Source organism: Mytilus edulis, chromosome 9 (assembly GCF_963676685.1).
Source record: "Mytilus edulis chromosome 9, xbMytEdul2.2, whole genome shotgun sequence".
Taxonomy (NCBI): Eukaryota; Metazoa; Mollusca; class Bivalvia; order Mytilida; family Mytilidae; genus Mytilus; species Mytilus edulis.
The window spans coordinates 81514923-81587011 of NC_092352.1; the positions used below are offsets into that span (position 1 = coordinate 81514923).

Below are 72089 nucleotides of genomic sequence, written 5' to 3' on the forward strand. Positions count from 1 at the left end.
TATCCCAGGCATAGATTACCGTAGCCGTATTTGGCCCAACCTTCTTTGAATTTTGTATCATCAATGCTCTTCAACTTTGTACTTGTTTGGCTATATGAATATTTTGATATGAGCGTCACTGATGAGTCTTATGTAGACGAAACGCGCGTCTAGCGTACTAAATTATAATCCTGGTACCTTTGATAACTATTTACGTTTATGATCAATTCTTTTTATAAGAATTCAAAACAAATCAGTGATTAATAAAGAGAAACACAAATAATGAAATATCAACCAATACCGAGTAAAAATACATAACACAAACATAGCACCACTAGTGTGACGATGATTATTATTTGTTCTTCTCAACTAAGTATCAACTTTCAAGCTAATTGAATTTGTATGTCATTTGTTTTTATCATTTTACAAAACAATAAGACTCCATTCAACTTTTACTATCATTTGTGGATAAAGCTGATTTTTTAAATATCAATTTATATGTCTCCTTGCAAATTGATAAAGAGCATGATCAGCGAGAATTACGAGAATACCGTGTAGCAAGACAAATTTGAATATTGAATTACATAACAAATGACAAAAATCAGATGAAATCAATCAAGGGAACAAGTGAAACACAACTGCTGTCTTACTGACTTGGTATGGAAGTTTGCATAGAAAATGGCGGGTTTAACCTTGTTTGATAGCTAGAAACTACCCATCTGTATGACAGTTGGTCATAGTTTTGTTATATCGACAAAATCGGGTACGCAACCAAAATAGACATACCAGGTACGTGTGATACTTATTGAGACAAAGCAGCCAAAACTGTACGGTAATCTCCATTAGGATTTATTGGGTTATTATATATAACAATTGAAAGCAAGTTGCTTGAAAAAAAAACTAGTATAAAACAAACAACACGAACAGGAAAAAAATAAATTTCCAGTAATATTTTACTAATGACAGCTTAATTCAATATGGAAAGTAGTTTTCAGAAAGATCTGAGATACATTACATCTTCACAATTAGTTGTATTGAATAACGGATGTGGTTTTTGAAATGTAAAAATAAATCGTTAAAATAATTGATTTAAGGTGGCTCGGGCCTATTCGAAGTTTCTATCAGAAGTGTCGTATTTTTTGTTATTTTATTCTTTACAGAAAGTGTATCAAATTGATCGAAAAAAATAGGGGGGTCACGGACCATTCATGATCAAAATTTTACTTTTAAACAGGTATGTAAAAGGGACCATCTTTCAATGACATGATAGGGAAAATAGAGGTGTTGACATATTTTTATCGGAATATCAAAAAAACTTTCTATGACACTTGGTCCAAAACTGTAATATAAAAAGCTGAACTATAGCTTCATAGAATGAGCAAATAAAAAACATAGGTCACCGACAAGGAAAAAAAATTATTTTGCCTTAAAACCAAATTTTGGCGGGAAAATGGTGAAAATGGGTGAAATTTTATTTTAACCCTTTAACAAACACGGATAATAACGAAAATATTCTATTAGTCACATAACTACAATGATTTAACATTTCTAATTAATCAAAATATTTAAAAAAATGATATCGAATTTACGACAAATACTTTTGTAATTCATGCGTGAAATTATGCGCAGTCGAATAGTCCCGAGCCACCTTAAGCATATATTTTCTGTTAATGTGGATATGGTGATGATGCCAAAAGCATTATACCAATTGATATCTGGTATGAGTTACACGCGATGAATTATAGTTGAATGAATGTACAGCAGAACTTTATGCAAGTCTGAAAATACATTTTCTCAACTTTTTGCGCTTTAATTTTTTGAATAAGTTTCTTGTGAAGTTTATTTGAAACTGTTAATTAAATTAAATTTAATTAAACTGGAATTTAAAGTTTACAGTATCATAGTTAACTTGATATAACTAACAGACGGACAAGAAGCTATGGAGTCTAGATATAATCATGGTGATGTTCTAGAAGATAATACAAGATGATAGGAACGTGTGCTTCTAAATATAATATAAAACACTACTCAAATCAGTTTATTTCCATTGAACTCACTGCAATAAATATAACGTTATTAAATCTAAATTAGCCTTACAGAAGGTTCATCTGAAAATCAATTTGAACAAGATTTATGGTACAGACTAGTAAGATAAAAATATTTTATTTGTGTTTAACGGAATTGTACAAAGAGACGAAAATCTAAAAAAAAAATAAAAACCAAGAGCACCAAAGATGTTATCACAATTTGTTGAATATAAAACAAATACACCAAGTCAACCGTTGAGCTCAAATCAACAGTGATTAAATGGTCGTATTTTTTTTTAGAATTCTGCTGAATATATATAAATGTTTATGTTAATAATTGTACTGTCGTTTTCAATCTTAAGCATCGATAAATAATCAATTAGACCTCCTATAGAAAATGCTGTTGGAAACGTTTGTTTAGAGCTTAACACTCTTATAAGACGAAACAAAGGTAAAAACACGCAACATGATAACAAAATAATCACTTAAGGAGGACAATCAATGTTTTGTTGATATTATCTGTTGTTCTTGAGGGGTATTTTAATTTGTTTAGTCTTTATGAGTGAGTTGATTATTTCCAAAGTCGTCCCCTTTGGTTTGGTTTAATATATGTAGATGAATACATGTAAGGAAATGTTTTAAATGTTGATTTTTTTTTTTATTTTCGTTGTAAAAATATTGAAACGAGTGTTTATATTTGTGATTGATATACACATAAGAAGATGTGGTATAGTAACCAATAAGAAAACACCAGACAAGAGAACAAACTTACAGACATAATAATATTAATGAGTCACAGTACGGCTATCAACATTTAACTTATACTGCTTTGTCATCTAGAACAAAATGTAGAAATGGCCCAGAAATGACAATTATTGTTAATCATTAATAATAATATTCACATCAATTTGCATAATAAGGTTCCAAATTAGACATTTATTGTATTTCTGTTGTTATTGACATGTTTAAACTGTTTTTAATTTCAATTTTGATTTAGTTTTTTGTTGTTGTAAAGAATGTCAAAAGCCGTCATTCTAAGAGTGGGGACAAGTTCGAATAGGTGTCTGTAAAATATACGGTATCATACGGTGGTGATTATGTCGATTTTGTACTGACTATACTCAATAAATTAAAAAAAACAGACATTCAATAATAATTTGAATTTATCATTCCAAATAATTTAGGACGAATTTCCTTTGTGGATAATTTTGTTAAAATATTTAAATTAAGCACATTTATTGTGTTGAATCAACGGTAAAATCACGATTTTGAATTGACAGTGTGAATTACAATTTCTATGACGATTTAGAGTCATACAAACAATTTGTACACGGTACTTGACAGTGACATTATATAACATAATATGTAAATAGATTTGATTGTAAACTTATTAACAAGGACAAACGCATGCAACGTATTTGAAGGATTTGCTTAACAAAATAAACTCATCATAGAAACCAGGAACTCTAATTCTAACGCGATTTTTTTTAGTCCTTTTCCTACCTGTTGAAAATTTGTATTTGCGATAGACACGCGTTTCGTCTAAAAAAAGACTCATCAGTGACGCTCGAATATACAAGAAAATAAAAGACTGAAGTTGTAGAGCTATAAATGGCAGGTCGTCTTAATAGTCCAGTCGATTTGTGCAGATTTTTGACAAAATTGCTCAGATTGTGGTAAAAGCATGAAATTTGGCATAGTAGTAGTATATGTCATGGACAACATTTTAAGCTATGGACCCAATCTGAAAATCGAAATTGGCGGTAAAGGCGGCCATTTTAAAATGGCGGCCGTTTGATCTCAATAGATTAATAATAGAAAATCATGAAAATGATATTAGAGAAGATATTGACCTGAAATCTGGTTGATAGAATAACAGTGGTGAATCCTATTGTCTTGTAAAACAAAAATTTTGGAAATATTAACAATATTGAATGGCGGCCATCTTGATTTTTTTGTTTTGAAGCCAAAATATGTAGTCATTATTCGATATAATTAAAAAATGCATTGTGGAAGATATATACAAATGCATTTGTTTGAGCTATATAAACAGGACAAAAAGATAGCCTTTCCCCCTACCCGAGTCATTCTTCTGTTTTGTGTACAAAAGCAGTAAAACGCGGACACGAAGAAGATCATAAAATGAACTATTACTCTGAAAGCTATATTCGTGCAACCGCTTGTTCGATATAGAATAACAGGAGAATTTTATTTTATACGTAGAAATAAAGCAAGAAAATATTGGTATACCTGTCGTTTATAATAGTTGGCTGATTACTGGATAATTCGTTTTGTTGAAATTGTTCTTTTGAAACAACTTTCAAAAACCTTGATTGCAGACATAATGAATTTTATATCATACAAGTAATGTTATAAGAACATCAACTGCTCAAATGTTCTCAATTGACGTTAAAAAAAATATCTAACAATAAATGAAATGTACATGTACATTTTTTGTCAAACCACACTCTGTTTATCATATTCTATCACATTGTCCTCCACATCAACATAGAATAGAACAACTTAATACTGCCTTTACACATATGCATTTCCTTAGTAACCGTGTTCACTTTGACTTATAAGTTAGGCGCTTGCTGCAGAAAATTATTTTATAGTCATATGGTATATTCATCACAATTGACAAGGACTGTCATCTGAGGACTTCATATATATTGATTTTTTGGTAGCCTCCTTGAATGATGGCCATTTTGAAAACATGAATTTCCAATATATAATTATTCGCTAATCTTATTAATTCACTGTTTGTATTCATACTTTTTATACTAATTTATATTGGATATTCACAAACAGGTCAAATAAGGCATGCGTATGTTTACAAAATTAAGATATCAGTATCAAATTTTCTCTTACTTACACGTTTGCCTAAGTAACTTTTTAAAACAGAAATTACGTATATATTATAGAAAGTTTTTTTTTGAAAAGATCAAAAACACTGGAACTAGATATAAGAAAAACATAATGGGCAATTAGACTGGAGGGAATGTGTGAACCGCAAGAGAGGACATGTAAGGGTTTGCAATGCCAAGCAGATACAAACAGCACAGTCATAGACATTTGAGCTGGCAATCACTCTTTGATGCAAGCATACGAAGTTGGGTCTTGAATTGGTTTTCCTTTCGCTTAATTCGAAACAGTTGAATGAAGGCTACGGAACTGCAGAAGCACTCCAAAATCACAAGGCAAAATGGCACAAATCATGTCAAACAAATTGTTAGACCTCAAAATATTTCTTCAGCAAAAGGGAAAACATACTTCTGATGTTGAAGATAAGTTGCCAATTGAAAGGAAACAATAAGTAACCAGACACTGTAAAGTGGAACTGGATCAAAAAGAACAATGACTGCAATATATTTTTCCTGTGGTGATGTATCTGAAGATCTCCATGATACATCGATATTTTAAATCGACAAAAATAGGACATGACTGTGCATTTGTACTGCAAGACATATTTCCTTAGCCAAAGTAAGAGCTGGGGGTGTCAAATCACTAGTATCATGCTTGATGATTAATGAAACTTGACAACATAGCAAATAGGCAGAATAAAAGACACAGAAAGAAAGCCAGGAATCTTTTATCCTTGGAGTTGTGCTTTCCTAAATAATAAAATACATGTATTGTACTAATCTCCAAGCTTGCAGATCACGCCTGGAAGATCTTGAAGTTATCATGAAAAAAAGAACTGATACAACGCAGTTAACAAAATTGGAATGTAGCTGCCATATGATATCTATAAGCATACAAGCAAGATAAATTAGTGCTCTTGATTTTTAACAAATGTAATCGTGAAGCTCTGAAACAGACCTAATAATAAAAGGGTAAAAATGAAGGCATCATCATAGCCATAGCAGGCAAAATACATATGCTTGATACTAAGTATAACTTTACAGGGACACTCAATAACAGCTGCTGACACGAATCAGTTCAACAGACATAAGTTTCCTTAGTAAGAATGGCCAAACATCAAGACACAGTCCAAAAATATCGTTGAGTGGCAGACAAGATTTACCATTTCTCAGCTATAATAGTTCATGTGTGCTTGCATATCATCTATGGCAGCTAGTATTCAATTTTTCAGAAGTGTTGTATTAATCATTCCTTCCATGACAACTCATATTTACTAAGAACGTTTACTGTACAATTTACCAATATCATCAATTACAAATATTAAAACAATATATGTTCCAGAGTGTGAGCCGTCACTGTTTTCTATCAATTTGGCAGCCCCATTCCATGGATAACAGATTCTTGACTTTTCTGAGTCTCGAATTCTGTCTAATTGCCCTGTCGTGCAGTTTAAACAAACATTTAGCATGATATCTGCTCCTGAAATATTAATCTCCAGCACTGAGTCTTGCTAAAAGAACAATGGTTAGTAGTTCAAGTCTGCAATCATATTGTTCTTGTTAATTCATCACAACCGTGGCTGGTTGTTTTACTGGTATTTTCAATCCGTGAATCATCTTAGACTTTTTTCCTGACAAAATATGTTTTGATCTTAAGATTTGCTTTGACATGATAAGTACCTTTTGCCTTGTGATTCTGGAGTGTTTCTCCCATTAAATGGCCTTCATCAACTTGGTGCAGTTGTATACCTACAAAATGACTGATTACCAGCTCAAATGTCTATGTCTGCTTTTTTTGTACTTGATTGGCATTGTAAATCCTCATGTGTCCTCTCTTGGCGTTACGGAATTCTTTCCAGTCTATTTGTTATTTTTTCAGCTCCATTGACTTAATAAATACGTATTATTTCTTTTCAACATACAGTGGTCATAACTTATATTGTATATACGCATTTTTTTGTCGTAAAAAAGTAACTAAGCCCTACATGCTAAACTGCAATTAAAATAATTTACGCGTATTTTTTAAATACATTTATTTGTTAACAAATGCATGCCTTATTTGAGCACTTGGTGAATATATCATATATGAATAGCAACAGTCATATAAATAAATGATAAGAAAAACTAGTTGTAAATGCATATAAAACTTAGTATTAATTAAAAAAACAATTTAGGATGGTGAATACTGATATATTTGAAATTTACGTTTCCAAAATGGCCACTATTCAAGATGGCCACTTAATACTTCAAAAGTCCTCAGTTGATATTCTTTGTCATAAGATATACAAAAGTTTATCAAAATTGGTAATGTAATATATTTTTCATATTTTTAATAATAATTTTTATTAAATTTTTGGACATGATTTCAAAATGGCCGCCCAGAGCCGCCATTTTGATTTTCTGAATTGGGTCCATAGCTATAAATGTTAGTTAAGACCTCAACTAACACTCTGCAAAATTTTATTCTTTTACCACAATCTGAGCAATTGTTTCACAAATCGACTGGACTATAAGGGAATGGTAATACTGAGTTTGCCAAAAGACTTTTTTTTCTTCTAAATTTCATAAACCTGCATTAATTTTAAAGATAATGATTGAGGGACATATCTGAAATCCCTGAAAAAGAGAAATATTTGTTTTTTTCTAGAGGATTGCAATATCAATATGCACAAATACTTTTTCACAGTTTTCGTTTTATTTTGGCAAAGCCAAAGGAAAATACGTTTCATTATTTTCATGAATAACCTTAGGCAGATTTAGTTATAACCGCCTTCTCCATATCATGGATCGTACACTAGCAGTACATAATATAGTTCGTTGCATTAATCTGCAAATGTTGAAACAGATCATTTTATGTGCAAGGACTTTTTCATGTTCCTTACGTCGTAATTACAATCCTCATCCTCTTGAATGTGACCTACTGAATAAGATTATTTATCGGATTTGTTATCTCATAAGCAACACGACGGGTGCCACATGTGGAGCAGGATCTGCTTTCACTTCCGGAGCACCTGAGATCACTCCTAGTTTTTTGTGGGGTTCGTGTTGCTTATTCTTTAGTTTTCTATGTTGTGTCATGTGTACAATTGTTTGTCTGTTTGTCCTTTTAATTTTTAGCCTTGGCGTTGTCAGTTTATTTTCGATTTATGAGTTTGACTGTCCCTCTGGTATCTTCCGCCCCTCTTCTTTTACTCTTTTTAAAACAGTTGAGTGATTTATTGCATAATACAGAAAGGTTTTTAATAAAAACCCAGCAAATACTAGTACACCAACAGTAAACATTGTATACTGAAATTATAGTGAGATTTTCATTTTGTACTTGTTACAATGTAGTTTGAATACAAATTCGTGGATACCCGTTTTTCTTTTTATATTATCAAAGCATATTGTTAAACCTACCTTCTCAAGATTCTTTCTCATTGATTTTTTTGTATTCAAAACAGGTGTTCTACGCATGAGTAATTTATGTAAATTTTAGAAAATCCAATTGGACGAAATCACTTTCTATTTCTATTTATATCTATGTGTATGTTTATATCACTTATATGACAATCGGAGGTCTTTGGAGGTGAGCTGGATAGTAAATTAGACGGCGTCAAAAACTCCATACACACGCAGCTAAGCTGCATATAATCGAGTTCATGCCCTATGAATTGTTTATTTAAGACTAACTATAATTTAAATAAATGATTTACATGGTTATAAATCAAATATGACGAAAACCACAAAATGACATCCCTGAATATTCGCTCAGGATGAATGTTTAAAAGTACAAAAGTAATCAACTAACTGCATGTATTGCCCAATATATACGACACGTAATACGTATATATGAAAATGTTATTAGACTAGGTAACTCTGAACTAGTGCATTTTCTGAAAGAATCTAAATGGAATTTTGATATTTTTTATAGTATATGGTAAAAACGCACGGTGACCCTATCTTTTCATTTGATATTCTCAATGTATTTTTTAACAGCTATCTTTACGTATTTTATTTTACAATTCTATCAAATTGTTTAGTTTCTAATCGCATAATGATGCTTTTTCCTGTATAATTCATACATAATGTGTCATCTTGTCGCAGCCTGCTGCTTGAGAAAATAAACGGTGACCTATCCTTTTTCTTATATTTTGAACTTATATCAATAAATACTACGTTTTGGCAAAGCACGAACAAATTATATTGTCTTAAATTTAAACTCCCATACAACCTTAACAGAAACGTACAATTAGTGAAATTTCATGACCAAATACTAGGTACTCATCTTGAAAATCTTTTAAATATCATCAGCGGCATATTCGTAATTTACCTTTCGAGTTTATTAGTATTCTGATTTATCGAATACTTTTCACATTGAGTGAATCCTGTTTGCAATTATTTAACATACACATAAGTTATTATATATCATAATATTATTAATTCGTATATTTAAACAAATTTCATTCGTTTAGGGATAGTCACATGTTAAACTATATTTTCGAAGGTAGAGAGAAAACGGCGGATAGCAAAACGCATATTGACCTGCAAAAAGCATATTGCACGGTAATTTTTAGAATATCTAAAAACCAATATACTTAGTGACGTCATGTATGAATTTCAGGATATTGTTTAACGTTTTGAAACACATGATATCTGTGATCGATTATTTGACGAAAAAAATCTTCAAATACATAAGATGTCCAAAAAAAAAGTAAATGAAATAGCAACTAATATGTTGTTATTGTCAAGGAGATAATGTAATATCTATAAAATTCCAACAAACCTAAATGACGATTTTGACACAAATATGGTCAGAAATTAATAATATAACAAATATAGCCTTTGTATGAGGTCAATACAGGATATATCGACCCAAAGAAGTATATCGACCTCGGACTTCGTCCTCAGTCAATATATATTCTTTCAGGTCAATATATCCTTGTATTGACCTCATACAAAGGCTATATTTGTATAATATAACATCTTCACACACTTAAAACATATGTATTGTGTCTATCTCTCTATTCGCCTTCCGTGACCAGCTAACACTACGACTATTGAAGTTTTATTTTGTATAGCGGATGTGGTTGAGTGGTCTTGCTCTGTACATCAGGCTTAGCGACTGGTGCTATAGTGCATCAAAGGTGTGAGTTCGGATTCCATATAATGTATATAAACATCAGTGTTCTTCATGTTTCAGTTTGAAAACAAGAACTACAATCAAAGTTACACTTCTGGTTTATATTACCTAATAAGCTGTATTTGGCAAAATTTTCGGGAATGTGGTCCTCAATGCTGTTCAACTTTGTAGTTTATTTAGCCTTTTTAACTTTTTTGGATTCGAGCGTCACTGATGAGTCTTTGGTAGACGAAACGCGTGTCTAGGGTAAATGCAAAATGTTATCCTGGTATTTATGATGTATTTATTTATAACACTTCCACACGATGATTGAAAATAGCTAGATTCGTCATATTGAATATAATTAAATGTCAAAATCCTCGGGGAATAGGAGATGACTTTACGAAGAGAAGAATATAAATCTGAGAGCAAGGCGAAATGATTGATTAAGATTCTTTAAATAGGTTTGAACTGAATTTTAATGTGCGTATTGTTATTCTTTTACTTTTCTACATTGGCTAGAGGTATAGGGGGAGGGTTGAGATCTCATAAACATGTTTAACCCCGCCGCAATTTTGCGCCTGTCCCAAGTCAGGAGCCTCTGGCCTTTGTTAGTCTTGTATGATTTTAAATTTTAGTTTCTTGTGTATAATTCGGAGTTTAGTATGACGTCCATTATCACTGTACTATTATGCATATTTTAGGGGCCAGCTGAAGGACACCTACGGGTGCGGGAATTCTCGCTACATTGAAGACCCATTGGTTGCCTTCGGCTGTTGTTTGCTCTATGGTCGGGTGGTTGTCGCTTTGACATATTCACCATTTCCTTTCTCAATTTTATAACAATGCCTTGCCATTGCCTGGTGGTATATTTATGTTTAAATTACCTCATTAATTGTGTCAGATCGTATGAATATGTCTTCACACTGAAACAATATAACTGCAACTTATTTTCAACTTGAACGGCAACAATGTTGTTTTAATTAGTTCCTTTCAGATATATTCTTTCAGTTAAACGAACTGGCAGGAAACGAGTTAACCTGATATATCTTACTTTACGATCCGCTTGATCATAGAAATGTCTGGTGTAAAATACAAACGGAATTATTAATTCTTTTTAAGGATTGTTTGCTAGTTAATAGTCATTGACAAATCTGATATTTTGATATAACACCAAATTCTGTCACTGCTAGTCGTGTCACATCTCTAATTCTTAGATCATAAAAATGGTCATCATAATTTTTTTGCTTTAAAATGTCGTTACCATGACACAAATAACTACTTGAACAAAACTCACGAAGGAGTCTACCTCAATGCAACTTTATTTGTGTATATAGAGTTGTTAATTATTATTGTTTTGAGTGACTATGTAAACTATAATTATTTTTTATTAAAACAAATCGCTTATCCGTTGAATCCGTAGACGAGCAAGGCGTTGAACATTGCAAAAAAAGATAACGATGATAAGTATTGACAATAGTCAAATCTTATAAGTGGAAATATAGTGTTAAATTTACTTTCAATAGCTTGTTTCAACTGTTCTCCTTAACATATGTTTGAATTTGTAATTTCAGGTTTTGTAATGATTGCTATGTGTTACGGATTTTCCTCATTGTTGAAGGACTTATTGTGATATATAGCTGCCAACTTATTCATTCGTATTCATTGATGAAAAGATTTTAAATTACCAAGTTTTTCAAACTTACAATTCTACAAACGTCAATTTACATAATACATTATGTTTATCCCAGGCGGACGAGGATAATGAGCATTCTACGGTGATAAACTTTAAACAATAAATTTTTATCTGTAAAGAATAATTGAGCGCCTTTGTGTGTTATTTCGCAAATAGATTAATCATGTAAAATGCAGAAACTATAAAATACAGTATTTCACAAAGAATTTTAGCCTGAAATCAAGTTATTTCTGTCAAACTAGACAAATAACACAATGCCTTTCTTCATGCTTTTTCATTAAGATTTAATTTTTCAATCCAGAAGCTGACCTGCTTGATGTATATCTGGATGGATTGATCCTATTGAACATGTCGAATCATATCTAAATGTGTGTCTTTTCTACGCGATTGGAAATGAACGAACGCTGTAATTCTGTTTAACTGAAATTGTGCAGTTCTATCAAAACTAGTTCAAAATTTCAGGAAGCATATATCATGTATATGTTTTTTGGAGAATTTTTTTTTTTCAAATCTTCTCTACTATTTCAGGCATGTAATGTATGTATTTGCACAAACAAGTTACATTAGGTGTGTGACAACAACATAGAATTAATACAAACAAGCTAGTTTATCCCATAAATTCATTTCAGACTGGTATTTTGCTTAGAAACTACCTAGCAACGTAGATTTTGCATAGCAACCTTACTATTTTAGGCATTTATAGTATGTATTTGCAACATGCATTCCAAATCGCATGACACAAATAAATAATTCATACATACTGGCTTGATTTTCCGATGAAACAGTTTAAGAGTGGTACTTTCCATAAAAACTACCTAGCAACATGTATTTTCCATAGCAACCATACTATTTCGTGCATTTTATACATGTATTTAAACATATAACTTTCATTTGGTGTTTGACAACAACATTTTATTACAAACAAGCTAGTTTGTTGCATGCATCAGTTTCAGACTGGTTTTTAGCTTAAAAACTACCTAGCAACGTGTATTTTACATAGCAACCATACCATTTCAGGCAATTAAATCTGAATTTGCATATTCAATTTTTATTGCATGACAACAACAAAGAATTCCTTCATGCAAGCTATATTTGCCTATGCATAAGTTTCAGATTGGTTCTGTCATATAAAACTACCTAGCAACGTCAATTTTGCATAGCAAACATTTTTTTTTTTATTATTAGTTGTGTAGAAATCATATGATAGATTTCGATATTTCTTTGATTTCTTTACATGTATATAGGCTGCAGTAACTTTCTTAATGTAGCAGCATAACAAAGTTTGTATTTTCGGATTTTTCCAGCATACTAGTAGAGTATTTAACAGTCACTATAGGTTTTATTACATGCATGGTTGCAAGGGAAGATGTATTGTATGCAGAGTTTCAGCATTGCCTTTTTTGTATGTTAGGATTCTTTCCAGATAGGTAGGATAATCGTGGTTGTCTGTTTTTACAGTATTTGCTTTTGTATTTTTTGAAAGTTCTGTGTTTTGTTTTTCTTAATTCAACTCACATTAAGAAACTGCCAACCTTTAGTTTACTTTTGTTTTCTGTTCATTCTTCAAAGAATCATTTTTGTTATCACAAAATCTGTATAAATAGAGTGTCACATTTTCTTTGTATCCAAAATATACTTTTTTTTACCTCTGAATCATTACACATTTTTCTTAGAAGAAGGTAGTTTTGTGTCATCCTGAGATGAACTCTGTTTACCAGATTTGATTTTGGTATTAAAGAAAATAACCCAACCTTGAAAAATAAATATCATTTTAATTTTCCATACTATCATTGAAATGCAATAAAATAAATACATTATAGGTAACAGTGTCTGTCTGTCTGTCTGTCTGTCTGTATATCATTTTAATTTTCATACTATCATGGAAATGCAATAAAATAAATACATTATAGGTAACAGTGTCTGTCTGTCTGTCTGTCTGCTGGTCTGTCTGTCTGTCTGTCTGTTTGGTCTGTCTGTATGTCTGTCTGTCTGTCTATCTGTCTGTGTCTGTCTGTCTGTCTGTCTGTCTGTCTGTCTGTCTGTCTGTCTGTCTGTCTGTCTGTCTGTCTGTCTGTCTGTCTGTCTGTCTGTCTGTGTCTGTCTGTCGGTCTGTCTGTCTGTATATCTGTCTGTCTGTCAAGTAATAAGGATATGAACTTACACACACAAATTATCTGTCTGTCTGTCCCTCTATAAATCTCTCTATTTCCCATACTATCATTGAAATGCATTGTATTCAACAAAATGACTACATTATAAGAAACATGGAAATCAACTTACACACACATACTCTCATAGTCTCTCTCTCTTTTTCTGTAAATCTCTCTATTTACCATATCTATCATTGAGACACAGTGTATGACACAGTGTATGAAATCAAATAAGTACATCAATCATAAATAGCAGGGATATCAACTCACACAAACACAAAGTATTTGATGGTGGACTTTAAAAAGTAACAAGATCAGAGCTGTGTCTGTGGAAGATTTATGGATAATAGACTAGTCCTTGAATGCAGTTATTAGATGAAAAAATTAAATGTCTCTTCTGATTGAGTTCCATATTTTGAACCATATTAAAGTACTTATAAAACCTACAAGTAACGTATTTATAAAAAAAAATCATAAAATATGCAATATTAATACAAGCTACTGGTGTTTAGTTTATAGATTTCCTGCTACAAATAGATTTGGTAAGAAATAGCATTTACTAAAAAATTTCAATTATCCAAGGTATATTAAATTCTTCATCTGTAAAAGTTACTAGCTATATATAGATTTCCCAATTTACAGGTTAAATGGTTTGATTTTATGAAGTTCTTATTTATAAGGAAGGAGGAAGATAAGTATCAGATAACATGAACTCAATTCAAACGATTAAAAATATCTAAATACAAATCAATCTTATCTATTTACTAATTAAGTTTTACTGATAAGGAACTTTTGTCTACTCTTCAATACCAGCTGATGTTGAGGGATTAACTGACAGTGTACTGGTATGTGCATATGATATGGAGGTATTTCCGGATAAACGTGATGGTTTGAGACTTTTCATGTGCCTCTCTAGTCCCAGATACCACAGCACACTTGCCACATGTGCACAGCAGCCCACCATCCTAGCCCCAACTTTGCATGTGCAGTACCATCCATTTACAGGTTTCTGCACACTTGAACCAGCATTGTAGTCAATCCATAATGTATGGATGGTAGATTTGGAATGTCTTGATTGAATTTTGACTTGCAGAAGAGTTTCAGATTCCTTGCAAAGTAATAATTCATAATTTCCGGATTCAGAGAGATGTTCCCTGGTGTATCCTGGTGCCTGTTTTAGCTGGTAGATACCTAATGTGATATCCCTTAACATTTCCTCTGTCAGCTTTGGAAAATTTTCAAGTACTGTGCCAGAAGCATTAATTGGTAGGTATACTGTTCTCCGTCTTATCAAGTTGTTCTCTTCTACATACGTTTGCAGACTGTTTACTAAGACTGAGCGGTCAAGCATCTTCTTTGCTACCTCTTCATTTTCAGGGTTGCAGACAAGAGGTCGTTTGTATTTATTTAGTATCCCACCAGTAATTTTTACTAAATCACCAATACTGGAAATCATGGTATTTGGAACCACCTTTTCAAAAAAATGAAATTGTTTCAATCTGGCATTCGTGCTTTCTACAACCCAACGACATTTAGTTACCAAGCGAGTCAGATTAGCTTCATTAGTGGTCAACTGTTTTTTCCCTTTCACCATACAAACAGGCATCTTAACCATATATCCCTGATCTTCTAAGTATTGAACTGCATCCCTGAAACCCCTATCTACAATGCAAATATCATCATCTTGTAACCATGCTGTTATGTTCTCCAGGTTGTTTGTTATTGCATGTTTAGTTATGGATGCATCGTTATTGTGACCATCTGCAAAATAAGGCCCTAAGATTGACAGAATATAGCCATCAGTTCCTACAATAATCATAGGTTTGACCAATGGACGGTGTTTGTGCATACTGTAAGACATTCTTTGGAAATGGTAATCGCTACTTTTTTGAATGAAAATGTATGTACCGTCGAGGACGATTACAGCTTGTCTTGGATCTGTAGTGAATAATTGCTTAGCTACTGGTGTTGTATGGTTTGTAACAAAATCTTCATGACTTATATGCTGAAAACCTAGTGTATGTGGAACAAAGGTTTCCATTAATGTTCTTCTTGCTGCATGGATAATTCTTTGTACCTGAGATGTTTTCAACCCAAAGACTGTTCCCAGAATTTTGTTTGACAACCCAACACGGAGCTTGGTAAGAAATACTCCAAGGCAAGTTCTTACTGACCTTACTCCAGAACTCCTAACAGTTGACATGTATCCCAGTAAATCACAAAACTGCTCCTTACTCAGTCCTGTCAAGTCATTATAATTTTCTTCAGTCATGAGTGCAGGTATATCAAAGTTTAAACGTGAAGATGTCATTTTCATTATTGCTCTTAAATCATTTAAGAGACCTATTATGTCAGTACGAGAGAAGTACTCATGCTGTTTTGATGACTGTAAAACATCTAATGCTTGTATCTTAAAAAACCTGCTTTCCATATGTATTTTGCAACATCGACTTTTTTGGTTAATGAAAATTCCTTTTTCAATAAATGATTGTGTTCTGGCTTCTGATGTAATTGTTACCAGACGATGCCTCGTATTTCCTTCCTTCTTACATACAATACAGTACCTGTGTGTTTTTGGTGCAGATTTAATTTCTAGCCTAATTGACTTTGGTGATGTGAAAACATTAGCTGCACATGCTCCAGGAATATGTGCTTCATTATTTTCCCCAGAATTGTTTATCTCAATGGAGCGAGATCTAATTGTTTTATTGCAGTTTTTTACTTGTTTATAAAGTTTTGCGGTACAAGATGCACATAACCTGTCTGTTTCTTGGACACATCTCTGCAATTTTTCTGTTAGGAATGTCTTTATTACACCACTGAAGCATCGTCTTCTGTTATTCAGCTGGGATCTTTTCTTACAAAGACAGCAATTGATAGACTTTGTCATCTTGTAAAAATACTGGAATGTAAAAAATAAATAAAATGAAACACTGTGAAAATTAGGCCTAAATAACAAAATCTAAATATAGTTTAACTGAGCTAATCAAAGAATCCAAAGAATTCATTTTTTGTTAAAATCAAACTAAGTTTGATTTTGGACCCTTTGGACCTTAATGTAGACCAATTTGAAAACGGGACCAAAAATTAATAATCTACATACACAGTTAGATTCGGCATATCAAAGAACCCCAATTATTTAATTTTTGATGAAATCAAACAAAGTTCAATTTTGGACCCTTTGGGCCCCTTATTCCTAAACTGTTGGGACCAAAACTCCCAAAAATTTTGTTTTTACATACTATGGTCCATCATCCAAAATCTAAATACATGGCCATGGATTTATTCAGAATATCAAAGAATACCAAGAATTAAATTTTGCTGAAATCTAACAGTTTAATTTTGGACCCTTTTGACTGCAATGTGGCCCAATTTGATAACAGGGTCCAAAAATCAAAAATATCAATACATGGTTAGATTAAGCATATCAAAGAACCCCATATATTCAAATTTTGTTGAAATCAAACAAAGTTTAATTTTGGACCCCAATTTGGACCAACTTGAAAACTGGGCCCATAATTAAAAATCTAAATACATGTTAAGATTCAGCATATCGAAGAACCCCAAGAATTCAATTTTTGTTAAAATCAAACTTAGTTTAATTTGGGACCCTTTGGACTTAAATGTAGACCAATTTGAAAACGGGACCAAAAATTAAGAATCTACATACAAAGTTAGATTTAGCATATCAAAGAACCCCAATTATTCAATTTTTGATGAAATCAAACAAAGTTTAATTTTGGACCCCGATTTGGACCCACTTGAAAACTGGGCCAATAATCAAAAATCTTAGTACATTTTTAGATTCAGCATATCAAAGAACACCAAGGATTCAATTTTTGTTAAAATCAAACTAAGTTTAATTTTGGACCCTTTGGACCTTAATGTAGACCAATTTGAAAACAGGACCAAAAATTAATAATCTACATACACAGTTAGATTCGGCATATCAAAGAACCCCAATTATTTAATTTTTGATGAAATCAAACAAAGTTCAATTTTGGACCCTTTGGGCCCCTTATTCCTAAACTGTTGGGACCAAAACTCCCAAAACTAAACCCAACCTTCCTTTTATGGTCATAAACCTTGTGTTAAAATTTCATAGATTTCTATTCACTTTTACTAAAGTTAGAGTGCGAAAACTAAAAGTATTCGGACGACGACGACGCCAACGTGATACCAATATACGACCAAAAAATTTTCAATTTTTGCGGTCGTATAAAAATAAAAATACATGTTAAGATTTATCATGTCAATGAACCCCAAGAATTTATTTTTCGTTAAAATTAAACTTAGTTTTATTTTGGACCCTTTGGACCTTAATGTAGACCAATTTGAAAATGGTACCCAAAATTAAAAATCTAAGTACATGGTTAGATTCGGCATATCAAAGTACCTAGATAATTCAATTTTGATTAAATTAAACAAAGTTTAATTTTGGACCCTTTGGACCTCATGTGGACCAATTTTAAAAGGAAGCCCTTATTCCAATAACTTTATAAATGGTTACATTAAACATATTTGAGAACCCCAATAATTCATTGAAATTGACAAAGAAATAAGCAATCTATACAAATATTGTTGTGGCCCCTATAATTATTATGTTTGGATTTCCCAAATATATTTGGATTACCTCCCTTACACTGCTTTAAAATTGTCTAAATTGGCATTTAACAAAGAAACCCTTGTTTTTCAACCTTTTAGTTCCTAATTCCTAAACAGTTATGGCCATAACCCCGAAAATTAATCCTGACCTTTTATTTTGGTATGGAACCTTAAGTTATAATTTCAGAAATATCTGTACACTTACACACAAGGTATTGTCTGGAAACTAGAAAGATGCTTACTTGGACCCCTTTATAGGCCCTCAATTCATAAACTGTAGGGTCCATAACCCCAAAATCTTATGTTTAAATTTCATAGAGATTCACTTACTCAAACTATGGTTATTGTCTGAAAACAAAGTCTTCGGACAAAGATACAACAACGTGATACTAATATATGACTGCCATAAATTTTTGCGGTGGTATAAAAAGATTAGAACAGAAACATAGTGTTCAATTATTCAATAATCCAATTGAGCATCACAGAGATATATCTATCTAAATCCAATTTATTTATTTGTTGTGTTATACAAGTTTAATCTGTGGTCTGTTTATGTAGTGTATAAGTGTTTCTGGTTTTTATATAGATAAGATTCTAATGGTTTTTACACTAGTAATTTTTGGGGCCCTTTACAGCTTGCTATTCGATATGAGCCATTGCTCCGTGGTGAACTAAAGGCCGTAACTAGACATATAATGGTTTACTTTTATAAATTAATTGTTACTTGGATGGAGAGTTGTTTCATTGGCACTCATACCACATCTTCCTGTATATATTCAGTACAAACTTTCAAATATTTATTATCGGAAAAAAAATCATTCTGAATTTTCTAGTAAAAAGCATTTGACAAATACTTACTGTGAGGTATGCATTTGTTTATCTACTGTTCAACATCAGACATAGGCGTTCTGTATACATGATATAGCAAAATTAACATTTATGGTACAATGTATCTATGGAGAAAATCTGAAAAGAAAAAATAACTATTTTACAAATATTAAACAGAATAAAAATTATAAAACAATTTGAAAAAAAACTAAGATTTTACAACAGGGGTAGGATGTAAGAGTGCAAATATAATGAATTAAGAAATAAATAAATGTTATACCCGACTGTGCGAGTGCTGTATAGCCAGTCAAGGTCGTTAAACACCACCACATATATAAATGTTATAATTGACATAGTATGTGCATGATGTTTAACTTAAAATAATATCTATATAAATTAAATAAATAAGCAGTTTTAATCTACATGTAAATGAGGGGAAAAAATAATGATTTGCTTTTACAGGATACTTTTTATTATGAATTGAATGATTGTTATTTGCTTTATGCCCCATTTGCACAAAAAGGCTATATTGCGGTGATTTTATTATGAATACAGAATGTTTAATATTTAATGATATTATGCTGTTGATGAACTTGTGCATAGTGTTTTACTTCAGCAGCAAATATATCATGCTTATTGGGATCAGAATATTTTAATGAAGCATTAAGTGTAATCAGTGGTTTTTTTGTACTTTGAAGATATACACTATTGTAAGGTTAACTTCTATAGCAAAGGCATTCAGGGGTGGGGCAAGGGTTCTGACCCCCCTTTTTTTACTGCAAGATCAGCACTTATTTTTGAATTTTTAAATGATTTATCCGGGAGATTCAAGAAGGGTTGGAATTCCATATTACTTATCTTTGAAAAATACTGTTGTTTATAATTTTGTTGTACCGGTACTAGTTTGGGTTTTTCTTTTATTATGAAACAGGTTAAAGTTGGTTGTCAATTCAATAAAGTGACTAAGATATCATGTCTAAAATCTTCAACAACAGACTTAACACTTTCAAATGATGACCTCACTACCCCTGTCCACATACTGTATGTATATATATAGGTTTAGATTGCTGTGATGTGTTAATTTTACAAGTTTTAATATAGTCAGGTCACAATTTACACAAAAAATAGCAAATACTTACGGTTACAATACATCTTTCATTCATTTCTTAATTCATTTCCTGGCTTAATCATTTTGGTGTATTAATTCACACTAAAAACTTTTTCGAGACAATCTACAAAATAAATAAAGTATTGATGAAAATCAAGTGCAGCAAGGGATTTATCTATTAAAATAATATTGAATGATTTTAACATTTGAATATTTTTAACATGGTGAAGGAAACCATTTGATTGAAAGTTAACCTAAATAAAAGAAACTTGTTTTTTTCATATCTAAGAACCACACATGTTGAACTAATTAATTTATATTTGCAAGTTTTAATATAGTAACAAACTTAACAAAAGTTTGGAATAACAAATACTTACAGTTAAAATTCATCTTTAATTCATTTCATGGCTTATTTGGTATACATGGCATATAAATTCACATTCAAAACTTTTTGGAGGCAATCTACAAAATAAATTAACTATTTATGAAAATCAAAAACAACAAGGGATTTATTTATTAAAACAATCTTGAATATTTCAAACAGTGTTGAGGAAACCAATGAAAGGAAGTGAACCTAAATAAAAGAAACTTGTTTTTTTCATATTTAAGAACCACACATGTTTAACTTCCTTTTAATCCACCTATTAAACTTTTGGTTTTTAGTCTCTTCTAAATTGTAATTTGGAGGCCAACTCCTGTCCGTTTTGATTTGAGGAACAATGATAAGTCCTTTTAATTTTCAACATACAACTGGGAAGAATTTGTCAACCTGGATGATCTGTTTTAATTTAATTCATCAAATTCTGTTAAACTTAGTATATATTTTTTTTTTATGTATGTTGCATCATTTGCTTTTGATCCATGTCTGATTAGAAATATTAGCACAATTTACATTCACATATTTATATCAAGAATTGAAGCAGTTATATAAATTATTTGTTGTTTTTTTTGTACATTTTTCTATTAATACAATGCTCCAAATCAATCTAAAAATAACTTTGCATAGGTATATATAGTCATACATCTACCTTCTTTCAAGTCAATAGGTTTACAATATTTACATAATTTGTTATTTGTTGTTGCAGCATTTTATTGAATTTGAATTTTCTTCATATTATCTTTTAGTATATATTATATAATACCCTATGAAATGATTTATGGTTGTGCTATTTTATTTCTAACAAATATTTAAAAGGAAAATTTCATAAAAACTACTTTTATTCTGATTGCGAGGGGAGGTAATCAGTTTTAAAATTCCATACAAAAATACAAATTGTTTTTTTTTTAAACCCGATGGTTAACCATCTGGATATCAAATTGCATTAACCACGGTTACATTCGGAAAACAATTGATATACTAGGGCAATACATTTTTTGCTTTCAAACAAGTGTGACGTCTGTTCCTTCAGCCTCTGAGAATGAACGGCGGTGACCCCGAGTTTTTGTGAATTTATACTTCTTTGGTTTGGAAGTATTTATGGAACCTATGCATTATCTCAAGTAATGTTTGTAATATATATCAGTTTTTGACATACAACTATCACATTTACAGATCTTATTATAATGTATGCTTTGTAATACAGTGAGCTAACATGTGACGTCTGCTCTTTTTTGTGAATTTATTTTATGATTTCTTTTGTTTCTTCTTAGGACTTTTTATGGAACCCGTGCATTTTCCCACATGAGATTTATGATATATCTCTGTTTTTGCATGAATAAGTATCACATTTACCATTCTATAATCATATAGTTATCACAACAGCGTAGTTTGTTGACTTTGATGCTATCCAGCTTCCCTGGCAACTGAAACCGGAAGTTGTCAGGCATAAATAAACCGCACGCAAAAATCAACGACTGTACATGATATTTTTTTAAGATTTTGATATGAGCGCAGTTGAGAACATCTATGAAATTTGTATATAATGCCAATACTGTATGATACATACCATATGTAAAATATTTTACATGTTCTCACTTGCGCTCATATTTAAATCATTCCAAGTAGAGTCAGAAAATTACGGTTTTCCGTATAGACACCCGTTTATGATTTATTCATAGTATCATTTATATTCGATTTCCTGCATAAACTTGAAAAATAAGTTCATTTCAACATAATATAAAACTTCAGTAACTGTTTATGTTCATTTTTGCCCCAGATATTGTTATTCATTTTTTTGCATACAAAGGGGCCAAATTACTGCACTTATCATACATCGTCCTTTAAAACATTTTATTAACCGTGATAATGCTTATATAGAAAAAACATTATCGTGATTGCTGCCATTTTTTATATTCATTTGTGAAATCAATGTTTCTTGGAAATATACACTAATTGAGTATTTAATTTATTTTTTAATTTTATTTTGAATTTCAACCACGAAAGATTTATTATACACGAGTTTTGGAACTGATTTAAAGCTGCTTTGATATTTCCAATTTCTAATGAAAGCAAAACATAAAAGACTTTTCGACATCATTCCCAAAAAGTCGAATGAAAAAAAACAAAATTAAAGATTTAACAAGCTATACAAAATGTTTAATGCACCATGTTTCTACTTTGAGAAATGTATACCAAGGAAGAAATATGACAGTTGTTTTCCATTTGTTTGATGTGTATGAGTTTTGATTTTGAAATTGAATGAGAGCTTTTCATTTCTGAAATTTCCTTGGATTTTAATTTTTTTACCCTGTGTAATAACGTTAACTGTAGCAGAAAAAAAAGAAAAGACAATAGACATTGTTTAAAGTGAGACAAAACAAAAAGTATTGTTATCAGAACCGAAACATACAAGGTAGAAGTAGAAAAGTGAACTGTAAGTCAATGAGATGTAACTCGAATCCGAAATACATACATTGTAAGTCAATCAGATGTAACTCGAATCCGAAATACATACATTGTTAGTCAATCAGATGTAACTCGAATCCGAAATACATACATTTCGTTCAATAATTAAAAGCTGAAGTTTTAAATCAAATCCTTATGAAAAGAAACGTATCATTTGTGCACATGTACTTGAGTTACATCTCCATCTCTTACATGGGAAATTCAATTAATTTGGTACAGATTATTATATTTCAAAAAAGATTTTCTTTTACGATAAAATCAAAAATTACTGCTGCTTGAACTGAACAGTATCAATTAAGGAGATAAGCAATTACCTACATGCAGTATTGATGGCAAACATATCTAAAATGTTATAAAACATAAATTCCTTACTTCAAAGTTTAAACAGTCGTCTGCCATACTTACATATGAGTTATGGTACTTGATACAGTAATCAGTGAACATACTATGTACTTTTCACTGTTTTCTAGTGTAATCACTTTTGAATATAATACTAAAATTGAGAATGGAAATGGGGAATGTGTCAAAGAGACAACAACCCGACCAAATAAAAAAATTGTTTGACGTTTGGCTCGTCGTTTTATAATTGTGTTATTTTTCTAATCAAACAACCACGCTGTGGTGGGTAATTTCGTATAATTTATTTTTAACATTTATTTCAAACAATGTTATATTAATTGGTACTTACGAATTGTGATACAACAGATTTCTTTCTTGCGTCCTTTTAAACAAATATTTCACAATATACTTTTGCAATAATGTTCTCTTCATTGTCACAAACGCATTTCGTACATTTTCATCCAAATGTTATCAGATTTCAGTAAATGAAGTAGCATAATGTTCAAATGCATAACTGTTTGATATTATTTATTATAATACATGTAGTTCAATAACAAAATAAATATGTTCCATCGAGTTTAAGAACGAGGAACTTGTGACAGTTATTGTCTGAATATTCTAATATGTTCTTAAGGCATTACTCAACTCGCCTTGTATATATTAAGTGGTTTATTGTCCATGTTATTCTAAACATTGAATATACGTCAAAGCTACTAAATGCACAAGAATAAACAAACAAACATAACATTGCACACAACTACTTAGTCAGATGCGAACATACCCATATTCTCACTCGAATATTATGGATGATCTGATGGCTTTTCTTTAGATAAATTAACTGCTTATTAGTGAAAACGGAATAAAATTATACCTACCAAACATGAACATATTTTATCATACAATGAACAAAACTTGCAGTATATATTTTGTTGGTTTTTTGTTTGATATATTTTTATTTAGAGACAGATGGTTGTCTAGTTAAAAGAAGACTGTTCATTCGACATGAATAACTCCTTTTTTTGAAAGGAATGATTTTATTTCAAATAATCTTACTTAGAGACATTGTCTATTTGACAGTTTTCTTAATACATTAATCTTTAAACGAATATGTAGATTCTTATATAAAAAGTGAAATCAAAATAAAACTGAACTCAGAGTAAGACCACCTTTCCTAGATATATCAACTACAACTTTTACCAAAAATTCTATTTAAACAAAGTCAGTATAAATTCGAATATGAATTATTGAAATCTTTAATAAATCCCAGAATATACTTACATTACATGTCTTATACCAGTGTTTTTTTTTTTTATAAATGAGTAATGCTGCACTGTGCAGTTACTCAATGCTCATGTCGGGATGTAAGACAAAATAAGTTTGTAAAAGTAGTAATGATGATTATCAATCTATCAACTCCAATAGAATTTATAACATAAGCTATATTAATTGCACATGGAAGTGAATCGTGAACCTTAAAATGAATCATCGATTACTTCTTAACAATATATTTAAGTGTTAAATCACGTAGTAGGAGTGTTGAGTGTACCAAGAATGGTATCATCTGTAAAAAATAAAAGCAATCGCTGTATACTGCTGTAACAAATTGAGACAAAACCAATCCAGCTTACAAACTAAAACAGAGGGGAACACACAAACTATAAGAGGAAAGCAACAGCACCACAGAAACACTGCAATGCAGCAAAAATAAACGCCAAATACACAGAAACGTACTATTTGATAACAAATGCTATACTCCTGACTTGGTAGAGGACATGTTTAGACAAAATGTTGGATCGAACCCGGTTAAAAATGTTTATTTGTGTGTGTGACCAATTTATAAAGACAACATCACTAAAATAACAGATACATGGTGTCACAAACATTAACTATGATTGGGTGAAAAAACAGAAATGAACAAAAATCAACATAATAATTCGGTCATTTTGTTGTTTTCAATTTTCATAATCAGACACATATTGTTGCAGTTGCATGCATTGCTGACATTATTGATTTTTTATTCACTTTTAAACACAATATCTAGAAATATATGTTGTCAATGTTATGGTTCCTTTGTGAAAATATGTCAATTATTATTATTGCATATACTGTTATACAAATATAACTTTATTGAAGTCATTATTTTGCCTATGACATACACATTTACAATATTGCGATGGGGAATTCATATCTCAATCTCAGTAATATGTAAACGGTTCAACCAGACACAGACATGTTTGTACATTAATACGAATGAGCAGAGGGAATTGCTGATTGGTACACTTCTCTGATGAAGCCTACGTACAATACAAAATACAGAAATTTACAGAACTTTGGAAGGTTACAAAAGCTAGTTGTTATAAATACAGTAAACAAAAATATAAATAAAGAGGTGTTCAGCGAAAGTCAGCCTTAAATGCCAGCAGGCATGAAGATTATTAGTTAGTTATTTAGCGAAACTACGAACAAAGTTCATTAGTACCGTTGAAGAGGTAAACATATATAAATATAATTATGACTCTCCTGATCACATGAGCATACAATACCGAAAAAATTGTCCACGGCCAATCTTTTTTTCGTAATGTATGATCTCATGTGATCAGGACATTCCTAATTATATTTATATATGTTTACCTCTTCAACGGTTCTTATGGCAAAAGGGAAAATTTTGAGCATACAATACTACTTACGAGATACTCAGAAGTCTTCCTTCATATCTTTGTAAAATATTATGCATGCTATGAGACAACTTTTACCTTGTTGACGATGCAAACAATCACAAATATAACAATTCGAGATTGACATACTTCTGCAATTAGTAATCAATTTTCAACAAAAAATAATATTTAGTACCTCAGACATCTCACGTATGTTCTATGAGTGAAATGATGGGGTTATGTCAGATGTAATAACGACTTTATAAGTACAGAATATTATAGCTAAATGATAAAATGGGATATTACAATTTAATAATAATAGGATATAATTAAAAACCAATTGTTCAGAGAACAATTGAAGGTCTTTCCATCAAAACAATGTATTTTGATATGAAAAGTTGTGAAACTAAGTTTAAAATGTCATTTCAATCGTCAAATGATAGCTCCTAGTAAGCTGATTCCAAAAATATATTGTTTCTATACATTTTTTTTAAATAAGGGAGATAATTTGTTACTTCCGGTTTGAAAAATGTTACTTCCGATTATATTTGAATATTTACTTGACACTGATTCCAAAAATATCTGGTTCTATATACTTTTATATTAAAAAGTACAAAAAATTAGCTATTTCCGGTTTACAAAAGGTCACTTCCGGTTGTTTTTTACAAGGTTAAATGGTTTGATATCTTTTTCTAAAAGTTGTATATCTTTATCATGTATACATATAGAATAAAAGCAAAGGTCAAAATCTAGAACGTCAAATTAAGCTATGACCTTGAGATCAGTTTCAAGGTCATAAACCAAGGACCTCAAATCAAAAGACCATAGGTCTTTATTATATTTAGTTAATGAGTTATATCACCAAACGCGTATTTTTAAATACAAGAGGGTAGAAAACTCCCTTTTACATTCAACGTACGCTTGCAATCAAAATTTTCATCTTACGACATGTCGCAACTAACAATTTAGTAAAAATAATTTGTTGATATCTTATACAGTCTTTGGATATAAGTGAAAATAAGCCAAATTCAAATATTAGAATATGACCTTGACCTTTGACCTTGACCTAATTTTCATTTTTTGGGACCAAGGACCTCAAATCAGAAGATCCTAGGTCTCTATCACTTATGATTTATAAGATAGAAATTCATATCACTTATATCAGATGCATAAGGGGAAATAACTCTCATATGGAGCGGTCATATCCCTTCGGTCAAAATAGGACAAATCATGCGAAGGATAGCAGTTTTTCTTTACATGTCTAACATTTTCAAACATATTCTTTCCTTTCTTAGGCAACATTCGTTGTAAAGTTTGTGATGTGTTTTGTTTGTCATTCAGTAACCCAGTTAAAATTAATTAGTCTAGTTATGATGGTGATTTTCTATTTTCATGAATTATATTCGGTAAAAGAAATATATGCTGAATTACTTTTGAATGATATTTTAACAATTAAATCCAGTTTAATTTTATTTATAGCCATTACTGTACGATCAATGTGTTTGATTAGATTTGAAAAAAAATCAAAATAATATAACAAAAAAGAAACACAAATAATGAAAGACCAACTCATACCGAGTCCAAATACATAATAATACACGGTCAACATCAGCGGTGTGAATATGCTTATCCTTTTTTCAATCTAAACATAGTATCTCCATTCAAGCTAATTGAATCTGTTTGTCATATTTGTTTTTATCATTTTACAAAACAATGAGACTCATTTAACTCTTTCTGTCATTAGTAGACAAAGCAGCTGCTTTGTTCATTATCAAGTTATAGTTATATGTCTCTTCGCAAAGTAATGAAGAGCAAGAACATGTATTACGAAAATACCTTACTGCAAGACAAATTTGATAAACGGAGGAAATAACAAATGACAAAATCAATTAACGAAAAAATGAAACACAACTGTTATATACCTGACTTGGTATTGGTATTTCCAGAAGAACATTGTGGGTTAAATCTTATTTGATTGTTAGCAAAATGTCCCAACTTTATGGAAGGTGTTTATTGTTCCGTTATATCTATAAAATCGGAAAAGCAACCCAAATAGACAATATAGGTAAATGTGACATTTATTGGGACAAAGCAGCTAAAGCTGTAAAAAAAGTTAAATACATTTGAGACATACATAAAGCAAGATATGGTCGTTAACAACTTTCATAATCGTCATAAATACAACACATCTGACTTAAAAAGACAACGAAATCTCGGTTCAAAAAGTAAAGTTATGATTAAGAAGAAGAAAACCATACAGCGCTGACAACTTGTATTATTCATTTTTGGCTTCCGAAGCGCTTTGCTAGATTTATCCTTATTTGTAGTCAGTACTTTTGTGCTGACATAAATTATCAGTGTTATGGTTATATATGTAAATTACCTGTTTACAAAACTTTTGAATATTAAAATACTAAGGCTTTTCTACCTTCGAAATAGATCACTTCAGCTGTATGTGGCATAAGTGTAGGAATGTTTGTCCTCATTGCTCTTCAAGTTCGTACTTTATTTGGCCTTTTTAACATTTTTTAATTAGATTGTCACTAAAGTGTCTTTTGTAGACGAAACGCGCGTCTGGCGTAAATACAAAATTCAAGCTTGGTATCTATGATGAGTACATTGGAAAGCTGAAAGCCTAATACTAATTATTGAAAGACAAAGATGTACAGTCCTTGGATGGTGTACAGTTCCCGCTAACACCATACACCATTACACCATACACGTTGTGCCGTTACACTATACACGTTACACATTTGCATCATACACGTTATGCATTTGCACCATTCACCTTACACCATAATTTAGTAATGTTAGCAATTTAGTTTCAAAGAATGCGTGCGACTACAACACTTATTTATTTATTTAAAAACACGAATTTTGATCAGTATTGTTAATTAATGTATAAAATAAAAATAAATCTTTTTTTTTTGCATAGTTTCAAATGTCGTACACCATTCATTCACACCATTCCCGATTTCACATTACACCATTTACACCAGTTTCCTTACACCATAGCATCATACACCTAATAACATTGCACCAAATGCCATACACCATTTCACCATATACGTTTTTTGGGGGAAGTTTACACCATCCTAGGGCTGTATAAGAACCGAAACATTGGAAGAGCCGTATTACCGATAATGAACGAATTAATATAGATAACTCAATCTTCAAAATGATAACTGATGTACCCTGGCCATATATCATAGCTAACAGATATACACACATGACACAAAGGTTGATATAATTTAATTGGGGCGACACAAACAAATGACAACAATTAATTAATTAAAAACCACACAAAACAATGTATTTTCATATGAAAGTAGTAGAATTAAGTTTAAAATGTCAGTTCAATCGTCGAATGATAGCTTATTGTACACTGATTCCAAAAATATCTGGTTCTATATAGCTACTTCCGGTTTACACAAGGTCACTTCGGGTTATTTTTTTCAAGGTTAAATGGTTTGATACCTATTGCCAAAAGTCTCATGTCTTTATCATGTATACATATGAGGTAAAAGCAAAGGTCAAAATCTAGAACATCAAATTAAGATATGACCTCGTGATTAAAGATCATAAACCAAGGACCTTAAATCAAAAGACCGTAGGTCTTAATTATATTTGGTTAATGAGTTATATCACCATACGTGTATCATTAAATACAAGAAGGGCGAAAACTCCCTTTTACGTTCAGCGTACCCTTGCAATAAAAATAAACATGTAACGACATGTCTTAACTAACAATTTAGAAAACATTATTTGTTGATGTCTTATACGGTTTTTGGAAATAAGTGAAAATATGCCAAATTCAAATTAGGAATATGACCTTGACCTTTGACCTTGTCCTATGTTTTATTTTTTTTGTACCAAGGACCTCAAATCAAAAGATCCTAGGTCTCTATCCCCTATGGTTTATAAGATAGAATTACATATCACTTATATAAAATGCATAAGGGGAAATAACTCTCATATGGAGCGTTAATATTGCTTCGGTCAAATGGTACAAATCATGCGAAGAATATAACGAGCAATTTTATAAAATAAATTTGTCGCTTTCTTTTACGGTTACGGAGAACATGTAGGCACAAGGAAAACAGTGTTTTGGGAGATAACTCTTACAAAGAAAATTGTTCTTCTTAGCAGAGTGAAATTTAAAAACGCATGAACTATACGATACCATATGAGAAATATCTAAGCGACATATTGCGAAACGAAAATTTCAGCATGTGGCGGAAAAAAATATTATCAGAAGAAATACAATAGGTCCACAGAAAAGTGGAAAGACCTAATAAACTAATGGAAACCGAAAAACCTGCGATAATCAACAGCCCAGTTAACTCTCCCTTAAATATAGGTTCACAAATCTCTACTACAAGGAGAGGTGAAATACACACAATATTTATTATCTATGATGTTGCCAATTATAAATTCAGTTATAGTTTTCACATTGATTATATTAGAGGCAAATTCAGCTGATCTTCAAATTTATTTTATACATTGTCTTTATTACAGATTCATCTTCATTTGTATAAACTGATATACTTATCACTGAATTATTATGAAACATAATCAAATTACAGTTTTCTTCTGATATATTATCTTATATAGTTTATGAATCAAGTTATGGAAGTTTCCTACCCAAATGATAAATACCCTCTCGAAGCCCTTAAGTGTATGTCCTGTTTTTACTACGGAAACGAGTTTACAATGTTATATTGACACTGTTTTCTTAAAAACTATTAGTTTTTCTACATTTTTCATATACTAGTTGTTTCTTGTTTTTTTTTTTATTGCTATTGCACTGTAAACGGATTCAAATAATTCAAGATACATGTTGATTTTAATTTCCTCTTAAAATGTACTATCGATTGGTAAAAAGCTCTCCTTGTATCAAAAAGATGTGGTATGATTGCCAATGAGACAACTGTTTACAAGAGACCAAAATGACACACACATTAACAACTATAGGTCACCGTACGGCCTTCAACAGATCAGCTGAATTTGCCTCTAATATAATCAATGTGAAAACTGTAACTGAATTTATAATTGGCAACATCATAGATAATAAATATTGTGTTTATTTCACCTCTTATGGTTTGCATCAATTAGCGGTGTCAATATATTGACAATTGTTATCATCTGGAAGCATTTCTATCATCGTTTTTTGATGTATAGTTTACTAACAAATAAAAATACTTAAATTAGTCGAAAGATAACAACTCCCTGATGTATATATAGTATGCTGTTGTGTTAGGTTATTGTTTCTGAACACAAGATGTATACGTCTCAATTATTTGCATATGACAGACACCATTTCAAATATCTCTTAATAGGTTTCATGTCCCAATTTTGGTTTTCTGGAAATGAGAGTGTTGGCAAAAGCAACATCAAAAGTCATGACTGAAAAAGAGATACTTAAAAAAAGATTAATTGATGAACATATGCAACATTGCCAAAATAATCGCCTCATTTTATTAATGAAAGTGACTGGACAAAACTGTGAGTGGTATCTTTAAAAGCTGCCAATTCAGAATTAGACACAAAAGGGTTGATTCTGACTTTTGTCGGGGATATGATTTTTGTTATTCAGCTTTTAAATCCGCTGCTTTTGTTTGCACCTGTCCAAATTCAGGAACCCGTTGTCAAGTTGTTGTCGTTTGTTTTTGTGGTACATAAGTATTTTCGTACCTTGTTTGTCAAAAAGACTAGACTGTTGTTGGTTTTCCTGTTCAAATGATTTTCAATATATAATAAATTGTGTAATCAATTGCCCTGGAAAAGATTTTGAACTAAGTTTCAAAGATAAAATGATACAAAAAGAACTCGTCATTTTAATTTATTTTGATATAGATTGTGTACAAAGGTTTTGTTTTCAATTAGTACGGCAATCTCAATTAGGAGTTAAAGGGTTGTTATATCAAAGATGCGTGCATAGACTAAGTATAAAAACAAACAATACGAACAGAGAAAAAACTAATTTCCTTAAATATGTAACTAATGACAGCTTAATGCTATAGGGAGAGTTGTTTTCAGAAAGATCAGAGATACATTAAATTTTCACAATCACTTGTAATGAATAACGGAACACTGATGTGGTTTTTGAAATCTAAAAAAATGAGTATTGCTAAAATAATTCGTTTCAGCATATATTTTCTGTTCCGGTGCATAGGATAATGACGCCAAAAACATTATACCAATTGCTGACTTTTATAAGTTACACTCAATCAATTACTGTTGAATTAAATTTAAACATATGACTTCCATCAGTACGTTATGCAAATCTCAAATCTTTGAAGACTTTTTTGCGTTTTTATGATTTTGATAACTTTTTTAAAATTGTCAAGTTTGTGTCGTCTTTGACACAGTTTACTTAATTCAACTGACATACGCACAAGAAGGTCTGCATTCGAGTTATAAAGATTATTTAGAAAATTGAATACGACAGTCATCAGCTGTGCTTCAAAATGATCGTAAACACCATTTAAGTCATTTAGTTTCCATTGAAACCAAGAGTTCACTGTGTTACATGCAATAAACAAAACTTTTCTTTTTTCTATTTCAATCGAAATTTACCTCATAACAGGTTCCTCTATAAATCAATTTAAACATGATAAACTTACAGATTATATTAGCAAGATGAAATAATTTTAATTACATTATTTACGTTTAACCTAATTATACATCTTGAAAATCTTGAAAAAAAGAGCATAACAAACGTCATAAGAAGTTTTTGAATATAAAACAAATGACTCATGGCAACGTTTGAGCTCAAATCAACAGTGATTGACAAGTTATGTTTTAAATTCTGCTGTACATAATTATTTTTCATATTAATAATTGTAACGTGATTTTCAAGCTTGAACATAGATAAATTATCAATTAGAACTCATACAGAAATGCTGTTATACGTTTATTATTAGTGCTTAACACTTTCATCACATGCAACAAAGGTAAACACACTCAACATGATAACAAAATATAATCACTTAAGAAGGACTATCAATGTTTTGTTGATAATGTCTGTTGTTCGTGAGGTCTGTTTTAATTTGATTATAGATATAGGAAGATGTGTTGTGATTGCCAATGAGACATTTTCCATTCAAATAATAATTTTAAAAAGTTAACCATTATAGGACAATGTACGGCCTTCAACACGGAGCCTTGGCTCATACCGAACAAAAAGATATAAGGGCCCCCAAATTACTAGTGTAAAACCATTCAAACGGGAAAACCAACGGTCTCATCTATATAAAAAACGTATAGTAAAGTAACCAATAAGACAACACCAGTCAAGAGACCAAACTGACAGAAATAATAATATCAATAAGTCACAGTACGGCTTTCAACAATGAGCTAAACTTATACCGCTTTTTCTGCAAGAAAAGGCTCCGAAATGACAAGTATTGTTAATCTTTAATGATCATTTTTACATTATTTTGCCTATTAAGATTTCTAAATAGACATTTATAAATTTCTGTTGTTATGAACATGTTAAAACAATGTTTGTTTTTAATTTTATCTAGTTTTTTGTTGTTGTTAAAAAAAGCTGTCATTCTAAGAGTGAGGACAAGTTCAAAAAGGTGTCAGTAGAAAATACGGATTCATACAGGGGTGATTATGTCGATTTTGTTCTGACTATACTTTATTATATAAAAAATAGACATTCAATATTAATTTGAATTTATCAAAATATATCTACTTCATTCCAAATAAATTAGGACCAATTTCCTTTGTGGATAATTTTGATGAAATATTTAAATTAAATTGAATTAAGCCCATTTATTTTGTTGTATTAACGGTAAAATCAAGATTTTGGATCGATAGTGTGAATTACAAATTAAATTACTGATTCAAGGTCATACAAACAATTTGTGCACGATACCTCGCATTGAAATTATATAACATATGTACATAAATTTGTTTGAAAACTTGTAAGCCAGGACAAACACATGCAACAGATTTGAAGAATTTGCTTATTAAAATAAACTCATCATATTTTTAAAATAAAAATTAAAGATACAAATATTTGTAGTTTTGAGTGCGGAAGGGGTCGAAACAATAGAACATATATTCTGGACATGTCCATATATATCAAAATTATAGGAAGGCCTTAACTCCTGGATATTTGAGAAGACAGAAATAGAATTAACTTTAAATATTGATTTGGTTTCATTTGGTATTTTAAAAAAACCGGATAAAAATGATATAAGACACTTAATACTTCTGTTAACATTTTAATTTCTTGATGCAAAATTGCACTATAATGAAATCACTGAATATCAACAACAAATTAACTTAATTTAAAACAAATGGTATAAAATTTGTTCATAGAAAAGATCTTAATTACCCTTTTAATATCCTTATAATTTATTAAACTATCAAGGGAAAATCTCCAAACATATTTGCTTACATTGATAATAATACCGTTGATATTGAAGTGTACAACAAAACGTGATCATAATGTTACAAAGACCGTAACTGTTCATTGTCTTTGAATAGCAGTCGTGTTTTATGAGGCCAAGAAACTGGTTCTATACGATCCTCATCTGATATCTAAAGACTATAAAAAGTAATTGTCTTGATTCTACAATATTTGGTATATTGTTTTTGATTCTGTGATATGTTCTAAATATTTATTCATTAATGTGTAAAATTTCTGTAAGCAAGTTTTTTATTCATTGTACCCTCGCATTTTTCTTTTTTTTTTGTGGTTTCCTAAACAAATCTTTGTGTCCTTGATTTTTTTCCCAATATCATTTATTTCATTCATACACTTGAGAAGTTTAGCTTTCTTAAACCAGGTTAAATCCTCTATTATATATATTTTTTGAAAAATATCTGTACCAAGTGAGGAATATTACAGTTGTTATCAAATTGTGTTATGTGTTTGATATTTCGATTTTGTCATTTGACTTTTCGTTTATATATTTTTTTTTCGTATTCGGTATTTTTGTTATTTTTTTTTCATAAACAGAAACAGGTGTATGCATTGCTCACATTATTCGCTATTTGTTTTTAACCAATATATTAAATGATACGTTTTCAATGTTAACATGCCTTTGAGTAAATATATGTCATCACATTTCTACTTGATAGACTTCTATGGTGAAGTCGCTGCACGACACCAAACACAGAATTTTACAGGAATTGGGAAAAACTTATTGTAATGAATGAAGTAAACACAAATAGTATTGAAGAGGTATTCAGCAGCACCGCAGACAAGGTGCATAAGAGGTAAAACATTGTAATAATGACACTCCTTCTCACATGAGAATATATAACGAAGAAATTTTTACTGTGGCCAATGTACATGTTTGTGTTGTGTAAATGAATACATTGTACAGTATATTGAGCAATTACAATGGAGTTGTCAAAACAAAATGTATTATCAAATAGATATAGGAAGATATGGTACGAATACCAATTAACAACTCTCAATTCAATTCACATTTTATAAACGTAAACCATTATAGGTCAAAGTACGGTCTTCAACACGGAGCATTGGCTCACACTAAACCGCAAGCTATAAAGGGCCCTATCAATGACAAGTGTAAAACAATTCAAACAAAAAACCAACTGCATAATGTATATAAAAAACTTCAACAAAAGACAACTACTGAACATCAGATTCCTGACTTAGGACAGGTGCAAACAAATGCAGCGGGTTTTAACGTTAAATAGATTACACCCGTCACCCTTATCTGAAACAATAGTGTAACATCACAAAGACACACTATGAAACTAGAAATGACAACTCAATCAAAATAAATGTTAGCACAGGTGAACATACACTGAACGAATAGATTAATTCAATGATACAATATGGATACAAAATCAATAAAATAAGGGGTGAATAGTTAAAGTATTATACCGCTGTGAAAGATTACAAATTTCAGAAATACAACAATAACCTTGAACAAAAATCCGCCATTTGCAGTGCGATATACGAAAGTAAATGAAAAACAAATGTTGTTAGGTATACAGTTTTAAATGAAGAAAGGAAATAATTTTACAAAATAAATAATGTTGATGTTCATAATACGAGGAAGTGAAAATTTATTGTATAACCAAACACTTATTATAGAATAATAAATAAAGTACCTTAGACATCTCATGTGTGTGTTATCAAGTGATATGGTGGCTTTATTTCTTTATAATAATGGGATACCATATTAGCTTAATGAAAAAACGTGATTTTACGATTTAATGATAAAAGGATATAACAATGTATAATTACCGCTTAATGATAACGGGGTATATATAATTAAACCTACTAATGCATTGATAACACGAACTTTTAAACATTCGTTGTACAGTTTTTGAAAATTGTTGTCGTTCAGGAACCCTAGTTAGATAATAGTCGTCTATTAAGAACGGGGAACTTTCTAATTTCGTAAATTGCATAAGGTAAATGAAATGTCTAACATACCGAGTACAAACATATAACACGAAGTTAACATCAGCAATGTGAAGATAGTGATCATTTGGTTGTTATAAACATAGCATCTCTATTTAAGCTAATTGTATTTGTTTGTCATAAGTTTTATCGTTTTTCAAAACTTTTATTAAAATTGCTGTATGCATTTTTCTAACGTTTTATATACAAAATATATATGTTTCTTTATTTTGTAGCTGCTATTGCACTCTAAATTGATTCAAGTTAATAAAATATGCATTGTTAACTCTTCTTTTTAATGTTATATCGACTTGTAAATAACGCTCCTTAATTTCCTTATGGTTTCCATTAATTAGCTACATTATTCCAATCTATTGACAATTGTTATAACCTGAAACCATTCCTATCATCAGTTTGTGATTTAAAGTAAATGAGTCGAAAGATAACAAATCCCTAAAGATATATATAGTAGGCTTCTTTGTTGTGTTATCGTTTCGTTACAAAAGAAAACAATATAGACGTGTTACTAAAGTATTTGGATATGAGAGATGACATTACAAATATCTCTTTAGATGTGTCATGTCTCAATATCAGTTTAAAAATCATTTTTCTGGAAAGAAGGGCAACATAGAATATTGGCAATAGCGACAACAAAAATCATGACTAAAATTGGGATAACTACAATGAACTGAACTTTGACCATATTAAACATTATCAAAGAAAAGATTGTCGCCTAATTCTATTAATGTAAAACACTTGTCCAAATTTGAGGTGTAAATTTAATAGCTTCGCAATTAGAATGACACATGATACAGACAAATGGTGATTGTGACCCTTTTCGGCAATGTTATCTTTCGTTCTATACATGTATAATCCATCTGCATGTGTTTGCACATGGCCGAAGTCAGGAACATTTTTGGTTCAAAAGTGTTTTCCGTATTTTTTTTTGTCATATAGATTAGGTAGATACCATTCGATTCTGTTGGGATGAGAGAGGAGGCTTGGATAAATTAAGAAAAAAGGCACAACATGAGTTTTGAATTAAAAAAGGAAGGATGAGTAACTTCGCCAAAAAAACAAAAAGCAGGAAGACAATTTATTTAAAAAAAAGGCCAGGATTAAGTAATAATAAAGGTAAGACCGAATAGAGTAGACAACAAAAAGGCAGGACAACGATTACAACTACAATAAATCCAAGACAAATTACAGAGCGACCACTGTATAAATGTTGTTTCTTTCTGTTATTCTGTACATATTTTGAAGTATATATATATATATATCGTTTTTGCTAGCCGCTATCTGATGAACACTGACTGGAATGTGTTCTTATCGTACGTTGTAAAAACTATTAGTTGATAGTTGTCAGCCTATGTTATAGGGTACCCTATAATGGATTATCAAGATGAGAACAGTATCTCTGGCATAAAAAAATGTTGACTTGAAGATGTTAGGAAATTTATCACATGAATATATAGGACAGTGTTGCAAAGGACACATAGTACATACATGTCGGACATATATGACGCAATATAATATAGTACACATATTTGAGATTAAGACATCGGTGTGAGTGTTAAATCATATCGGATGCATACATATATTAATAAAATATTAAGCCTCTTCTGTTGATATAATGAATATTGTCGATAGAAGACGGTCTCGTACCTGAACAAGGATAGGAATTGAACATAAGGCAATCTTTGTGAAATACCAATGAGTTGATCACAGGACATGTTTAGGGCTTGTAAAACCGTTTCCTTTTTTCAGCCAGCTATATGTGAATGATTGTGTATATGTTCGACTTTCTGTCCCGTTAAACTGTTCCTAATATCGATAAACTCGAATTACATCATCGGCATTTTTTTCTGCAAATTAAATTTCAAGAGTTGTCAGTTTACTGAACAGGAATATTTCATGACTCTACCATTAATACTACATATATCATATTTGATAATATTGAACCACCTACGGTTCGAATACATACAAATCAAACGGTAGAAGTGTTATTCTGACAACACATCTGACATTAGTACAAAACATAAAGCACCTTAGGTAAAAAGATAACAACAAATTACTAATTGATTTCGTTAGGTGCTCCTTTTTGAATGTACCTTCATTAAGAAAACTCAATGGTAAAAGTAAGACAGTGAATACTACTGATTTTAAATATGACCAAGTTAATTGTTTTGCTAAATAAGAGATGCTATATTGTTGTCCTTACGTAAAAGCTGTCCAATATATAAGAGTTTTAAGGAGGTAGGGGTTGAACTTCTTTTTATGAATTAAGTTCAGCTTTTTTCAAAAATGACAATACTATTTGCATTGTAAGTCTACAATGTGATGTATTTCACTGTTATTATTTCTAGAGAGGAAATTCAGTAATGTGGTTTTTAATGTGGAAATTGGATAGTGACGATTAATATCGACATCGTTAAGATTAACTTGATTTATATAGATGTTTGCAGGAAATAACACAGCTTTGTTAGAGGAATTCAAGGTAGTGTATAATGCTTTTTATTCAATTAAGTACCATTAACATAATGGAATATATATTTAGGTTAGTGCGTAGGTTTTCTCCTTATACATGTACATGTTTAAGATACATGAAAGTAGTATGAACATATGTAATCTATTGGTAAGTACGCAGATTGATATATATATATATTTATATATCGTGCATCATTTCGGAAAAACGCAATTCAATCTCAAAAGTATCGAAGGTTATACATTTGTAATATAAAACCATTCTATAAAACGCATGAAAAACTTCATTTAACTGATAAGATGTATTAATCAAAATGCTGTTCCCTTTTATCAATGAACATAATTTGTCCAAGCCATCATTGGCATGAACAATCTTTTAACTGTTCAAACATCGAAAATGTAAAAATAAGTTGAAGATATAAGAAGATGTGGTAAGAGTGCCCATGAGACAACTTTATTTTTGGTACAGAAAGTAACACGAAAGGAAACATTTTTTTATAATCTTATTATTTTGTTGAGTACAGCTAAATAAGAACTATTTTTATCAAAGATGTTTGTCTCAACTCATGTAAATAAATGTACTCATGGTTAAAAAAATCTGTAAAATTTTGTAAATAGTTTTACATTGTTTTACAAAAATGATTAATAATATCAATGATATCTCATGTCGACACAGAAGTGTTGACTACGGGATATGCCGCCTGTGTGTATATTTTATAACAAATGACATAAAGCAGCGAAAGGAAAATAGGTAAACTTTTTTATACATCACATATAACAAAAAATCCAAACAAACAATTTTCGCTGAAATAGTATACGTTATTGTTTAATGACCACCTGAAGCTTGGAATTGGGTGAAGGATTTCCATTTAGGTAACAATTTGTAAAACGTTATTGGTCAAAATAAAGGCCTTCAACTCGGAATCTTGGCTCACAACTACATATAAGCTAGAAACGGCCTAACGAATAGTGTTAAACCGTCAAAACAGGAAAACTAACGGATAAATCTTTATTAAAACGAGACACACCTATGAACCACGTGAAAAAAACGACAACCACTGTACAACAATGTCCTGACTTAGGACAGATGCAAACAAATGCAGCGTTTCTATACTTTTTAACACGGGCCAACCTTAATCCTAGTAGTGTAACATTACAAGATCGAAAGACAAACTAATAGAAATTGAGATGGCTTCACTTAACAAAAGACGAATAAACAAAAAACTTACACTGAACGAATATATTCGATATATGACACAATGTAGATTCAATGATAATTAAAACAGGGGTAGATTTAAAACAGTATACAAAAAAGTATCAACTTCAACGAAATGGCGTTAAATAAAATAACTTTCCTCGTAAATAATATAAATTTATTTTGAGGAGTACATTGAGCTCGAGACTGGCACTATATTCTACAAAAAAAAATGTTGTTCAATGTACGTGAACAGTAGAGATAATTCATCGTGATACAAAAGTGGTAACCCCCCAACCCCCCAAGTATTACGTCAATCGTTTAAGTGTCGCAAACTATGTGGTCAAGTTGAGCTGATCCCCTTATAGCAATAAGGAATAAGTTGTTTTTGGAAGATTCTTATATATTCTAAATGAAAGTATTCACAGAAATAGACTTGTGACGCATAATTATGTTTCTAGGAGGAATACTGTAAGACAAACACACAGATTATTTACTTCATTCTTACTACAACTAAAAAATATGTGTAATAAAGTTAAAATTACAAAAAGGCTGTCAAAACCTCAATAACATTTTACGATTTTGAAATGAGATTATACGCATCGATGACAGCTTTTCAAAAGATGACAAATATATGTTCATGGTATATCTCGATATGATTAAGAACAAAATTTTATAAGTTCTGGACCGAAAATCCAGGAAATTGGTTATTGACATGGAAAATCTACACGGATAATATAGTCTTGAATTATATCAGAAAGTAACACGAAAGGAAACATTTTTTTTTCATAATCTTATAACTTTGTTGAGTGCAGCTAAATAAGAACTATTTTTATCAAAGATGTTTGTCTCAACTCTTGTATATAAATGTACTCATGGTTAAAAACATCTTTAAAGTTTTGTAAATAGTGTTAAAAAAATGATTAATAATATCAATGATATCTCATGTCGACACAGAAGTGTTGACTACGGGATATGCCGCCTGTGTGTATATTTTATAACAAATGACATAATGCAGCGAAAAGAAAATAGGTAAACGTTTTTATACATCACATATAACAAAAAATCAAAACAAACAATTTTCGATGAAATAGTATACGATATTGTTTAATGACCAGCTGAAGCTTGGAATTTGGTGAAGGATTGATTCGCTGTGGTGAAGACATATTGGTACCGTTTTCAGCACTTTTGTCAAATTGTTGCTTCTTATCTCTCAATTCTAAACAAACGACATGAATCGTAATTCTTCAGATAACAATGAGGGGTTTATATATCAATTACTTAGCAGTCTGGTTACTCAAGAAGGCATATTCGAAGGGAAATAAAAAAAGATAAATGTCGATAAAATATCTAAATTAATAAAGGCAACAGTAGTATACCGCTGTTAGACATTCATAAATCGATTGAGAAAAAAAAACAAATTTTGGTTACAAACGTAAACTGAGGAAAACACATCAAAAATACGAGGAGTTTAAAGAAATAACAGAAACACTGAAATGCAACACACACAGAAACGAACTATAATAAACTTATTGTTCCAATATTTTTTTTGGTCTTTATTAATGTCATTAGATACTGTTCATATCATATAGTTTTGCGTTCCATCATACGTATTATATGTCAGTTCTGTACTTAAACTAAACAAGTTAAAAGAATAATTACAGGAACATCGAGATGGTTTTCTTTATGAAAATGAATTGGCTTTTAACTTATTAGTTTTCTCTATGGATTAATGATATAAAAAAACGAACGATAAAAAGTAGGTTTGTATTTAATTTACTATCTGCTATATATCAAATTGACAGAATAATTGTTGAGTTAGTAGTTTTTGTCTAGATTAAGAAGACACACAACATACATTGTATTTTATTGAACAATAGTTTTGTTGAGATATAACTTGTCCTGCCAAAAATAATATTAAGAAGCTTTGTGATATATATAGACTGGTATTTTATAACCCTATGAATCAATCCGATAACGTTTACTAATAAAAAAAATACTCGATGTGATGCAATGAACATGATAAAGAAGATTAAAGTACAACACATTTACATAATTTTGGGAAAATAAATAAAAAACTGTGATAAATAATATTACACGATTATCTATTTTAGTTACAGTCTTGAGATTATATCAATTTATATTGAGGTGGCCACAGACTGAATGTGATTACATGTATCAATCCAAACAATTTACCTGTGTCTGTTTCCTACCTTTAACATTATAAATCAACAATGAACATGTTTTACAATGCTAAACATAATTACAGTTATTAAATATTATTCTGCTTAATTGGTTCAATTGAACAATTTGTTTCTAGCTATCCTAAGGATAATCAAAATAATCAGATCTGATCTTTTGCGATGTATTAAAATAAAGTATTTACTTAAAATTAAGACTTCACGGTTGATTGAAAAAGTGAAAGCTCATTTAACTTGACGTAGTCGAACTTTAAAATTGGTCACCCACTGGAACAAATGGAAAACAATAGGTATTGTCGGGAGTACAGATATTTCAGTCAAATGTGGTAGGTTAACATGGTTAATATAAATCCATCCAAGTCATAATGCATATAAAATCAACAATTATAGGTCAAAGTAGACATACCAAACAGAAGCTATAAAAAGTCCAAAACTGATTTATGAACCTGGATTAACTTCTTGAAAAAACACGTACCTGTAAGTTGTCTTTTCATGTTCCGTAATTTGATAATAAAACTAGACACAAAAAAATACATCATTATATATAAAATTACTCCCATCAAGGCTATATTTTTTTGGAAATACACACAAAATAAAAATATTGTCAGTCACACATTGTTAATTGGTAAGCGTTTTTGAAAGAAATTGTTTTTCTACCATTTTGTTTTGTTTGATTAAATAGTAAAATTGCTAGTTGTGACCCTTAAACATTTTTGGTCCAGCACTCTATGTGAAAATAGATAAATATGCGACATAAACTATGTACTATATAAATATGTTAACAATATGTATTAATACGTTACAATAGATTCAAATTTAAAATATCTATCAATTATTAGCTGTTGCAAATGAGAGTTGTTATAAACACGATACCTACATTGAAACATTCTAGCAATAATGTCTTTAAAAGTAATAACTGGATAGTAACACGGCAAACCTGTTGTCTCTACAAAACCTAGTCATTTATTTTATTTGCTATTGTAAGATATACATGTACATGTAGCATAATCATAAATATACTCGCTTATGATGTTTTAAGACAAGAATGCCAATTTGTCAATTCATTCTCATTATATAATTTATAAGATATCATTTTGATGTAAATTAACAAAAAAACATGTGCAAATATTAAGTTTGATTTGGTAATAACTTCCCATGTATCAATTTCAGGTTTTTAAAATTGACAAGTACATTAAGCCTACAGTAGCAAATTAAAGTTATTCTATACGTTATAGAGAGGAAATCAGTCAGCGTGGTATTTACTTATAGGGATAGGTTAGTAACGTCGAATTTGTAAAGATTTGTATAAACATTAACATGAAAGGACACAATATGTTTCCAGTTGTGAAAGGCAATCTTTTATTCCTGATTTCAAATTAAGTCTTGCTAAAATAATGAATTATTTCTATAATTATATCTCAATTAATTACATGACTTCGTCAATTTCATTACACTATACTATGTCCAAATGTTATATATCTTCATGGATAACTAAAAGTAATTTAACAAACATTGAGTATAATCATTTCATAATAAAGTACCAACATTTTAGCACCATTGATCACATCTCGTCTAATCTAATTCGTGCATCTATGATGCCTGTGATTAGGCCATAATATCCATTGTGTTTGTCAGTTGTCTGCTTGCCGAATTTAATCGATTAACTTTGTACATCTCTTATAAATCAAAAACTATAGGGAGAATATGGGTTGTAATATCGATCGAAATGCAATATTTTCATCGGAAATATTCCTCTTCAAGAATTAAGTATTAAAAAAAATAGTAACAATATTGCCAAATATCTATTTTGTATTTTATAGAACATTATTTGTAAACATATTTGTTAATAAAATGAGGTTCGGTTTTATGCATCACATATATATAGATTCTACCACTGCATCGGATGTGATACGATATTTATCCACTCGAGACAGTTAAATTTTCAAATTTAAAACGCGAGGCTCGCCGAACGTTTTAAATATTTAAAATTTAACTGTCGAGAGTGGATAAATATCGTATTACACGAGATTTGGTGGTAGCATTTGTTTATCTAATGATTTTCAAACACTATGCAGGCAAACGTATTCCTTCTTTTCGAATGATCTGCAAAAAGATGTGTTCTCTCTATGTGACGTCATAAGGCATGGTCGCCTTTTTTCATGCCGTCACAATAGGAAATTCAGAGGAAAGCAAGAAAATTCGGCGTCATAATCGGATTTTAACCAATGAAGAACTGAGATCAAACGAACCACACGTTGATTAAATTTTTCATATCTATATATATATATATAAAAAAAGTGAAATCACTAAAATACTGAACTCCGAGGAAAATTCTAAACTAAAATTCTCTAATCAAATGGCGAAAAAAAAAGCTCAAACAAATCAAACGAATGGATAACAACTGTCATATTGCTTACTTGGTACAAACATTTTCTATTTTTTCTTATACATGTTTTATAGAAAATGGTGAATTGAATCTGTAAAAATGCAGCGCTGTTGTTCGTGGTTTCTTTTAAATGGACTTTAAAACAAAAATTGCCATGGCTAAAAATGAAAAAGACAAAAAGACAAACAACAGTGCATATGACACAATATAGAAAACTAAAGAATAAACAAGACGAACCCCACCGAAAACTAGGTCTGATCTCAGGTGATCCGGAAGGGTAGGCAGATCCTGCTCCACATGTGGCACCCGTCGTGTTGATATTTGGATTTGGAAGATTTATTGATTCTCAATAAAAATAACTTCAGTATAATCAATGAAGAGATTTATCCTGCTAGACTGACTTCACATAAAGGGACTACTAACAATGAGCATTGACCTTTACTGGATTTTGATTGCTATATCTTTCCCTATTGTAAGTTATTCGTTTTCAGATGGTGACGTTCCGATGTCATATCCGTAACTGCTTAATTCGTTTGGAACAGATGAAGCCCCTGTCGGTTAACCTTGTCACGTTTTTGTTACTGATTCAGGACTCGAATCACGTGAGTGATACCTATTTTTTTACTAGTTTCGGACCCGGTTGCCGGATATCACTACGGCAGAATACAATGGTTTGCCATTAAACACATTTCATATTGCTACTGTGAACAGCAAATTTTAATCAATACCGATAACCATAACCATTACAGTGATGTTATTTAATTCTGTACTGATACATGTGATAGGATAGACGTGTTACCTTTTGCATCGCCGTACCATTATGCATAGTGTGAAATTGTTTTCTTCTATTGAGAATTTGGTGTTGGAACAGATAATCAAATGGTTTATCGGTGAATTGATTTATCTGGTCTCTTTTGGTGATGATGTAACCAGTTTGACAATAAATTGGTTTATGATGTTCATTGTTATCGTCACGAAACGTTCTGGTGCCAATTTTTATATTCATTTTCACAGTTGTTGTTTTAAAGCTTTTGTAAAAATTCTTATACATGTTATAGCATGCATAGGTTGATGTTTTCTGTCGTTTATTCGGACTAAAAAAAATAATTGAAGTATATGTAAGTACTATATATTTTCCTTACGTACTCTTACAGAACACCTGACATGACCCTGGTTTTTTTGGGGAGTTCATTTTCTTAATTATACTTGGTCTAAATTATATAGTACCCATATACCATAAAACACTGAAATTATTTATTTTGTAAACCAACGTCTCGCTGAGGTCTATAAATCATCGATTTCTTGATACCATATGAAAATGTGATAAATATGATAATCTTTAGTTTATGAATCATAAAACCGTGTTATTTATTTACTTACCACTTTTGGGTCTAAAGCTTTCACCAAAGAAAATTTTGTATCTGCGCTATCTTAAAATATGGGCAGGCTCACAGCTTTTACAACCCTATGAAATTACTTAAAGAAGCATTCAATGCTTATATTTACATTTTTTTTATTTTGGGTCACGAGAACACGATTTCTATCATGTTTGTTTTAGGTACTGATGCACATTATTGTGGAACCTCGTGCCATAAAATTTGTTACAATTCATTTTCATATGAATGTTAATTTTAGAATGTCGCAAGATTGTTATCAGCCAATCGAAATAAGGTATTGTAATGACACATACAGTCACATGATACATGTAATGTATCATTTTGAGATTGAAACTAGAAAGGGGTTTCTAAAGAAGAACATATTCAATCTAAACTTCCTAATACATCAGATTTCGTAAATAACGAGTAAGTTTTCAAATTTGAAAAACCATATTTCAATAGAAATCCGAAAAAACATTGTGAAGCATGGGTTCAACAGATACTTTGAAGAAATGATATAACTAACCCATTATAGGGCTAAACACTGAATTTTTGTTTTCTATATAGATAGGAGGTCTTATAGCAATTGCATTCAGTTTTATTTATGCAATGTTTGTGATGGTTATGTCCGACAGAAAACGTATTCGTAATGTACCTTTCCTTATGTGATGAACGTTTGGGTTAAGCGTTCTTCTATCTATGAAACGTTTGCACCATCTCATTGAATGTAACTCCCCCTTTCGCCATTGGTGTTCGAATTGTTCTTTTCCTTTTAAGATGTTTATTTATCCGATGTCGTAAAGGGTGTGTGTAAGTACAATTGCCGTAAATGAGTTTTCGAATTTGCCATTTAATGAGGTACTTTTCGATTTAAACTTCTTTTGCTTTTGGCAGTTTTGTTTTTTTTAATTATTTGATGTTATGTACTTTAATGAAATGCAACATTTGGGAAAATTCTTTCACCATTTGTATTGCAGTATATTACCCAGGTTTATTCCACTATGTTCCTGACTTGCTGGGTCGATGCCACTGCTGGTGGACGTTTCGTCCCCGAGGGTAACACCAGCCCAGTAGTCAACATTTCGGTATTGACATGAATATCAATAATGTGGTCATTTTTATAAATTTCCTGTTTACAAAACATTGAATTTTACGAAAAACTAAGGATTTTCTTATCCCAGGCATAAATTACCTTAGCCGTATTTGGCACAACTTTTTGGAATTTTGGATCCTCAATGCTCTTCAACTTTGAACTTGTTTGGCTTTATAAATATTTTGATATGAGCGTCACTGATGAGTCTTATGTAGACGAAACGCGCGTCTGGCGTACTAAATTATAATCCTTGTATCTTTGATATATAATTGCAATTAGTACATGACATTTTAAGACCAGGATATAAAAAAGGTGACATGCTTACATCACTATTACGCAAATTTTATACAATTATTTTCACAATATCTGTCCAAACAATTTTCACGACAATGATGGTATGGAAAGGCAATTTATAATTAAATGCAATACAAACGATAAGACATAACAGAATATACAACCCAAACCATAACGGAAACATAAAAAATAAACTCGGATAACGAACATAAAAAGGGTGAACTGGTACCTTTTTTTGGCCTAAATTAAGAGCCATAATTAATAATTGATTAGGAATAATAGGTGCAAACAAGAAATGAATTAAATGTGTCCTAAGTCTAAAGATAACCTCACATACTGACTGGTGATTAGTCTATGAAGAGCATTTCCGATCAAAATGACCGTATCGAATCAAACTTAGTTGATAGTGGTTTTTTACAAATTAAAATATAGGAGAACACTTTAAAAACAGTTGAAAAATACAAATGCAATAAAGACCAAAATTTACCGCCGATCAAGAACAACTTTTAGTTATAAAAGCTTCTTTAAAACCAAAAGCAAGTCCAAGACTTAAATACTATTTGACCCTTCTGATCATATATGATTGCAATTTCTTCGTATTCATCGAAATTGCTGCCGTTTTTCACTTTTTTGTAATGTTGTCATGGACGCCTTTTAGAGGGTAAAGTACTGTACTTTGTGGTAAGGGATTTCTATTGTTTAACTCGGTTAATTGAATCGTAATTGTTGACGTTTTAATTGCATAGATAACAATCATGTTGAGAATCATACTACAGGTTATGGTAAGGGTTGGTGCCTGTTAAAACGTTTAAACCTGCTGCATTTGTTTGCCCAGTCATAAGTCAAGAACCTGTTTTACATTGGTCGTCGTTCGTTGTATCGCTGTGGTTAATAAGTGTTTCTCGTTTCTCGTTTTACAAATAGATTAGACTATTGGTTTTCCAATTTGAATGGTGTAACACAAGTTATTGTCGAGAGTATTTATACTTTTTTCCGGTATACGCTGAGGCTCCGTGTTGAAGGCTGTACGTTAACCTACAATGGTTTACTTTTTTCTATATTGTGATATTGATTGAAAGTTGTCTCAAAAGCACTCATAATACATCTTCTTATTTCACATATGCCTATTTTTTTTTATCTTTGATAGCTTTATGCCATATATATTTGTAAACTAGTTGGCGTAAAATACCCCAGTTTTTAAATGTAAAGGTTTTAGTGTTGTCAAGGAACACTGAGGAAGCTACATCCTGAAGGGTGCTGTACACGCATAAAGTATTATTACTTTATTTCAAAGCAACTGCCTATTGATATAATCAAGGAAGTAACCTGGTTCAGATTATGTAGATAACAACTTAATCACCAGTAATGAGACGTGTTATCATTTCTTTCCGGAAATTGCAATGCGACTATAAAAACGGATAATGTCAAAAAACAATAATCATTCATTTTTGAACGATGACTTGTCAGTCATTAACGAATTCTAGCTGAGTATTAATTTCATTATTCGGTAAAATGATTAGTCTACTTAATGATGCAAACGAAAAACAGTATATGACAACAAATATCACTAACTAGAATGGATTAACAAATGCATTGATAGTGTCATTATTATTTCTAAGACTTATATGATCGATGTAAATACATCGATTATACTTGCAGGCTTTTCGATACGCACAGTTTAAAAACATCGAATCAATTATACTCTATATACTTAAAAAGTTGTCCTTCTATCATACAAATCAATGTAAAATAACCGTATAGTTCTACTAAAGTTTAGAATGTTCACTTAAACATATCAACTAGCAAAACACTTATCGGTCTTATCAAGGGTCTAGCGGTAAGTGTTGAAGTTTGTCGGTCATGTTTTTTTTCGTTTATTTTCGATTTTATTTTATTTTGTCAATATAATTGTTTTAGATTTCGTCCTGATGGATAGATACGTATACGATGCAGATGTCATGTTCTATAAACATTACAGTCTAGGAAATACACGTTTAAAGGATAAAGGTGTATGCACGTAAACAAAACAATTATTTTTACACTATTTTGCCATTCTGCGATGTTTTGATTGAAGAGTGTTTACTGCCTGAAATTCGTTAAACATAATTACAAAATCTTGTTTTACTGCTGCTTCAAACTAGTATTAGATATTTCAAAGTTGTAGTATTAAAATGAATCGTATCATGAAATAAGATTATAATCATCTATTTGTTTTCTGTTTTATTAATTGATATGTGCAGTTCTGACAATGAGGCATGTAGTATAAAGAATTGAATAACGAACAATTGTACTTTAATGAACCTTAACAATTTACATACAAAAAATATAAACAAAAAACAATAATAATTTTAGCTGTATTCGCTTAAGTAAAATCTCCGTTTGTTTTTTGTTTTGCTCACAAGACATTTGATATAACATGTGGAAAGAGCAATAACTCAATTTATGTATGTGCAAAATGATTGAACAAATCAAAGAAAAAAATAATAGTTTGAAGAAACACACTTTGAATCGTATTCAAATATTGGTTGATTTTGTACATCATGATTGTTCAAGCGTTGTTTGATACATATATATTACTGATGACCCCAGACCATGTGTTGTTAATCACACTACGGTCCCCTTGCCGGATGCGATTTGTCGATAATTAATACTCGCCGCGAGGGAAACGAAGTATAATATAAGATATTCAATAAAGATCAAAGCATTTTCTTGTATATAAGGAACTATTAATGTACTGAAACGAAGAAATAATAGGATCTTTGGTACGGTGTATGCATCCATGAATCAGAAAATATTGCGACATGTCTTAAGGGTTCTGGTGTCAGGATGACAATATTTTTTCTGATTTAAACAATGGTTATCAATAGATGCGGTCATGCGCAACTTAAAAATAACAAGAGTATAATACATAATAGTTGTTTACAAAAGAATCCTTTCTCCGAAAAAATAGAATCAAAAACAACATTAGCAGAGTGATTTTACGTGAGTAATGTTAATTGAAATAAATATTGCATACCGTAAACAAACAACCAGTGGCACATGTCAATTTACACTAGAAAACAAAATATCTGACGATTTTTCATATTAGTTGTTAAATAAAGAATATCTAAATAAAATAAGGAATATCTAAATGAAGTAAAGAATATCTAAATGAAATAAAGAATATCTAAATGAAAGCTTTATTCCTATCTCAATTTTAATTATTTGGGACAACGGCAAAAACAAACTACTTTACTGTATTGTCTTTGATCATTGTTGAATTACCGTATAGTAATTATTTCTGTTTCATTTGGTTGAATTACCGTATAGTAATTATGTCTGTTTCATTTGGTTGAATTACCGTATAGTAATTATTTCTGTTTCATTTGGTTGAATTACCGTATAGTAATTATGTCTGTTTCATTTGGTTGAATTACCGTATAGTAATTATTTCTGTTTCATTTGGTTGAATTACCGTATAGTAATTATTTCTGTTTCATTTGGTCTCTTGTGAGAAATTGTCTCATTGGCAATCACTCCACACCTTCTTTTTTTATATGCTAAGCATTAAGTTGATCGAAAACCAAGTCTCAATTGTAAAAGTAAAAAAATCATCTTTTACCTTTAAAAGAAAACAGTTAGTGGACAATATAATTCACTGTGATCAGCTTTTTGTTAAAGGGTTTATTTAAAAAAAATATCAATAGCCAGTTATATCATATGTTCGTCGAAACGTATATCAAAGTAGTATTTTTGTTATATATGTAAGAGTTTCGTCGGATAAAACATGACAATATGGAAATGCAGATATACGTGTTTATGTGTAAGAACATTTAGATACGAATTTAAAGTACATGTTTAGCCTATATTGAAGGTTTCTTATACATGTTCAATCACCTTAATCTTCGAACAATTACAGACTATGCAAAGAGGTTTGTTCAACTCGAGATATTAAGTAATCTCAGATATATTGTATATCATTTGCAGAAGGCCGATATCTGATCGACACAGCCTCTAACATGATATCGCTTTCAGAGAGGTATTCGATGTGTTTCATCACGAACGTATTATGTATGTTTTACACTTAACAAAGTCACTCCAATGCAGTTCAAATGTAAGACTAGATGTATGATGTATGTGTAGTTTGATATTTGGTGAATGAAAATTCTAAAAGAAGAGGAGTGAAAGATACCAGATGAACAGTCAATCTCATAAATCAAAAATAAACTGACAAAGTCAAGACTATCAATGAAAAAAAGACAAACAGACAAGTAACATCATAAAAAAACTAAAGATCAGCAGATTCTGCTCAACATATCGCACCTAACGTGCTGACCATGTAATTACATTATACACACCCGGTAGAAATTCTCATGCGGCAGGTTACATTCATGAAAAGGGACAGGGATTGTAGTTACGACGTAAGAAACACATCTAATATCATCTGTGAAACGTTTTTCAGTCTTTAGTGCCCTGTGGAGACAGTAGAGTGCCTCCCCGTGCTTAAGGTTTATGGACTTATATTATACTAGATTATGGAGTGTGTGTCCGAGCGAGAATTTGACTGTCCCTTTTTTGTATCTTTCGTCACACTTTCATTACTTTATGAATATTTTTCAAAAGGTAGTATTATTCATCTGTTTAGTTAGACGTCAGTTGCTACCTTGATATCCTATATTTTGTTAAATTTGTCAGGTAATGTATTTATTTACTCACATGAAACAAACCGGGATGCGGTTTTCAGTACGTAGGTGAAACTGGACGATATTTATCTAAACGCACGCAAGAACACCTGTATCGTTTTCAAAGACCCAATAAAATCAAAAGTATCATTTATCAACATCTTAAGAAGCCCAATTATCCTATTAAATATTCAACAGTTCAACCTTTAGAAGTAGTAAACAAGCAGCCTGGTGAATCTCATTCAAAGTTTGTACGATCACGGAAAATAATTGAATTAAATTGGATTAAAAAATTACAGACAGTCTACCTTCTCGGTCTTAAAGATAATATCATGGGAATTGGTAATATATCAAGAACCGATTCTGTTTAAATTTTGGATATAGTTTCTAAAACTGTTCGTAAAAATCGTTCTCATGGACGTAGAAAAAGTCACATTCAAAGAAAATTTCGGACCAACCATACAAATATTTTGGACCTAATTTCTACTTCAAAAAACAACGGCAGACATTATCTGTTAACCAAGCTCTGTTCTTTACCTATAAATAAATTAAATAAAATTTTAGAGGATTGCAACACAATTTCATATTGCAGTCCTAAGTATGAAATTGTTCAATATATAATGGCATATTGTTAATCTAAACTGTTCCCAAAATTGATCGTCCTGAAGATGATAAAAAAAAAACATTTTATTAAAATAAAGTATGTCAACAAAGGTTTTGATCTTGTAAATATTGCCGGTATTTTTAACGACCATTCTGTTAAAGACAAAATTCCTGGATATTTTGATAATACTGAACTCCCTTTTTTTGTTATACTTACAAGCTAAGAAATTTACCCGGAAATATGTGTTTAATTATAGTCAATTGTGTAAAGATGTAAATATCATTGAAAATACACCTATGTCATGTAATTGCAGTAATTTCGAATACACTTATGGCCCCATTTCCCATGTCATAACAGGAGACCTTAACATCGTTCGCGACCGAGAGTTAAAATCATTTCTCAGTAAAGGTACCTAAATATCGTCCCCAGTCAATTATTAATTGAAATGAGTGTCGTAATATATCATCCACTACTCACTCCTTACCTACTGTTTAAAATGGGTAAAACGGGAAAAAGCTGACAAAAATTCCTTGGACTCTTATTTTTTAATTCAGTAATAAAGATAGTTGATATTCGAATACAATATTTTAAAGAACATTTTACTCTTAACAACAACCATTAAAACCCTATTTCGCGTATCAAACATAAACCTAAAGAACTAGCAAAGGAATTTGTTTTTGTCCCGGCTGATAAAGCTGCTAATAATATCATTATTGTTTGACGTAAATTGTATATTGAGGTTCTACAAAAGAAAATCACGAATTCACCAACATTCCAACTTCAGAAAAACCTTACAAATAAAGATTTATTTCATCTTCAAGCAATTGTTCCACTACTAAATTGTCCATTCTACTTACCTGTACACTTGGAACTATAAAAAATCTGATAATATTGTTTTTCTAATAAGGCCTTTGAAAATAGTGGAATGAACTACTTTTGGAGTGTCTACCCTATGCACCACTTTGTCTCATATTCTTATTAAGAAAAAAATCACATCCCTGATTAATTTAAAAAGTCAGAATGCGAGTAGATATGTTCACACTCTTTTAGGTCATTTTTTAGTAGCAATAAACAAAAGAACTATGTCAATTGGACATGCTTTGATACTTTATATGCGCTTGAATTTTTACTTGATACCATTTTTGTTCGCTTTGGAGATTCCGTTTATCGTCAAGTTATTTGAGTTCCAATAGAGACTAACTGTGCACCACTTATTGCGGACCTGTTTTGTATTGTTATGAGTTACAATTGATGACTAAAATTAGCAAAGACCCATCAAAACAACATTTGATACAAACATTTAACTATACTTTTAGATATTTGGATGATATATTGGCTCTTAATAATGACGACTTCAGTATTTATACTAAAGTAATCTATTATGTTGAATTTACTTTAAATAAAGCTAATAATAACAATGACCACTGCTCTTTCCTCGATCGTGTTATCTATATCATTAACCGGAAGCTTAAAACTAAAATTTATGATAAAAAAGATAATTTTTCATTTCCTATCGTTAATTATCCGTTTTTAGATGATGACGTTCCCTTGTCACCATCTTTTGGTGTTTATTTGTACGATTTGTTCGTGTATGTAACAACGCATTAGATTTTAGCGAGAGAAATTTATGTATTACTGAAAAATTATCACACCAGGGTTTTCGATATCACAAACTAGTCAAAACATTTACTAAAATTTAGCATCGGTATAAGGAAATAATTCGTAAATATAACTCAACATGCAGACATCTTATACGTTCAGGTATTTCACATCCAATCTTTTATTGTAATATTCTTTACAAACCACAAGAATGTCAGTATTAACCTCAAAAGCTTAGAAAACTTTTAAACAGACTTATTAAGAAGGGATATAGTTATGATACTGTTGTCAGGTCACTAAAGATTGCATATTTTGGCTTTACTATTGATTCACTTACATGTATAGGGTATTTGCATCGGAACTAAACATATTTATTTAAAAAACACCTGTTGGCATGACACGGGTTATGTTCTTCTCTTATATGTTATTATAGTATTATAATACAATAATAACTATCCGTTTCTGTGTGTGTTACATTGTAGTGTTGTTTTGTTGTTCTCCTCTTATATTTAATGCGTTTCCCTCAGTTTTAGTTTGTTACCCTGATTTTGTCCATGGATTTATGAGTTTGAACAGCGGTATACTACTGTTGCCTTTATTATACTAAACCCCTAACGGGAGGGATAGTGCCTGATATTCATATGATGAAGACACAATCTTTCAATCAGTTTAATTGAGTTCTGGAGCTGGCATGTCAGTTAACTGCTAGTAGTCTGTTGTTATTTATGTATTATTGTCATTTTATTTATTTTCTTTTGTTACATCTTCTGACATCGGACTCGGACTTCTCTTGAACTGAATTTTAATGTGCGTATTGTTATGCGTTTACTTTTCTACATTGACTAGAGGTAAAGGGGGAGCGTTAATATATCATAAACATGTTTAACCCCTCCGCAATTTTGCGCCTGTCCAAATTCAGGAGCCTCTGGCCTTTGTTAGTATTGTATGATTTTTAATTTTAGTTTCTTGTGTATAATTCAAAGTTTAGTATGACGTCCATTATCACTGTACTAGTATACATATTATTAAGGGGCCAGTTGAAGGACGCCTCCGGGTGCGATATTTTCTCGCTACATTGAAGACCCATTGGTGGCTTTCGGCTGTTTTCTACTCTATGGTCGGGTAGTAGTCGCTTTGACACATTCCCCATTTTCTTTCTCAATTTTATTCAATAAAGTTCAACCAACTCGTGATGGCGTTCGTAAAATTTACGAATTTTCAACTTCACCGTTTTGAACTCTTGGTTTAATAGCTTCTTTGTGACCCTATATCAAGAAAATCATGATTAGAAATACAAGTGCGGCAATACCGTTTCAATTGGGAGATATATACGCCGTATGCAGGTGCTGCTGGAATGTTGCTACATAGTTCACAATTGGGAAGCTGCAACCATCTGGTTGTCGTTAAGTTTTGTTTTTAACCGACCCTCTTTGTCAAGTTCTAGATGTTAGTCAAGATATAAGGCAGATTTAACAGTATCTGTTGTATCCTTTATCTCTAGTTCGATAGGATAGATGCGTTCAACTTAGTCACCAAATTTTGAATTATGTAGTGAGAGCGTTTCATCTATGTTAAGACGGCCAGAAGAGGGGCACAATTGGTTCTCATTGAAATGTTGATAATTTGTCGAAAACAAGTCCTCCATAAGTAAAAATATGAACTCAATCAAGAAATCAAGCATCTTGATAATGTCAGTTTCAGAAAATTGTTTGTTTGAATCAGTGTGATCATTTACAAAATATGATTTATCCCTCCCTAAGACAAGATACTTGTGTCTACGTTGGTCATTCTTTTTTATGAAGAAAAAAAAAACAATACTAACTCTTTCAATTTGTCTTTTAGTTTGGAATGGGGAATACTTCTGTATAGTGTATAAAAGTCAAATGTTTTAATACTATTGCAAGATTAAAGAGTCTTAGATTGTATGTACTCTAAAAGATATTTGGAATTTTAAAGTATCCACATCTGATTCACGCCACCTCTAGAATAGGCAGTTTCACAATACCTCGAAGCCAGCGGCTTTGATTGCTGATGAAATAGATGTAAATAATTTAGAAAGAGGTTTCGTGTAGCACTCGGAAGACTCAACAATGAACCGTTGTTTGTAAAGACACTTATGTAGTTTAGGTATCAAATACATTGATGAAGAATCCTGTTTTTCATCTTAGGATGAAACTCCAAAGGAACATTGAACAGACCTATGATTATCCAGGATTTCCTATTTGATAAGAGTCATAAGGGTATATGTTGAGTTTCCAAGTGAACTGCAATACATAATTCATTTATCAATCTATTTATGTAATGAGTTTTACACACACAAACGATATCGTTTGGAGCTTTATCTGCGGGGATATTTTACCAACATATATACTGTATACATGAAATATAAATGTATTAATGGGGAAACAATTTATTCTGTCTCTGAAAATGCATCAGTTGTAAGACAGTCATTCTGAAAATCAATCAGTCTAACCATAATTTTGTTATCTGTGATAGCAGTGATAAATTCTGTTTTGATTGTAATAGATATGTATAGTTAAATGAGGTGTTCCATTGTTTATTGAATATTACGTAATAATGTAAGCAAGACGCTGTACTCATCCCTAAGAAATTAATTACAGAATGTGTAAGCTAGTGATGAATATCAAACTAGTATTACTCGAGTGTCTATATGTCAAACCATCAGTACATAAATATCCTTTAGGATGGTTAAGCAAACTCCTCCACCTACAAACTGTTTATAAAAAAAACCTTTCCCGGAATGAATTCAGCAATAGTAAATAGCCGTAGGATAAATAGTTATCAAAAGTACCAGGATTATAATTTTATACGCCAGACGCGCGTTTCGTCTACATAAGACTCATCAGTGACGATCAAATCAAAATAGTTAAAAAAGCCAAATAAATACATAGTTGAAGAGCTTTGAGGACCCAATAATGAGTGGTATTCCTTTTTTTTTTGTATAATGTTAGAAACGCCGTATCAAACATTATAATGCCATGTTTCATACATTTAAAAAATAGACAAGAGTGTTGTCGTTTAGTCGAAGACGAAAGGACAAACAACATGACACGAAACATAAAAACTGAGCAGGACGAACCTCAAAGAAAGGAAGGTGGTCTCATGAAACACTTTGTTGCTAGGATCTTACCTTTATTCTTTCTTGTATGTTTACTTCTTGAATGTAGTTAAGTGAGACGTTCAATTTCACTGAACAAGTACACATATATGTGTAAGGGCCATCTAATGCCGTGCTCCTGGTGCAGGTTTTTCTCACAGTGGCATTATTCGTGTCTTTCTCTGTCCTGTGTTTTCTCCCATTTATTTATATTGTAGTCTTGTCATGTAATGCTGTCATTTTAATGGTATATTTAACATTGCCATTAAAGCAAGAGGTTTGGCATGCCACAAACCCAGGTTCAACCCACCATTTGTTTTCTTAAAATTTCCGGAACCTTTGCAGGACAATGGCCACTGTTATATTACAGTGCGTTTCTGTGTGTGTTACATTTTAATGTTGTGTTTCTGTTGTGTCGTAGTTCTCTTATATTTGACGCGTTTCCCTATGTTTAGTTTGTAACCAGGATTCGTTTTTCTCAATCGATTGATGAATTTCGAACAGCGATATACTACTGTTAACTTGGTAAAACTTGTATCTGCTGTGTTGACAATTTAACTCTAATTACAACGCAAGTTATTTTAGCAAATTCGTTGTCAATTATCATAGTATGGTTTCTACAACTTATCCGAGCATCATTAATTAAACGAAGACATATCTTCACTTCTTCCGTTACACACTACAGTACACGTCTTAACTAATTAGTGCATCTATATAACATTCACATAACGAAATCATCAGTAAGTAATCAGTTTAACCCAACTTCAAACATTTATTAAGAACTAAACATTACGAAAATAGTACATTGAAACCTAACTTAGTTTAATCAAGACATTTATGGACTAAACATTCTATCTGGAATTACTTTCTAATTGTATGTTTAATGATATATCGAAACATTCCTTTATGTTTTCTTTGCATCACAATGTATTGCTTTCAGTTTTATTTGATATGCAAGCCCTAGCCTTCTTGAATGTATATATAACTTAATCAAGGTCAACTGTTGTCTCATGATGGTACAAATATTGGCTTATCTGAGTTTAACATTCAAAAACCATCACGGAGAGTTAAAAAAGTAATATAGGACATCAGAATTATAACGTTATGGGTATTTAAAATCTGACCAATGAGTTATATTGCTATAGGATCAGGTCGGAATCACATTTTTAAATAAGAGGTAGAACCCTAAGTCGATATTTTTATTAACAAACATTGCCTTTGCCCATATAATTGAATTACACATGTTTCGTGTTATTTACATACTTCCAATTACAACAATTTCAATATATGACATTATACATGTTACAACAAATGTGTTATAACACCAGATTTTTTTTACAATATATTCGTATCCACAATTAGATTAAATTGAAATGATAGAAATATTCACACGAAAAATATAAACACCTATTGCCCAGGAAATGACATAAATCCCAAAAATCTGATGCTGTTTACGTTACTGCAAGTCCTTATGCGCCCATATTAGAAGGGTACACTGTGTAGATTATTATTTTTGACATACGTAACGAAATTAACATATCACCTTTGAATTCAGCAACAATTTCTGAAACAAACTGGATGCTCATTATCTTACTCCTTCGTTTACCTTATGGATTTTTATCATAAGAAGTCTGATTTGATATGATAATGACCAGACGTAATACCTTTAGGAATGTTTAAATACAACGGAGTTTGATTATCAAAAAAATGACAAAATTCCTATATTTTTTCTTTAAAATATATTACAATCAATTTGCTGGAAACTCTTGAGTACACTTTCTATTAACCATCTTCGTATTATGCAATACATAATAAGGAATATATCTCAAAGAAAAGACATCATTTCAGGTATTTAAATTGAAAAGGTTCGTTAGGAGTAGTTAATCTCTTACAATGTCTTCTTACAAGAAGGTGACACACTGGTAAGGTTTAGAATACAAACATTTATGGAATTTTCGCAAAGCTTGGTTAAGAACCGTTAACCGAATGTCCTATAGCTTCAAATGTTAAACGTTCTCTTTTCAACATATATGTAGAAACATTAGATTTAAAGAACAGTTCACGGATTACGTACATGTATCTTACAGATCGTACGATATATTCAAAGTCCTTAATTTAAAACATGACGTCCTGCATTCAGATTTGATGATCACGAAAAGCGTTTGAAGTATAGTAAAATAAAGTTCATATCCATTGTCGGTATACTGAATCACTCATCATTTGATGATTGTTATGAAATATTGACGTCACGTATGACTGGTCATTTATTCCTCTTTAGGAAATCCATATCCAAATTTGATATCTCCAATACTTAGATTGGTTGGTTTAAGTTCCCAAAGTACATTAATATGAGTATGAGATTTTCAATGAATCATCGACGCATTTTCTAATTTATACGGAAATATTAATGAAATGGATAAGGAAAATAATAGGATATTTTGTACGGTGTATGCATCCATAAATCAAAGAATGTCGTGAGCTGTCTTAAGGGTTTCAGTGTCAGGATGAAACTGTAATTTTGTTTTAAACGATGGATGTTTTAACACGGAGGTGAAGCGTAACTTGAAAAAAACAAGACTGTAATAAATAATATTTGTTTACAAAAGAATGATTTGATCCGTAGAAATAGAATCCTTATGGGAATAAAATCAACATTTGCAAAGTCATTTTACGTCGTGAGTAATCTTAATTGAATTAATTATTGCATAATGTAAACAAACAACCAGTGGTACATGTCGTGCTGCTGTAGAAAACAAAATACTTGACGATTATTCATATGTGATGTTAAATAAAGAAAATTGAAAAGAAGGCTTTGAATCTGACGACGACAAAATCGAAAATACTTTTTTTTGGTGAAACAATTCTTCTAAGCAATTACTGGTCAAAAACCTAGTCATAATTGTAGTTGTTAAATAACATCCGAAAATCTTTCAACATTTAAAACAAACACCATGGACCAGTTATTTTACTGTTAAAAGCTTTTCTTTAACAATCATTATATGGGGAAAGTCCTACGACCATACAGGCGCAAACCCCAATGACATGACCGTTACCAAAACATTTTTAAAAAAGAGTTTGTATAGTCTGAAGATAATTTCATTTTGGTTTTAAATGCATATGCATAGTACCCCTGTCAGTTGGGAGGAATAACTGACCGCAATACTGTCGTTCAGTATGGCAATATTGATTGATTGGAAATATTTTTCAGGCGGAGATTTAATGGCGTAAAGATACGGGAAATACATGTACTTATAGTATATTCAGATCTCAAATGTCGTAGAAAAAATGACAACTCTATTGCAAATTGTTGTTAGAGGAAAAAGAGCTCAATTTCTTTGTTATTTTCCTTTACCTTTTTAGGGTTTTCGTTTTCCTTAAAAGGGGCGAATACCGTTAACGGTTTGTCTGATTGTTGAAGCCTGTACGTTTGCCTATTATTAAAATTGAGAATGGAAATTGGGAATGTGCCAAAGAGACAACAACCCGACCATAGAAAATTATTATTCCATACAACAACTTTATTTGAAATGTTGTGGACAATTGTCTTAATGGCATCCAGAAACATTTCCTTATTCACATAAGAGGCACATAGATTATTATAACATCATTTATCAGATAGCAGTTGTCGTTAAATGACATCATCCACGACCTTGCTGTCTGAGAAATATACGATCTATTTCATCGCAAAAGATTTCTGTATGCTTTAAATCGTATAATGGCATGGGAATTTTGTTCACATTAATGTTGACTACATGTATTATGTTTGATGAATGAAAATGTAAATATAGTATACCAAAATAAATGCTTTAAAGGTAGAAATATGTCTCTGGGAATGTATTTCTTGTAATACAATTATTCCTATAGTCAGTAGGTCTTACCATTATTATGTTATCTGTGATAGCAATAATAAATTCGATTTTGATTGTAATGGTTATAGTTATTGTGGGGTTTTCCATTCTTCATTGAATATTACAAAATAATGTTGATTCAAACAAGACGCTGTTCTCATCTCTATGAAATTGATAAAAGATTGTGAAGGCCAGTGATGCATATTAAAGTCATTACTTCGATTTTCTGCTTGTCAAACAAACAATAGCAATCCGTCCTTGAACATCCGTTAAGGTGGTTAAGCAAATTCCGCCGCCTATAAGTTTTTAAATGAAAGTACTTTCCTGAATGAAATAAACAGTAATAACAGTGAGTTGTGTTCATTTTTTTCTTGTAAAGATATATTTGATTAACTACAAAATGAATTATTGGTTGATTACTTCTTGCATTTATATGAAGTCGAATCTGTGTGTGAGCTTATAACCAGTAAAAGTCTGAAATGACTTATATCTGTACTTGACTGTACCGATTTTCACTCGACCCTAGATATAAGAAGATTTGATAATAGTGCAAATGGAACACTTCTCCATCCAGGTCATAACTTGTAAAAGTAAACCATTATAGGTAAAAGTACAAACTTCAACATAGAGCCTTGGCTCACAACGACCATCAAGTTATAAAGGGCCCGAAATAACAAGCGTTATTCCATTGAAAGCCGGACGGTGACCTATAGTTGTTGATGTCTGTGTAATTTTAGTCTCTTGTTGACAGTTGTCTCATTGGCAATCATACCTCATCTTCTTTTTTATATTAACGGTACAACAACAGTCTAATCTATATAAAAATCAAGAAACGAGAGACATTTATGAACCACATCAACAGACGAATCTGATGTGACATTCTATTGATATGACTCGAAAGTAAAATACTTAGAGCGTCATGTTGTTCATTGACACCTATCAGTTTGAATGTGTACTCGACCAGTACTATACCGTTTTCCACGCGGTTGAACCATACCTGACAGAGTCTGAACCATACTTGACCTAGTCTGAACCATTCTAGACATGGTCTTAAATCTAAGCGACCAAACTAATCAACATGATCAAGCTAACCCTATTTTTGTATCTATCTATTGATTTCCATCAATTTAGAAATTGTTTTAACAACAGCTATTTCTCCTGGCTAGAAATTTGAGAAAAACAGCATTGATCAGTGTTGATTTCCAAAAAAAGACAACATAATTTACAAAAAATTAATGTTTTTATACTTTTATAAATTAACTCATCATATGTACTACAAAATATTCATCAGTGACGTTCAAATCTAACAAAGTTAAAAGTTCAAAATGAAATACGAAGTTGAAGAGCAATGAGGACCAAAAATTCCTAAAAGTTTTGCAAAATACAGATTAGGTTATATATTCCAGAGGAAGAAAACCTGTAGAATTTCAGAAAATCAAAGTTTTGTAAACAGTTAAGTTATAATAATGATCATATCAATGATAATTCATCTCAAAACACAAAAGTGCAGAATACTGGGATAGTGATAACTTCGGGTAATAAAAACTCCACCATCTAGACCTTAATCTGACGTGTTCATGCTCGCTAACGTATTGTGTCTTTTCACAAATATTATGAGATCTTGTATGATTTCCAACGATACAACTATCCAAGAAAGTATAAGTAAAGTGAATCTTATTTCGCATTTTCTAAAATTTCAGTTTATTTAATATCCTTGGCCAATCAATTTTGAGCATTTTTACCAGTTCATATAAAAAATCAAAAATCCATTTTGTTTGGGGGGGGGGAAATGGCATTATCTTTAATAGATAATGTAACATAGTAAATTACACTAGCATTTTAAATACAAATGTCGGCTTACTTGTTCATAGAATACATAATTCATACTAAATGAATTATTTAACGAGAAAAAACTAACTACTTGTACATGTCATTATGAACGCCGTATTTATTTCGCAAAAAGCGACAAAAGCTAACTATTGAGTTATCAGAGTTAAAAAAATCATAAAACAGAAACATCTGCATTTCATATTTTTAAACATAAAGATTAAACATACCAAAGGGACATACCAACTCTAAAGTGTAGAATAAACTGACAAGCACAAACGTAACCATGATACAAAAGATGATACAAAACATAGCAAACTAAAGCCTGAGCAACGCGGGTCCTAGCAAAAACCGCAGCGATCTCACCAAACCTTATTCTGCTGGGTTTAAGGTTTTATTAGTCATGAATTTGTTTTTAAATTCGAGTTTATTTATATTTTGATGAGTTAGTGTGAAGTCCATGTTCACTAAGCTACAACACATTTTGTTTTGTTTTGGGGCAAACTCAAGCCCACTTGCGATGTAGGATTTTCTAAATGTGATCAAAACCCATTGTTGACCTTTGGTTGGTTTCTAATTTTGGTCGGTTTGTTGTCTCTGTGACACATTTGCTATTTCTAATCTCAATATTGTTTCTGTTCAATGTTTATAATGTTATTTTAGCGAACTCTTCGTCAGTTATCCTTATATGGTTTCTGCAATTTATCTGAGCATCATTAAGTAAATGAAGACATGCTTTATGCATAAGCATAATCTCATAAGCAACTCGACGGGTGCCACATGTGGAGCAGGATCTGCTTACCCTTCCGGAGCACCAGAGATCAACCCTAGTGTTTGGTTTATTTTTTAGTTTTCCATGTTGTGTAATGTGTACTATTGCTTGTCTCGTTGTCCTTTTCATGTTTAGCCATGTCGTTATCAGTTTATTTTCGATTTATGAGCTTGACTGTCCCTTCTTTCTTTATATAACATTCCCATAACGAAGTAATCAATATGAAATTAGTTTTACCAAACTTCAAACATAAACAGTAGGAACCTTTTTCTATTAAAAACTGAAAGTTACAAAAATAGTATGTTGAAATCTAACCAAGTTTAATCAAGACTTTTATAGATTCTATCTGAAATGTTTTGAAGTTGTATGTTTAATATAATTTCGGAAATTCCAGTTTGTTTTCATTGCATTACGACGCAAAGCTTCCAATTTCGTACGATCTAAAAACCCTCTAGAATGTTTTTTTTTCGAACGATCAGAATAAACGTTATGGGTATTCAAAATATAACTGATGAGTTATATTGCTATAAAATGATGATACTTACGCAATAAAATTAAATACCATTGTGAAGTTTACACTGATATACATGTAACCAAAATTGACCTTTTTGTACCATACTGAAAATAATTATGTACCGTTATAGGAGGTTAATCTTTGATTATTATTTTTGACAGACTAAATGAAATTGACATATCACCTTTAAATTCAGCAGAGATTTCCAAAGTAAACTAGATGCTCATTAATTTACTCCGTCATTTACCTTGGGAGATCTTACATAGGATAGATATAGGAAGATGTGATGTGAGTGCCAATGAGACAACTTTCCATCCAAATAACAATTAAAAAAAGTAAACCAGTATAGGTCAATGTACGGCCTTAGCCTGATTTGATATAATTATAACCAAACATAATGCCTTTAGGAATAAGTAAATACGACGGAATTTGATTAGCAAACATTTGGTGTCAAACAAATGACAATATTCCTATATTTTCACTTTAAAATATATTACAATAAATGTTCTGGAAACTCTTTAGTTCACTTTGTATAATTCTTTTTTTATATTATGCAAAACATAACAGGGAGTATATCTCAAAGGAAAGACCTCATTTCGGTAATTTAAATTGAAAAGGTTCGTTATGAGTAGTTAATCTATTTAGAAGGTGCGAGTAAGGGTTAGAATAAAAAATAGTTATGGATTTTTCACGAAGTTTGGTTGCGAACCGGTGACAGAATATTTTGTAGCTTCAAATATTAAACGTTCTATCTTCTATGTAGCGACATTCGATTGAAACAACAGTTTACGGAGTAATAACATGTATCATACAAAAGGACATTCAATTTCAAACATGAATTTCTGCATGCAGAGTTATTAATCATGAAAAGCGTTTGACATATAGTACAATTTAACTAATATCTATCGTCGGTTTCTGAATCACTCATTATTTGATGATAGTTATGAAATAATGATGTCACTTATGACTGGAAATTTATTCTACTTCTGGAAAGCCAAATCCAAATTTGATATTTCCTATATTTTAAATAATTGAATCCTTCTTTATATATAATTTCTAATTCAGTATGAACTACACTTGTGTAGCAGACACTGTAAATCTAATTTTATTGCAAGTTTTACTCATACGGTTTAATTTATGAGTAATTTTGTTTTGATGTTCGTCTTTCTACTGTTGGTCATGTTGTTGCTTATACATTTGTTGTAATTCGTGTTTTTGTGTTGATGAGTCATTATTTTTTTACATGTATGTTGTGTTTTGTGGATTATTTTTTATCAGTTTGTCTTTTACTTTTTCAACCATGGCGTTTTCGAATCTTCTTTTCGGTTTATGAGTTTTTATGTCCTTCTTGTATCTTTTGCTCCTCTTCTAGGCTTTTACCTTTAACGAATATTATATTTGACAGAACCATGATAAATACACTTCACAAAATAGATAAAGCAATATACAATTAAGAGTTCGGGCGATTTGTTTGTGTTTGTTTGTTTCAATGCTAGTAGTTTCGTAACCTGGTCGTTTTGTACCTGGTCGATTCGTAATTAGGTTAATTTGCAACTGAGACGTATATATATGGATGTTTTAACGGTCTGTAAGTGATGGGTTTAGTACCTGGTGTAATTGTATATATATGGATGTTTTAACGGTCGGTTAGTGATGCGTTTAGTACCTGGTGTAATTGTATATATATGGATGTTTTAACGGTAGGTAAGTGATGTGTTTAGTACCTGGTGTAATTGTATATGGTTATATACTGTGTCTCTACAAGTGTTGTGTGTAGAAGTGTCTCGTAAAATTCTATATATCGAAGCAAAACTAAACTTTTTGAGTTTTATTCTTGTGTTTTTATATATCTAAAATTAATCAAAGTGTGCATCTAATAATTACAATATCGTAAAATTTCGAGAAAAATTCAAAACAGAAAGTCTCTAAATAAATGGAACAAACGAAAGCTCAAATGAGAGTAATTAAATTATAGCGCCTCAGAATAATTTGTTTTCTCGTCATTACGATTTGTCTTAACATTGCTTTCGTGTGATTTCTTCAATTAAACTGAGCGAATTGTATTATTAATGTTAACACGTATTGCATAAACAACTTTATAAAAGTTTATAGCAAAGTAAGGGCATGTTGCTTATTGTGTAATGGTTGACTTATAACCAAATAACAATATGAAATTAACTGCATTGAACTCCATATAACCCATTTATAAAGCTATAGAATTCAAATAGATTTTGTAGTAAAAGTGATAGATCTTCATTCTTAGCTAATTCACATTTTGAGTAGCGTGTGATAATATTAAATAGTAATGTCGGGAGCAAATTATACATCTGTTACATTTAAAAAAAATAGTAGTAATTTTACTACGCAGCTAACATCTCGTGTTAAAATAGTAATTCATTGTGGTACTATATCTCTATTCTTGATTGTGGACCAGTGTTTATTTATATCTTCGTGTAGCTTCTTTCTTCTACATTCGTTAGTAAAGCGCTTGCAATACGACAAAAAAACCTTTCCGATTTATGGAAAGGCCTAAGCACTTTAACAATAATTAAAACATTAAACACTACATTGATATCTGATTTATATTTTTAAGATAAAACCGAAATAAACGATTGCATGACATAACCTAAAATGCATTTGGTTCAGGGTTTTTACCACGGCAGCTGAAAAACCAGATTGCGACTGTGAATCTAAATCATAATGCTGTGATTAATCTCTCACCTTTAGAAATACAAAGCAATAAACATGTAATGTCCTTACAGTTAGAATATAGAACATGGAAATTTGAGCATTTGATATTTCTTAATTGTGAAGAATGAACATAAACCATGTTCGTTGTAACGGATTATGCCAGTTTTGCACAAGTTCTTAACAAAGTATTTATAGAAATAATTTAAAATTGACCCAAATAACTTTTAATTTATAAGGCATAACATAAGTACTTATTCATTGGGATACGGATTATAATTATCTTACAAGTAATAAATCATGTTCATGAAATAAAAAATTGATTCGTACTATCATTAGATATAAGAAAAACAACGAAGTTCCCGTGTTCCGAAGAAGTACAAAACATTTTATATGTTTTTAAAAATGTCGACCATAAACCAAAATTTATCCTCGTAAACACTTAATTTGCTATTTATTCTATGATGTATCTTAGCTTTTGATTTTGCCTATTGCTTAGGGACTTTTCGATTTGAACTTTCCTCGGAGTTTGGTATCTTTTTTATTTTAGTTTTTCCTTGACATGAACCCTACTTTGTACTTAAACAGTTTTATAACATGCTATATATAGAAATCATTCATGTTATCCAACCTGGTCAGAATATTTTGAATCCGAGGTGATAAGTCCTCGTTGTTAGGAATTAAGGTATTTGTTTAGCGCAGCAGCTCACACTTTATCTAACCGGTTCAATTTTTTGAGTCTTTAGTTTGATCTGGTTAAAACTCCGACCAGAAGGCTAACATATAGACCCAAAACATAGACGGTAGAAGAATATTTAAACTGTTAAATAAATTTGTTAACCTATCACTCCTAACCAGTTAAAATTTAAATTGACACCTTAGTTTACTTGCTTGTACTGGTTTGCACTCTAACATTCTAAGTAGGACTTATTTTACTCGATATTATAGTCTGAACCCTAATAAATAGTTTCAACAAGAACTCGAACCTTATCTTTAAAAGAAGGACAACGGATACCAGAGGGACAGTCAAACTCATAAATCGAAAATAAACTGACAACGCCTGGCTCAAAATGAAAGAAGACAAACAATAGAAAACTAAGGAATAAGCAACACGAACCCCACCAAAAACTAGGGGTTATCTCAGGTGCTCCGGAAGGGTAAGCAGATCCTGCTCCACATGTGGTACCCTTTAATATGCAGGAAATTCTGAAATTATTTATGTTATTATAGGGGTAAGGGTTCAAGTTCATGTTAAGTTTAGGCATGTTAGGGTTAGGGTTAAGGTTTGAGTTAGTATTAGGGATAGAGTTCAAGTTCAAAATTTGAATGTAACACAAAATATAATCCATGCAACATTTATTTCTACTGTTACCGGCTTGTAACTTTTGTAATATCTAGCTTGTTTTGTCGAAATTGTAATTATGTATTGTTGTATTTGTTATCTCTGTACCGAAGTGAAGCATTGAATTTGTGAAAATAAAGATATAGATGAAATTAGGTGATATGGTATAATGAATACTTGTTTTACTGTCAGCAATATATATTATTTTTGATCATGCGAGATTATGTTTTGGCGTACCAGTTTTTTCAGCCGATTGTATAAATTTTGTTCCTCAAAGGAAAAATAAACACAAAGTAGTATATTTCAAATCGAAGATAACCATTATTGCAAGTTTTTCTTTTTCAAAGCAAACACAATGTGTAAAATCAATTACAGGATAAAGACAAACTGTTTAGTGTCTTTAGATAAGGTGAGGTTTTTTCAAGTTAACTGATTTGTGTTGAAGGATATTGTCCAAGTTAATGTAATAGAGGCTTTTGTTGGCAATTAAAAGTTTAAGAAAGGATCTTTACTTATTTTCCAATGCATACCTGTTTGATGTGATTTTATTTGAATTTCTGGTCTATTTCGTGACGGCCAGTTTTTATTGGTGGTAGAAGCTGGAGTGTTCGAAGAAACCACCGACTTCCGCTAGGAACATTGGTAATCCTAGTAAATTAAGATTGGAGTCTTGTGCATCCACATGAGCCGTGTTTGAACTAACAACCTCAGTGTTGACAGTCTAGTGATTACAGCAGTGCATGTCACTACTTAATTCACTCGGCCACCGAGGCTCCCATACTTGTTTGAAAACATGTGTGCCTAATCAGCAAACACAACATAAGATGTAGTCTAAAGACAATGTAGATGTCAAGTGTTCGTCTTTTGACATATTGAAATGATTTTGCTGCAGATATAATCTCATACAAAATATCTGTATTTGCCGACAAAAAAGGCTGATATAGTGTAGATGGCTATGTGAAATCTTCAGCTTTATCCTTTGGGCAGGATCTTGATTAGAGTATTGTGTAAAGGGCAGCATATAAGTATGTAACCTTGAATTCAGACAAAACAAAACCTACGTAGTGAACGAGTGAAATAAGTCACGTATCCACAATATTTATGATGACACCCATCATGACAATATATCAGACCAGCCAACGTGGCATAACTTTATCATATAATACCAGATGTGCACATATCTTACAGCTTATTTATGAAAAACTTGTTGACGACTTCAAGAGATAATCAATCTCTAGACAGACTGTATATTACCTTCATTGGAACAATATTGGGATATGGGATATCATTTGGGATAACACTATAAAAAAAATATTGGAACTGTTTAGTGCATACAATTATTGCCTCTGTTCAAATTGGTACTTGGGTTATAAAGAGAACACCCGTATGGAAACCATACTTGTATATAAAGAATAGGGATACGATTCTGTTCAAAACAGCCACCATGTACATAGGATGTATTCATTCGTGACAATAGGTAAACGATAAATTCTAGAGGGTATAAATTGTGAAAAGAGAACATGTATTGAGAAGGGGTGTTAAGAGTATAACAAAGCGGAAGGTTTAAAACATGAAAATTGAAAATAAATACACATAATTGAAGAATACTACCGTGTAGATCCAACCCTTTCAAGTATACAAACCTTGATTTAAACCCCGCAACATTAACATGTGAAGAAAGAATTCTAACATGTTCAAAAAATAACATGAAATCCTTTCAACCCTAAGGTTGTGAGTTCGAACCCCGCTCATACAGATGCAATCGACTCTAATATTAATTGACTAGGAGAGTCAGTTTTCCTAACGGATATCAATGGTTTTCTCCCGGCACTCTTGCTCCCTACACTGACAAAAAATGGCCGCCACGAAGTAGCCCAAAGTGGAGTTTAACAGTTGCGTTAAAAACATAAATAATCAATCAATCAGTGGTATAATTTCAAATTCTGAATTTGTGCTAATAGCTTTTTTTAAGTTAATGTCAAACTTCAATTTAACTTCTGCCTACAATAAAAGTATTCCAGTATTTCAATGACCTAGTTCTTAGCTATTGAATAACGTACGACCGTCTAGTCGATTCATTGAATTTAAGAGAATAATTCATGAAAAGAATCAAACTTCAAGTGCACTAAAATATTAATTAGTTATACAAATCAAACAGTGTTCAAGCTGACATTTTTACATTGAGGTTCAAAGACATATGTCATTCTCAAAAGTGAAAAAAAATGCAAGTCACTCTGAAAATTAATTATTGAAATTAAATCTCTGTACAGATGTATAGTAAGAATACAAAGCGAATAGATAGCAATCATCCAAGACCCTTATGATAGCATCATTACATTTTTAACAAGATTAAATGATAATATTTCAAGTTTGTACGTGTCTTACATCTGCAAGGTGTGATCTTAAATTATCTAAATTATAGACCTGCTTGAATCCAACAAATACTTTATAATTTAATAAAAAAAAAAAAACCAACACATTCAGTTAAAGAAAACGAGAATTAAATTTTGATTACATTATACTGAATTTTCATTGAAAATAACCAGCGAGCTTTATTTTATTATACCTATTGGCAACAATGGATTTACTTATTGGGGTGTTGTATATTGTTTCGTGATTTTGTATGGGTAACGCCTTCACATGTCACTAAAAGGACTTTTTAAATTTTGATAGAATGAATTGTTTTGAAGTGGCTACGCCGTTAAAACAATGATACATCATAATTGTTTTAACGACGCACAGATTTTGAGCATTGTTTTATTTCTAAACACTTTTTAAACCATAGTGCAGTTAAGAAACCCGTTGTTATGATATTTTCTTTCAAAATAAACCTTGCTCATTGATGCTTCCTCTGACACCAACGAAGTTTGTTTTTTTTAATTTAAATAACATCTTCAAGATCTAGAATATATCTTGATTTGAAAAAAACACTCTATTCGCGGGCTCAGTTAGTAATGGCTGCTCATATAAGAAAAAAGGTATGTTTCAAAGTTGAAATCGTCTCGTTTGCCTTTTAGATTGTGGTACTGCGATAAACGGTATAATGATGTAAGAGGTATAAGAAAATCGGAAGATTCGATTGTCAGAGTGGCTTTTCTCCGTCATGTCTAGAAATAAGGACGAAAAAGCTGTATATGTATTGTCGTTAATTTTCTTGTTCAGATGGATATATCATTGAGATCCAGTCAGAAACGTTTGGATTGTTAATGGAAAGAACGATAACAATATACCTGTAGGTAAATTAAATGATCAAGCATGGTTGATTTTCCTATTTTTTAAAGTTTTTTAAGGGACTCTTACTCGTCTGAAAAGAATGAGTGGTTCCCATACCAATGTTAAATTGAAACAAAAGCGTAGTAAATGAGAAATAAAATGCATTTTGATCACTTGTTCGACGGTGTAGCATTTTTAATCACGGGCTTATTTTTAACAATTTATACCGAAATAACATCTTTTTAATTGTGCAACTGACACAAAGGGCACGGGTAT

General features: G+C 31.2%; 1 protein-coding gene across 1 annotated transcript; it reads right to left on the bottom strand.

The window, feature by feature from the left end:
• Nucleotides 1-13419: 13419 nt before the first annotated feature.
• LOC139489174 (uncharacterized) lies at nt 13420-22179 on the bottom strand. Its single transcript, XM_071275340.1, has 5 exons — nt 22091-22179; nt 20736-20820; nt 20390-20482; nt 19281-19388; nt 13420-16719 (listed from the first exon to the last, which is right to left on the bottom strand). Exon 5 carries the CDS (start codon nt 16705-16707, stop codon nt 14614-14616), a length of 2094 nt encoding a protein of 697 aa, XP_071131441.1. The 5' UTR covers nt 16708-16719; nt 19281-19388; nt 20390-20482; nt 20736-20820; nt 22091-22179; the 3' UTR covers nt 13420-14613.
• Between the last annotated feature and the right edge of the window lie 49910 nt (nt 22180-72089).

Coding starts and splice junctions, on each gene's coding strand:
- LOC139489174 (XM_071275340.1), bottom strand. CDS start 16,707: ATGACAAAGTCTATCAATTGCTGTCTTTGTAAGAAAAGATCCCAGCTG.